The sequence below is a fragment of the Arachis ipaensis genome, chromosome B3, assembly GCF_059453495.1.
Source record: "Arachis ipaensis isolate K30076 ecotype BB chromosome B3, ASM5945349v1, whole genome shotgun sequence".
Taxonomy (NCBI): domain Eukaryota; kingdom Viridiplantae; phylum Streptophyta; class Magnoliopsida; order Fabales; family Fabaceae; genus Arachis; species Arachis ipaensis.
This window is the reverse complement of record NC_142438.1, coordinates 118,573,953-118,646,041: the sequence shown is the minus strand read 5'-3', so window position 1 is coordinate 118,646,041 and position 72,089 is coordinate 118,573,953. Positions and strand designations below refer to the sequence as shown.

The 72,089-nt window shown below is 34.7% G+C and overlaps 2 protein-coding genes, 1 non-coding gene and 1 pseudogene across 3 annotated transcripts; 1 reads left to right on the top strand and 3 right to left on the bottom strand.

Annotated features, from left to right (window-relative positions):
• Positions 1-23,914: 23,914 nt before the first annotated feature.
• LOC107630829 (Heavy metal transport/detoxification superfamily protein) lies at positions 23,915-25,637 on the bottom strand. Its single transcript, XM_016334082.3, has 5 exons — positions 25,454-25,637; positions 25,184-25,382; positions 24,886-25,100; positions 24,719-24,806; positions 23,915-24,621 (listed from the first exon to the last, which is right to left on the bottom strand). Exons 1-5 carry the CDS (start codon positions 25,460-25,462, stop codon positions 24,164-24,166), a joined length of 969 nt encoding a protein of 322 aa, XP_016189568.1. The 5' UTR covers positions 25,463-25,637; the 3' UTR covers positions 23,915-24,163.
• A 10,970-nt stretch (positions 25,638-36,607) lies between these two features.
• Positions 36,608-37,460, top strand: LOC107634586 (putative WRKY transcription factor 75). Its single transcript, XM_016338017.3, has 2 exons — positions 36,608-36,926; positions 37,018-37,460. Exons 1-2 carry the CDS (start codon positions 36,664-36,666, stop codon positions 37,223-37,225), a joined length of 471 nt encoding a protein of 156 aa, XP_016193503.1. The 5' UTR covers positions 36,608-36,663; the 3' UTR covers positions 37,226-37,460.
• Positions 37,461-51,671: 14,211 nt separating this feature from the next.
• Positions 51,672-51,779, bottom strand: LOC148572217 (small nucleolar RNA R71). Its single transcript, XR_015908073.1, has one exon. It is a non-coding gene; the product is annotated as a small nucleolar RNA R71 (small nucleolar RNA).
• Positions 51,780-61,561: 9,782 nt separating this feature from the next.
• Positions 61,562-63,193, bottom strand: LOC148572216 (uncharacterized; annotated as a pseudogene).
• Between the last annotated feature and the right edge of the window lie 8,896 nt (positions 63,194-72,089).

The following is a 72,089-nucleotide window of genomic DNA, read 5'->3' as shown; positions in this document are numbered from 1 at the left end:
ATTGTTGCACGCTTGATGAAATTATTCTCCTTATATGTCCATCAATACGTATATATATGTATTATATATATAAAACGTATTCTCTCTATGCCGTTTTGGTTCGCGCTAATTGATATATATATATATATATTACATGCTACGTATATGTATATTATTATTTGTATATTATTATTCAATCGTGAAGTACGAGAAGCCAGGCGATGCACGACGTTGAAATGCGTTGCTTCCAGCTCTTCTCGTCATATCCGAGATAGCAATATCAAAATCTCGTGTAGTGTGAGAAGTCAACATCACTCCATAAATACGTCCAATTTCTCTTTTTTCACTCATCTGTACATCATCAAAAGATATTTAATATAAAAAATAATTTGTGTTTAAGAGAAAACAAGCATTTTAAGACTAATTTTTTGTATATATGAATTATTTTAACGTAAAATACGAAAATATTTGATTATTTTATTATTTTATAATGATAGGAGCACAAAATGTCCTTAATATATTATAATAAAAATATTTTTTAATTATGAAAAGACTAAAAATCCACAACATTATATAATGTATAATTTGGATCAATTTTAAAAAATTCACTCCTAATAATCTAATATTTAAAAAAAATCATATTTTAAGCCTTAGTTGATTATTATTATTTTTCTCTCTTTTTTAATTAAACTGAAAAAAAAGGATGTTCAATTGTCCATTTATTAATTAAGTTAACCCACAAAGCCATGGGTTTTGGCCTAACTCAAATAAAAAATTATAGATTAGTTTAAATTACAAAAATCATCAACTCATGACATGACTATTAGTTAGTAAATTTAATATTTTTTAATTTTTATCACTTGTTCCGAGAGTTATCTAAAATTGATATAGTTTAGGTCTGAACATAAAGTTCAAATTCTTTCTAATAAGGGTTCTAACATTTTTTATAATGAGGTAAAGTCGTATGAAGCCTTTGATGATGAATAGAAATAATATTTACAAAGAACTCTAATACTTAAATTAATAAAAATTTTGAGCAATTTTTTTATAAATTAAGATTAAAAAAATACCTATGTATGATGAGATATTTAATATAATAAAAGTGATAGCCTTGCTATCTTTTTTAAGTTATCCACTTATAATGATAGGTAATTATTTTTTTTATTTAAAAATTGTTGAGATCTTTTATTTAAAATAGTGAACTAATTTGTAAAAATACATATTTGTGTGTTAGGAAATTATTTTAATTTTCTTATTTGTTTGTGGACAATACATATATTAATTATAATCACAAATTATGCTATTTCAAATTAAATGACTTATATAATGGTGATCTCAATTATTGTTTTAAATGCTAAATTGAATAAGTCATAATTACTTTTGATTTGAAATTAAATGAGAATAAAATAAGATATTATCTTTTGTTCTTTAGATAATTATCTTTTGGATTTTACATATATTATCTTTTGGACTTTAGATATTATTTTATTTCGGATTTAGGGTTTAATGGGTGTCATGCTCAAATATAAATAGTGTCTTCAGGGTTTCGGTCCCCAACATACCAAAGCAGCCTTTGTTGCTCTTTTCCCATCAAAAGAGTTGCAATTCAGCCGCCTAGGAATATAGAAGGCTTTGGTTGAGAAAGATCGAAAGAACCACAAGATCCAAATCCTTTCATCAATTTCTAACTTTTATGAGTAATGGTACGCTTCCGTATTTTGATATATTTTTTGTGATTCAATATATGGATGATTTGGGTTAATAAAATTATCAGGCGTGCTACATATCCATGTAACCATGTAACTAAGTTGGACCAATCTCAAATAGAGTCATGCGCATTAATGAGAGTGAAAACATGCGCCCGTTCATTATGAAAACACGTTTCTTCTTCTTCTTCTTCTTCTTCTTCTTCTTCTTCTTCTTCTCCACGCTTCTTCTTCTTCTCCTGCGCTTCTTCTTCTCACGCTCGTTTACGCACGGAGCGTCTTCTTCTTCTTCTTCGCCTTCTTCTTCGCGTTCCTCCTCCTCCTCCTTCTCCTCCTTTTTTGCGTTCCTTCTTCTTCACATGTTTTCTCCTTATCGTCGTTCTTTTGTTGTAGTTGATGCTATATTTTTTTTGTATTTTCCTCCTTTTCTCTCTGGTGAAGAAGCAGTAGAAGGTGAGGAAGAAGAGTTTTGAATAGTGCAGAATGAACCGAACACAGTACTCATGGTGAACCGAATACAGTACTCATAGTGAACCGAACACAGTACTCATGGTGAACCGGACACAGTACTCATGGTGAACCGGACACAGTACTCATGGTGAAACAATTGTATAGTACTGAGTGAACGAAACATAATCCATTATATAAAATCAAATTCAAATAACTCTGTCTACAATTTACATATTATCAATTCAATTCAATTCAATTCAGTACACCTCTGTCCATTTAATTCAATTCAAATTAGGAATTGCATTTCATTCAATTCGATTCAAAATTGAATAATCCAAACTTTGTCAGTTTGATTCATTTTAGAAGAGTAATCCAAATCGCTCTCCTGTTTACCAAAAAATTATGAACCCCTAAACACTAAACCCTAAACCTTAAACCCTAAACACTAAAACCAGAACCCTGAACACTGAACCCTAAACCCATAAACCCTAAATCCCTAAAATCCTAAAACCTAAACCTTAAACCCTAACCCTAAACCTTGAACCCGAACCCTAAACTCTGAACTCTGAACTCTGAACCCTGAATGCTAAACCCTAAACCCTAAACCCTGAACCCGAATCCTGAACCCGTAATGCTAAATCCTAAACCCTGAACCTTACCGTAAACCCTAAACCCCTAAAACCCTAAACACTGAACCTTAAACCCTAGACCCCTAAACCCTAAACCTTCAACCATGAACACGGTGAACCGAAATTAATACACGGGGCGAACCGAAAGTTTGAAACAGACTGAACCCCTGTACACTGAACCCTGAACCCATAAACCCTAAACCCTAAAACCCTGAAACCCTATCGTCATTCTTTTGTTGTTGTTGCTGCTGTATTTTTTTGTCTTTTCCTCCTTCTCTCTCTGGTGAAGAAGCAGTAGAAGGTGAGGAAGAAGAGTTTTGAATAGCACAGAATGAACTGAAACACAGTACTCATGGTGAACCGAACACAGTACTCATGGTGAACCTAACACAGTACTATGGGTAAACCGAACACAATACAATTGTATAGTACTGAGTAAACGAAACACAATCCATTATATAAAATCAAATTCAAACAGCTTTCTGCAGAATGAACTAAACACAGTACTCATGGTGAACCGAACACAGTACTCATGGCGAACCGAACACAGTACTCATGGCGAACTGAACACAGTACTCATGGTGAAACAATTGTATAGTACTGAGTGAATGAAACATAATCCATTATATAAAATCAAATTCAAATAACTCTGCCTACAAATCAAAATCACAAAGGCCACCGAACCGAACAATGTTCATGTGGTGAATAAATAGTGATCAACTTTCAATCAACAAGAATAGTATTTCTCCATGCAAAAGAAGTACTGAACAAAGTTATTTGAAATACTATTCTTTTGCATGGAGAAATACTATTCTTGTTGATTGAAAGTTGATCACCATTTATTCACTACATGTACATTGTTCGGTTTGGTGGCCTTTGTGATTTCGGTTCACCAAATGAATGTTGTTCGGTTCGGTGGCCTCCTTTTACTTTGTTCAATGTTTAAGATTATTCTGATAGCATGCAGTAATCATTCCCTAGCTGTCTCAATGTAATAACCTCATTCAACTGATTTGAAGTTGAATCATTCATTGTTTCCATTCAGAAGTGTAGATCGAAGAAGAAAACGAAGAAGAAGAAGAAGAACGATGGAGCTTATTACATTGAATTCAATGCAGATCAATAATGAAAAATGCGAGCAGAGAAGAAAAACGCAAACAGAGGAGAACGACAAATTTTATTAGGTTGAAGAAGAAAAAGAAGAACGCGAATAGAGAAGAAGAAGAATAACAAAAACACGATACGTTATATAAGGCGCGTGTATAACAACCGACTGTGGGGTGAGAGAACGCGTGTGTGAAAAAATTTACTTGAATAACATCCATGTATTTTTTACATGAATGTAGAATTTTTTCCTAAAATTACTTATTCCAACAAGTGGTATCAGAGCCATCCATAATTTAATCATCGAAAATATTCAATTTTATTTTTTAATTACTGAATTGATATATGGATCGATGTATGTGTTTCTTATTATATTATGATGTTGCATATATAAGAATATACATATATAGGTATTATATCTGTGCGACTGTGTGTGTTAGTGTATATATCTTTAGTATTGTTCCACATATACAATATATTGCCATTTTGTTGCTTTTGAATATATATATATATATACTTACTGTCCGTCATTCATATATATTATTATTTGGTAAAAAATTGAGGCACGTATATATTTTATGATGCGGTCTTTTAGTTTGGCAGAATTTTTTATTTTTTATAATAAGTAATAAATTTATTTATTTTAAAATATTAATAAAGTATTACTAAATTTTGATTGTCTCGGATTTAATTCTGTGCCATTAATTTGGTACAAAATTGATTGATTATCTTCTTGGGATATAAAAATTATTATACCAACCAATTTTATAAAGATTTAGTTTTGGAATAAATTGATTGAACATTATGCTACCAAAGTAGCTTCTTTTGTGAAAATTGATTTATTTAAAACATTAGAAATATGGTGATATGTAATTCATGTGAATATTGGTCAGCTCAAAGGAAGGTCTATATTTGGCCGAATTACATACATATATTGATGGTAAATACGTGTTTGGGTAACTAATTAAGAATAAAGTAATGCTTATTATTTATGCAGACAATAATCAGCCCAAAGAAAGTTTATTGTTTGGCCAAATAATAAGCATTGCACGCTTTTGTTTATTTTCTGTTAATTATGCGGTCAATAATCGGCACAAAGGAAGGTTATTGTTTAGCCAATTAATAGAAAATATATGCGGTAATAAATAGGTTACGACGTTTAAGTTTCCATGTGCGCATTAAGTCGGTTCAAAGAAAGGTTTAATGTGTGACAGAAATTTTGACAATATTTGATTACTGCAATGAAAGTATCACTTACAGTTAATTTTTCTATTCAAAGATTGAAAATTAATGTTGTTCTAGATATCTCAATATAGAATTTTTCCATTAATTAACTAATATTTACTACATATTTTTTGTTCTAATATAGAAACTATGGCTTCAGCTACCAATATTTCTGCACAAATTAGCAGTATTCCTATGCTGAATGGCTTAAACTTTAAAGTTTGGAAGGATATCGTGGAGATTGTTCTCAGTTGTATGGATCTGGATATAGCTCTTCGAGAGGAGAAACCCACTTCCACTCCGAAAAATCTCAATGAGGTTAAAATAGAGAAGTGGGAGAGATCCAATCGAATGAGCATTATGATCATGAAGCGCTCAATTCCTGAGGAATTTCGGGGCTCAATTACTGAGGATAAAGATGTTAAACAGTTTCTGAAAGATGTTGAAAAATTCTTTACTAAGAATGAAAAGGGAACATAAGAGAGTATATTATGGAAATGTCTCATCTTGCTTCAAAATTGAAAGCACTAAAGTTAGAGTTATCTGAAGATTTACTCGTGCATTTCATTTTGATCTCCCTTCCTACACACTTTGGACAATTCAAAGTGAGTTATAATACTCTGAAGGACACTTGGTCCTTAAATGAGCTTATATCTCACTGTGTGCAAGAAGAAGAGAGGCTACAGTAAGATAAGACTGAAAGTGCTCACATGGCTTCATCTTCTCAGTATAAAAAAAGTGTGATACTACTGTGGATGTGCCTTCTCAGCAGAAAAAAGATTAAGAAACAGGATTAAGTTTCAACCTATTTCTTCTGTAAGAAGGTGGGACACATGAAGAAGGATTGTACCAAATATGCCACCTGGCGTGTAAAGAAGGGTATAATTCTTACTTTCGTTTGTTCTGAGGCTAGTTTAAGTTATGCATCTGTTGATACTTGGTGGGTAGATTCTGTTGCAACTATTTATGTAAGTGTTACTATGCAGGGTTGCCTGTGGAGCCGACCGCCAAATGATGCTGAAAGATACATCTATGTGGCAGACGGCAATATAGTTGCAGTCAAAGCTATAGGAACCTTTAGATTATGTTCCACGAGTGGATTTTACTTGGATTTATTAGAGACATTTTATGTACCGTCATTTAGACGGAATTTGATTTCTGTTTTTCGTTTGGACAAATCAGGTTACTTTTGTTCATTCAGAAACAATAAAGTCAGTCTCTTTTATAATTCGAATAATATTTGCTCTGGTCATTTGGTGGATAATCTATATAGGTTTGATTTAAATTTCTATAATAATGAAATACTACAAATAGGTACAAAACGAAATCTAAATGAGAATTTGGCATCATTATGGCACAAACGCCTAGGTCACATCTCTAAACAGAGAATTCAAAGCCTCATATCGGATGGAATTCTTGGACCCCTAAATTTGGTTGACTTTGAAGTCTACATTGAGTGCATAAAGGAAAAAAGGACAAACAAAAGGAAATTAGGTGCCGAGAGAGCTAAAGATATCTTAGAACTGATACATACCGATATATGTGACACCCATTCTCTACTGTCTCTTGGAATGGACAACGGTATTTTATTACATTCATAGATGATTACTCTCGTTACGGGTATCTATATTTAATCCATGAAAAGTCCCAAGTCTTGGATGTTTTCAAGTCTTTCAAAGCTGAAGTTGAACTTCAACTTGGAAAGAAAATTAAAGCTGTCAAATCTGATCGTGGTGGTGAATACTACGGAAGATAAGACGGTTCAGGTGAGCAACATCCCGGGCCTTTTGCTCTTTTTCTAGAGGAGTGTGGTATTGTGTCGTAATACACCATGCCGGACAAACCTAGCATGAATGGTGTTACAGAGCAAAGGAGCCGAACTCTTAAGGACATGGTGAGAAGTGTGATTAGTCATTCTTCCTTGCCAAAATCACTCTGGGGAGAAGCCTTAAAAATCGCAGTGTACATCCTTAATAGGGTGCCAAGCAAAGTAGTTAACAAAACTCCTTATGAAATTTGGACTGGGAAAATGCCCAGTATAAAGCATTTGTATATTTAGGGATGTCCAGCTAAGGCATGACCTTATAGGCCACATGAAAGAAAATTGGACTCAAGGACAATTAGTTGCTACTTTGTTGGTTACGCTAAGCGTTTATGGGGTACAAGTTTTACAATCCTGCATCAAGGTCTATTTTTGAAATGAAAAGTGCAAGATTTCTTGAGGATGTTGAGTTTAGGGGGGAAGAAAATATTAGGAATGTTGCTTTTGATGAGAATTCTATAACTGATAATGATCAGGTCTTTGTACCTATTATTGTTCAAGATATAATTATAGTACAAGAGCACAATGAAAATCCTATTGTAGATCTAGTTACAATACAAAAGAACAATGAAAAAAATTGTTGTTGCTCAATATACTGCTACAGCCCAGGAAAATAATAAAAATCCTCCTCAATCCCAACCCATACAGCAAGCTCAACAACCTCAAGAGGTGTCATTAAGGAGATCCAACAGAGAAAGGAAAAAATCCATCTATGGTCTCAAACAAGCTTCCCGTCAATGGTATCACAAGTTTAATCAGGTCATTACCTCATATGATTTTGAGGTAAATATTATAGATGAGTGTGTATACCACAAATTTAGTGGGAGTAAATACATCTTTTTTGGTCTTATATGTTGATGACATTCTACTTGCCAGTAAAAATATAGGCTTGTTGCATGAAACTAAAAAATTTCTATCGAACAAATTCGAAATGAAAATTCTTGGTGATGTCTCTTTTGTATTAGGAATCGAGATACTAAAAGATCGCTCTCAAAGTATTCTTGGATTATCACAAAAGAACTGTATCAAAAATATTTTAAGTAGATATGGCATGAAAAGTTATAGACCAATGGACACACCCGTAGCTAAAGGAGACAAGTTTAGTATCAAGCAATGCCCTAAAAATGATCTTAAGAAGACAGCAATGCATGATAAACCTTATGTATCAGCATTACGGAATTTAATGTATGCTCAAGTCTGCACACATTCTGATATATCATTTATAGTGGGAGTGTTGGGTATATACTTGAGCAATCCGGGCATAGATCATTGGATAGCAGTTAGACGTGTAATGTGTTATCTAAAGAAAACAAAGGATCACATGCTTACTTATCGAAGATCAGAAAATTTAGAGATCATTGGGTACTCTGACTCCGATTTCATGGCATATGGTTGCGAAACTTTGTCACTGAGTTTTGTATAGTAGATGACATTGAAAGGTCATTAAAGATATTTTGTGACAATAAGTTAGCAGTATTATACTCCAATAACAATAAGAGCTTGACAAAATCGAAGCACACAGACATCAAGTTCTTAGTTGTCAAGGAGAAAGTTTAAGAAAAATAGATTTCTATAGGACATATAGGAACAGAGTATATGCTAGCAGACTCATTAACTAAAGAATTGATCCCTAAAGTCTTTCATGAGCACACTGCTCGGATGGGTGTCAATATTTGTGATGCCTTGATTTAGTGGGAGTTTATTTTATGTTATATGTCCTATGACAAATATTAAGTTATTTTTTCTGTAAAATTAAGTTGATGTTTTATTTCATGTTATGTGAAATGTTCATTTTACAATATTTGTTTTGTGTTTGATCTCAATAAAGTTTTAAAGTTGGACCAGTAGGAAATAGACATGCATGAGATCACTTGGCATGTAATTTTCATGTTACTCATCCAAATTTGATCTATGTCGTTAAGTATATTAGGATGGTGATTGTCATGGTTTAGTCACGACATTAATGTGATAAAAGCTGCGGTAGTTTCATATTTAATGTATGAGACAGACCAGATTGTTAAAGTAATAAGAGAAATAGAATTCGGATGCGCGCATAAAGTTTATAAGATGTGATTATGTAAAGAAGGAATATATGTATAGCTCAAGTGGGAGATTGTTAAGAAATTATTTTAATTTCCTTATTTGTTTGTGGATAATACATATATTAATTATAATCACAAATTATGCTATTTCAAATTAAATGACTTATATAATGGTGATGTTAATTATTGTTTTAAATGCTAAATTGAATAAGTCATAATTACTTTTTATTTGGAATTAAATGAGAATAAAACCATATATTATCTTTTGAACTTTAGATACTATTTTATTTGGGCTTTAGGCTTTAACGGGTGCCATGCTCAAATATAAATAGTGCCTTCAGGGTTTCGGTCCCCAACATACCAAAGCCCAACATACTAAAGCCGCCTTTGTTGTTCTTTCCCCATCAAAAGAGTTGCAATTCAGCCGACTAGGAATACAGAAGGCTTTGGTTAAGAAATATCGAAAGAACCACAAGATCCAAATCCTTCCATCAATTTCTGACTTTTATGAGTAAAGATATACTTTCGTATTATGATATATTTTTTGTGATTCAATATAGATGGTTTGAATTAATAAAATTATTTATTCGAACATTGTGTAGTTAAGATTTTGTATAAAAGTAGGTCTATCAAATCACATAATTGAGATAATATATCTAGACTCTTGAATTTAATAGGTTGGATATTAGGCCTGACTTTGATATTGGGCTAGAGTAGTAACACAACCCGTATGGGCATATCACCATACAGTGCATCTAATCTAAAAGGCAAAGGAAAAAATATATACTTATGAAAAAAAAAATTTAGTATAAAAACACTAACTCAGTTGGCCTCTGTAATTTGTTTTCTTATGCCTTTTAGAGTTATTTCAAAATCTCTTAAAATTTATTTATATTTTTTAAAGTCTCTAAAATTTATGGTTATTTTTTATGAATTTATATATGTATTTAAAATTACTATATTAATTAGATGATGTATTGGGTGGTTTGTGGAGTGGAGACTGTAGGCGTCAGAAGAAATTAAAAGGTAGAATAAGATTGCAACTAATGTGATGTGAGAAGAGCATGCATCAGAGTTGGAGTGGGTCACGGTCTCACGGACATCATTTCTCCCTACTTGGCTGAGTTTTTTTCCTTACTTAATTTTCCAATCTCTCATTTCTTTTCACTTTATATATATATATATATATATATATATATATATATATATATATATATATATAGGTTTATTACAATATTTTTTAATTTGGTAAGTTAAGGACTAATTTATTGTTGATCGAAGTTTTATTTAAAGATTTGTCTCTAACTAATGGGTTAATGTATCTGTAAGGTGGGATTCTAACTTTCAACACCTGTTTAAATAGAATAATGAACTAAGCACTAGATTAATCCAACTTGATTTCTATTAAATTTGTTCTTGCCTGATCAGCCGAGGTATAGCTCTTCTTCTGGTAGATGTTTATCAACTTCCTGGTTGGATCACGATATACGTCAGCCACAGATGGAACGGGGGGTGAGTACCTGTAAAGGGTACTCCGATGCTCAAGTCAGCAAATTGGAATATTAACAAAAACTATTATCTTGGAAAGATAGCATACCTTCAAAATTCTGATTGCTTCTTTTTATAACTGGGAGATGAAGACGACCGTTTTCTCCTAGATTAATAATATTCAAAAGAGATTAATTGCCTTTTCGATATTACCGGATAAAGGTCATTTATAGTCATAAATCGGCAGAATTAGTACGTCGGTTACAATCAGACATGCTGAGCTATAACTCGTAACTGACATATAACGGTCATATCACAGCCCTCAAGCTTAGCCTGGTTGTAATGAGGTAGGTTGAGCTTTCGAACTTGTGTAACCAAGTTATAGCTCGGCATGGGGAGCCCCCAGATCAACTTGACTCATTAGGTAGAATGGTGTGCACACACATATATATATATATATATATATATATATATATATATATATATATATATATATATATATATATATATATATATATATATATATTATTTTTTTTAGAATCGTGAAGGTCATGATAACTAAAAATTAATTATAGCCGTGGTTTTCGAAATAGGGTGCAAGTTCCTAAGTGGTGTTGTAACCGTTGGGTGTGGGCTTTTAATGAAGGGTCATGATTTATCCTGGAAATAAAGGGTTTTATTAAATGAATGGACAAAAATTTATTTCGAGTTACACTTACTAGGAGAAGAGACTGTTGCTTTAACTGGTGTTGCTTCTAAAGACACGAAGAGAATGAGTAAAAGAGGTTAGTAAGAACATTCCTTCACTCTTTTAGCTACTTTCTGGTTTCTTGAGAGAAAAAGAATGGTTGAAAAAAAGGCGAAAGATTTACCTAAGGTTGAGGATGATGAATCTTATGACTGGGTTGATGGGGACGTGAGGATAAGGGCCTCTCTGTTCATTGATAAAGAGAGTGTTAGTGAGGTTAAGCTGTCGAGAGTAGTGAGACCTGGGTTCCGCATTGAAATGATGCCATGCAATCGCATGGATCGTGTTTCCATAGAAAGAAAGATTTTGAGAACTTTTATACGTACAACTGTGTTCTTGAGGAATTGTTTGTCAAACTTTCTTTTATAAATTTTGAATGTGATGTGCTAAAGCAGATGAACTGCGCACCCTCTCAAGTCCATTCTAATGGATGGGCGTTTTTAAAATGTTTCCTAGTCTTGATGCAATTTCTAGAGATTGAACCAGAACTAGAACTTTTCTTTTCTCTTTTTCAAGTCAAAGGAGTCTGAAAAGGTCTTTGGGTTAATTTGAATAGCACCCATGGATTTTCTATTTTTAAATTATACAAATCTTCTTTCAAAGATTTCAAGAAAATATTTCTTAAGGTAAAATTGGTAGATGAGGAATTTCCATTTTATTTAGATGAGTACCTTGGTGAGAAATTTCCAATTTATTGGTGCTGTCAACCTCATCATATACTGGGTCCCGAGCTTATAACTCCTCAAAACGAGTGCATAATAGGTTTCCTCAGGAAAATTGTCAACAAAGGTGGTCTAATATCTGTTTCAGAATTGCTTCCATGGGAGGAAGATAGTGCGTCTGTCATAAATTATTTTGGTGAGGGGTTATGAGCTGTTTCTTTTTATTTTGATAGCATGTTAATTTTAACATACTCACTCGGTTTTGTTCTTTTCAGCTGGTAAGTATCCTGGAGTTTCAGCATCGAGTCTGAGGGCTTGGTTTAGGGCTAAGAACTTTGAAGGGTCTTCTTCGAACCCAGAGAAGATGGAGGGTGGGGCCGAAGTTAATCAACCACCATCGGAAAAAAAGGGAATTGTTTTCAAAAAAAGAAAGTCTGATGTGGTCAATGTTGATGAAGAAGAGAAAGTGATTCAGCTTGGTGAACTAGCGAGCTTTACTGTTAAACAAGAAAGACTTCACTCATTTGAGAACGAGGGGGATGGTTTATTAGTATGGGACAAAAAGTTTCCTTTTAATGTTGTGGCAGACGAGGTTGTTCAATCTGCCTCGAATGTGTCTCGTGTTGACGAAGTCGAGGACATGGGTATAGATCAGTTCATGCAGGTGAGTGTTTTATGTTGGTTATAATCCGCTTAAAGACTTCCCAAAAAGTTGAAGGACTGGTAGTAATCTGTGTTTGTTGTATCAAGTGTTGGGCTTTCGGCTAGCTAGCATAGGCCGGAGCCAAGAGAAAAAGCACAGAAAGATGCTGCAGACTACCGCATAAAGTGCTGGTCTGAAAGAGCAGCTGGAATCAAAAGAGACTACCATATCTGAGTTAAAGGAAGAACTTTTCGATATGAAAGAGGAGTTGAGGTTGGAGAAAGAAAATCATGAAAAGGTCATAGAAACGTTGAGGAAGAGGAAAAATAATTTTTCTAGTATGAGTGAGTAGATGGTTGAGGTGACATTGAAGTTAAAAAAGATGAAAACTATCCGAGAAGCTGAGATCCTTAATACGTTTGCCGAGGGTTTCGAATGTGCCATTACCCAGGCAAAATTCCTCTCCCCTGATAGAGATTTCACTGCTATGGACCCGAGCAAGATAGTTCGGGACGAACACTTAGTTGACAATGAAGAAGTCGCAGAGGATGGGGGTGATAATTTAGCTGATTGAAAAATGTTATATCTGAAAATGTTGGTTTTATGTTCATCTTTTGGTGGTTTGTTATGAGTAGGGCATATGAAAGCCCTGTAAAAACTGTTAATTTGAATAGGGCATATGGAAGCCATGTAAGAACTGTTATATTAAACTGTTTGGTTTATGAAATTGCTGCTGATTTTGTTTGAAATATATTTTTGGTAAATTAGGATATGTTTGCTCCTAATTGTTTGTATGTTTCCCTAATCAAAGAGGGCCTGATTAATATAATGTACTATTTCAGCAATGCTCAGTTTAATTTGTGCGCATATGGTAGCAATGCAACTTTTGATCCGAGGAATAACCTCTTAATATCGTGACAGTGATCAGACAGTAATAGGTTTAATTGGTTAAACCTTTGAGTCGAACAAGCAATTTGTTATGTAAAAACTCATAAAAACAAGAAGATAAATGATTTCCATTCAATGCAGTACCTTTACAAATTGAATCAGGTAAGCTAGCCTCATTAAAACCTCCTCGAGCAAAACCCATTTTTGAAAAAAATTTCGGGGTAGGAAAAAGAGTACTAGCATGCTGCCATTGTTAGCCGTAGTATTGCTTCAAGGAATTAATATTCCATGTGCTAGGTAGTTTTGTGCCATCCAATCGTTCTAGTTGATAAGCTCCTCTGCCGAGTACTTGATGGGCTTTGTAAGGGTCGTCCCATGTCACGGTGAGTTTGCCATGCGAAGGGGGTTTTCGTGCCTCTTCAGTTTTTCTCAGTACTAAGTTGCCCACATGAAAAGATCTTGGGTGCACCTTTTTATTATGGCATTGGCCTACTCATTGCTACAAAGCTTGGTGACGAACTGCCGCTGTGTCTCGCACCTCCTCAATTAGATCAAGCTCGACCTGCTGAGCCTGGTCATGATCTTTAGCTTGTGTTCTCAGGAAACCTTATGAAATTTCGATTGGAATCATTGCGTTGGATCCGTACACCAAACGAAATGGTGTTTCTTTGGTTGTTGAGTGTAATGTGGTGTTATATCCCCATAATATTTCCAGAATAAGCTCAGCCCATAGGCCTTTAGCGTCATCGAGCTTTTTCCTTAAAGCTTGTAAAAGGACCTTATTTGCAACTTCCGCTAACCCGTTGGATTGAGGGTGCTCTACCGATGAAAAATATTTCTTTACCTGTAAGTTCTGCAAGAAAGCTTTGAAATTATGGTCGGTAAACTGGCGACCATTATCAGTTATGATATGACGAGGTATACCGAATCTACAGATTATTTTTTGCCACACAAAGGATATCATCTGTGTTGATGTAATTTTGGCTAAAGGTTGATCCTCAATCCACTTAGAAAAATAATCAATTGCCACAACTAAATATGTCACCTGTCTTGGGGCAGTGGGGAAAGGTCCGAGGATATCAATTCCCCACTGATTAAATGGCCAGTTTTCCACTGAATGGTGCAGGTTTTCGGCTGGGATGTTGATGATCGGAGCATGCTTTTGACAGTGATCACAAGTCCGGACCTTTTTCCGGCTGTCTTCCTATATGGTGGGCCAGTAGAAGCCAGCTCGGAGTATCTTCTGTGCTAGGCTTCTTGCCCCTGAGTGTATTCCGTAAATGCCTTCATGAGCCTCGGCTAAGGCTAAGTCGGCCTCCGACCTGTCTAAACATTTCAACAGTGGTCGAGAATAACCTCGCCTATACAAATTGTTATTCAACAGCGTAAAGAAAGATGCTTGTCTTTTAAACTTTTTTGGATCTTGGACTCTTTGCGGAAGGTCCCCATTTCTAAGGTAGTAAATGTATGGTTGTTGCCAACTACTTTCATTGATGATATTAAAATGCCGGCTGTATCTATACTTGGTTTGTCTAATGTTGACTGCAAAAGTGTTGCATTATGTGATTGTGTAGTTGCTAGTTTTGATAAAACATCTGCTCGGTGATTTTGCTCCTTAGATATGTGACTGATTTCAACCTTTGAAAAGCTGTGAAGGAGGTGTTTAATAATATCTAGATATTTTAACAGAATTGGCTCTTTTGTTTGAAAACATTCATTTACTTGTTGAACAATTAACAAGGAATCACAGTAAACTTTTAAGGCAGTAATGTTCAGCTCAATAGCTAACCTGAGCCCTGTGATGAGAGCTTCATATTCAGCCTGGTTATTACTTGCTTTAAAAGAAAACCGAAGAGAATGCTCCAGGATAATTCCTTCCTCACTTTCAAGGAGTATACCTGCTCCTGATCCTTGAGGGTTTGAAGCTCCGTCAACAAATAGAACCCAGTCCGAGTTTTCCGCATCTAAAGTTTCTCTAGTGAATTCAGCAACAAATTTAGCCAAGTATTGTGATTTAATAGACCCTCTAGGTTGGTAGTGAGCATCGAACTCTAAAAGCTTGATAAACCACTTGATTAATCTTCCAGCTAGTTCGGGCTGGGCGAGTATCTGTCGAAGGGGTTGCCCAGTTCTGACATTGATCGTGTGGCTCTGAAAATAAGGTCAGAGCCGCCTTATAGAGAAGACTAACGCAAAGGCGAGCTTTTCTAACCTCGAGTAGCGAAGCTCGGCATTGTGCAAAGACTTGCTCACAAAATAAACTGGTTGTTGAGTTTTGTTATTTTCTACAACAAGAACGGAGCTGATCGCTGTGTCAGTAATAGATAAATATAGATATAATGGCTCCCCGAGTTGAGGCTTTTGAAAAACGGGTGTTTTTGAAAGAAATTTTTTTAAAGTTGTGAAAGCAGCCTCACAATTTTCATCCCACTGAAAATTTGTATTTTTACGCAAACATTGAAAAAAGTGGGAGGATTTAGAAACACAGCAGAAATCTGGATAATGCCGCTAATCTCCCTGTTAGGCGCTGAACTTCCTTGATTGTTGTGGGACTGTGCATGTCAAGTATTGCTTGACATTTTTCAGGGTTCGCCTCAATGCCTCGACTAGTTAGGATAAACCTGAGGAATTTTCCTCCACGAACGCCAAAGGCGCATTTTTCAGGACTCAATCTCATATTGTATTGTCGGATCTGTCCAAAAATCTCAGAAAGGTCGTCAATATGAGATTTACCGACTTTTGTCTTAGCGACCATGTCGTTGACGTACACTTCAATTTTCCGACCTATTTGTCGGTCAAAAATCTTGTTCATGAGTCTTTGGTACGTCGCCCCTGCATTTTTTAAACAAAAAGGCATGACATTATAGTAATAATTACCATATTGAGTTATAAGGGCTGTTTTGTCTTGGTATGATGGATGCATAAGGATCTGGTTATAGCCAGAGTATGCATCCATGAAACTCAAAGTGCCATAATCACAAGAGTTATCAACTAGAGTATCAATGCAAGGTAAGGGGTAAGCATCTTTAGGGCAAGCTTTGTTTATATCAGTAAAGTCGACGCACATGCGCCATTTACCATTATCACATTGGCTAACCATGTTGTGAACCTGATTTCTCGGATGAAATTTGCATCGATGAGCTTATTGGCTTCTGTCATGGGGGCTAAGCGATTTTCAGTTCTGAAGTTTCGTTTCTTCTGAGATATAGGTTGTGCTGCTAGACTAATCGCCAACTTATGAGTGATCACAGAAAGGTCTATGCCTGGCATATCACCTGAAGTCCAGGCAAACAAGTCGGCATTCCGGCGTAAGAAACTGACGAGATGTTCTCTTTCTTCATATTTGGTGGACGTTCCTACAAAGGTAAACTTCGTAGGGTCGTTAGTCAAGATGACCTTTGTCAGTTCTTCGTTTAGCATAGGACATTCTTGAAAGTCAGCTCTGGGATCTAGCTCAGCTAATGTTGTTTGTTCAGCATATATGGAATTGACTCGTGCTTCCCTGTTTCTCTTGATGGGATTTAAGTTTGTGTTATAGCATTGCTGAGTTTCTTGAAGATCACCATGAACTATAGCCACTAGATTATCCTGCACAGGAAACTTAACACAAAGGTGTATTGTGGAAACAATTGCAGCAAATCTTTTTAAAAAAGGTCTACCTAATATGAGGTTATAAGGACTAAAACAGTCGACTACAAGATATTGAATATCTTGCGTCTTAGATAAAGGCTGCTCACCGAGTGTGGTTTGCAACCACATTGAACCCAAAACTGGAACCCGTTCTCCAGAAAATCCAACTAAGTCTCCCACAGACGGTTGCAGAATGTTAGTGCTCAATTTCATTTTTTCAAATGTAGCGAAGAATAGGACATCAGCCCTGCTTCCCGAGTCAAGCAAAACTTTCCAGACAATGAGGTTGCCCAACTGGATAGAGATGACAACATGGTCGTCTAGATTGGTATCAGTGCAACTGAAGTCGGTTAGATGAAAGGTCATCTCTGGAATGTTCTGGTCTGATTGAGTATTGGAAACGGTGTCCACAACTGCGAGCATAGCCCTGTAAGTGCGTTTTCTGGCCGAGCTTGTATGTCCGCCGATGGCGTATCCTTCTGAGATACAGTTGATCACGCTTCTGGGTTGAGCCGGAGCCTTGTCCTTCTCATTTGAGGAGGGACCTGATGTAGATAGGTCAGAGGTAGGAATTGTCCTCTTTTGGATATGTCCTGCAATAAATTTGTCGAGATGCCCTTATCTGGCTAGTCGTTCCAGGAGGTCCTTGGCAATCGCACATTCATCAGTTGTGTGGTTGTGTTTCTGATGGAAGGCGCAATACTTGGATTTGTCAGTATTCTTCGGCTCAGGATAGCTGCCGGCCTTACGGGGAGGGGGGTTTGATCAGCTTTGAATTGAGAATTTCCTTAATAATGTCATCCCTCTTTGTGTTGAACTGAGTGTATGATTAGTAGCGAGGAACTGGTTTAAAGGTCTTCTTATTATCCCGAGGTTTATCGTCGTCCTTAGTTGTTGATGACTTATCTGTCTTTCTGGCCTGGCGAAGCTCTTCAATGTCTATCTGGCCCTTGGCCTTCTCACGGAACTCGGCTAAAGTCTTCGGTTTGGCCACAGCGATGGCCTCCTGGAATTTACCTGGGCGAAAGCCGCTTTTGATGGCGTGCAGGTGGACTTCAGGGTGAAGATCAGGAATCCTCATAGCTACCTTCGTGAAATGGGTGATGTAATCCTTCAGGCTCTCCTGGGGACCTTGCTTGATGGTAATCAAATAATCGGAATCATGCAAATATATTGCAGATGCTGCAAAGTGGTCCTCGAATTGCTTCGCCAACTCCTGAAAGCGTGAGATAGAATCTGGAGGCAAAGAGTAAAACCATTCAAGTGCAAGACCATCTAAAAAAGTCAGAAAACAAGGACATAACATAGGGTCAGATGCACCGTTGACGATCATTATAGATCAGAATTTTCTGATGTGGTGCTTCGGATCCCCTAACCCATCATAGGGGGTTAAGGTCGTCAGAAGGGTGAACTGTCGAGGAAGTTAGAAATTCATAATGTCAGCTGTAAACGGTCCTGCATAATTGTCAGGATCCGTTTCCTCAGCTTCAGGAGGAGCTCCATCATTCCGAGGATCTTTGTCATCATCATTCCGAGGCGTCTCTGAGACATGGGTCGGCTCCGATTGTTGCTCGTCATTGAGTGGTCATTCCTGATGGTCATTATTATGTTCGAGGCGAGCGTTAGCTAATTGCGCAATTTGGTGCTGCATCCTCTGGTTCTCCTCCGTCATGCGCTGATTTGCTTCAGCCATGTGCTGGTTTACCTGCTGAAGCTCAGTTACCATCCGAAGAAGCTCGGACGGAGTGGGCGGAGGTGCGTCAGTCATGGATGAACAAAGGGATATTTGGGCCTATAAAGAGAGGTATCTTAAGTTTTTTCGGCCCCACAATGGGCACCAAATGTTCTTGCCTAATCAGCCGAGGTATAGCTCTTCCTCCGATAGGTGTTTATCAACTTACTGGTTGGATCACGATATACATCGGCTACAAATGGAACGGGGGGCTGAGTACCTGCAAAGGGTACTCCGACGCTCAAGTCGGCAAATTGGAATATTAACAAAAATTATTATCTTGGAAAGATAGCATACCTTCAAAATTCTGATTGCTTCTTTTTATAACCAGGAGACGAAGACGACCGTTTTCTCCTGAATTAATGATATTCAAAAGAGATTAATTGCATTTTCGACGTTACCGAATAAAGGTCATTTATAGTCATAAATCGGTAGAGTTAGTACGTCGGTTGCAATAAGACCTGTCGAGCTATAACTCGTAACTGACATGTAACGGTCATATCAAAATTATATTTGATTACTATACTACTTGATGAGTGGTGGTAGTGATAGTGATGGTGATGAGAAGTTTTATTTGTGACTGGTGAGAAGTGTTATTTGCAAGTTAAAGAAAGAGAAGGACATCCATTATTTGATCAGGCCCATTAAAGGCCCAAATTCATTTGAACTATCTTGTTTGTGCATGCGCTAATGAAAACTAACGAGATGTGTGGGACAAACTAAGACACCACTCATCATATCATTGACTAGCTCAAATAAATTTCGGAGATATATATATATACACACACTACATTGCTACTTTATTCAAGAGTTGAGTGCATGCAGACGCACCAACTTTGGCGACTTCTCAACGAGGATTGAAGACCATTTTGAACCCATCGTGTTTGTCAAAAGTGTAATCAATATAAGCTATGAAAGTTTACAGAAGCAGTTGTGAAGTATGATTATTTCTTCAATAATACTGAAATCAAGTATTACTCTTGCATTGAGTATTGTGGCTGCCAGCAATCTAGTCCCACCAAAGTCTTGCCCCCACTCACTTTAATTAATGCAACAATTTTATGTCTTTCATTCCGCTACTTTTATGACAAAAAAGATCAAGCTATTTTTATGGCTTTAAAATTATGGATGGATGTATCTCCACGAATGAAGCCCAATATATAGCACTTGTTATTCGACAATGATGATACTGAAATTAATCCGGCTTTCACTTTTTTTTGTCACGATCAAATTGATTCAGCAGTTGAATACTGTAATTCGAAGAATAGGGAGTTCAATTATTTATTTGACTAAAAGAAGCCACTTATCAATTATCATCTCAACGCTACATATACGGTGCAATGTTTTTTCCTCCCTTGCTACTTTTTTACTTACCATCAATTCTTTCTTTCACTTTTGTTTTTCTCGTTTTCTTTTCCTTTTGGTTTGTTTTAGGCATTCCCTTTACAGTGATTCCACTAGTACCTAAAGAAAAAGACTATGTATATATGTACTACTAGCTCGCATATCAGTAAGTAGTTGGGGATGCATGCATATTAAACTTGTAGACAGATATTTCTATAAAAATATTTTCATAAAAAAAATAATTTTATAAATTATTAAATAATTTAATTAAATATGCCAAATTTTTTAATAATTTATAAAATTATTTTTATATAAAGATAATTTTATGAAAAAGAGGTAAATGGTGGTGAGATGAAAAACTACCTACCTCGCCGCCGATACTTGATTGATTGAAAATTGAAAAAACAGGATTTTGGTCCTGCCCTGGGCGGGGCAGACCTACGGCAGCCACATCTACAAATTAAGTAACTGCGACACAACACGCACAATCTCAAGAATACTGGCTCTATAGTTAGTTTATGGCTTAGGACTTAGGACTTAGGAGAGGTGTCACGTGCTGCAGTAGGAAAGGACACTGGCAAGCTAAAGTGTCATCTTGCATTCTACCTTACGTCATTGTTAATTTGTTACTATACGTATATTGCACTTAGGCCTTAGCTTCCATAACTGCTTCCGCACCATCACTAACAATTAACAAATCACGATAAAATGTATAACTATTATTTTTCATATACTTATTTATTTATTTTTAATTTTTTGCATTAAAAATAATTAACAAAAAATATAAAAAATAATGCAAACATCTTTTTGTATGTCGCTTTCTTTTGGGCTTCTTTAGTTAGTTACCGCGCAATGGAAGTGGGGTCAAAGTCAAATCCATTGAACACCAGAATGACAGGATCGAAGGCCAATCAACCAATGCCATTCATCATCTTATCTTATCCTCCTAGCCACTTATACCCTAATTACCTGCAACTCATTTTGCATTTCTTAATTTTATATTACATATAATACATATATCTGTTGTTTGGAAAGAGTAATCAATGGATGGATACCAAATTTATTTACAATGTTGGCAATTCACACAGCGCTAATATCAATGCGCCTTTGATGGATGGCCACATCATTTTTATTTAGTATTCACATATTAATCATTAGTTCATAACTTTTGAACGTATGGTTTTTGTTTTATTATTCGAGTAATCTCAAAAGCTAAGGGAAAGGAGGAGGAGGAGTAAGGCGTGATTATGATGAAGAGAGAAGTGTTGGTCTTGGTTGGAGTAAGATAGAGATGGAAGAAAAGTGACGTTTCTCGATCAATTGTGGATTTTAGCAGATCGAGGAGCAAGCAAATAAAGCTCTTGGCTAAATTGGTTGTTTGCAATTCATGAAAGATGAAAAAGGAGCCGGGGTCCATGAGGAAGTAGCAACGAAATATCCTTGCATTTGTCGTCATACTCTTCATTTACTACGCCATCTTCTATTCTTCTGCATCTCTCTATTGGCATTATTGTGTTCCATTTTTACTCTCTTACAACATGCAAATTCGGATGCTACTCCTCTGTATTAGTATCGAATGATATACATTGAAAAATAAATACTGTAATACTTTGTGTCGTTAAAAAAACAGATCGAATAATAGTTCAACTGCAAAATTTAAGGGTAATATGAGTTCATTTGTATTTTTATATTTGTTAACATAACATTTGATAAAAGAATACTCGTAACTAACTACCCAATAAATACCGATATTGAAAATATATTAATATAAAGTTACCAACAGTATGGTGTATGTTATATACAACAAGGGAATATGTATGTTAAACCAAAAGGCTGAAAAAGTGGGAGGCATTTTGCATTCTAACATGCATATAGCTTTTCTTTACTACTCGTACTCGGCCACACTTGCGAGTAAAGTAATTAAATTAGAGGCAGACCTAAAAAGGAAATTAAAGGCCCTCTAAAGGCTTTGGAGAAATGACAAAAAGCACATTCATTATGTTTGTTTGTAAAACTAAAATGAAGTGATGGTGGGTGTAAGAATCATCAATCGGATAGTTTAACAAATTCTAAATCAACACAAAGTGTATCTCAGTATCTAGTTATCTTTTTAATACTTTTCCCGTCTTCCATTCTATCCCTAACCGTAATTGACCCACCAGCATGACATAACTAGATCCAGATTGCATAGCCTTAACGCAATATTCCCCCCACAGAAGAAAACAAAAAAACAAGACTCTCTAAGCTGGAATGATGAAATTAGCATGTGAGATCGAATCTTTAGGCACACCATTTTCATATATGCATGATGAGAATTCTGTGTTATAAGCAAGAGACACTATATGCATAATCTGAATAATCTAATATATGTTGCCATGACATAATTAATTATGTACATGTGTGCTTATGAATACTGTTGTTGGCACAGCTCTCGACACTGCGCACTTTGAAGACACATACTAACCCCAAAAGGCCATTTGCATGTGCAAATATCCAAGCAATTATGGTGATTATATGAGTCTAATTCGTATTATTTGGTCTACTATACCCACTGCCATGACCTACTTCTACCTTTTTTGGCAGCAACTTTGTCAGAACTCAGAACTCAACTCTCTTTATTTATTTATTACTTCTCTTTTTTAAAATGCCTTTTATTTTAATTTTTTTTTCGGTATTGCCTTTTATTTTAATTTAAAGCCATCAAAATTCGTTCTCATCAAATCTCAAGTTTTCCTTTCTTTTTTTATTCTTCTTTTTGCTTTGTTTGTTTTTGGGGGTCCAAAGTCCAAACTTGTACTGCATTAAGCTCGGAAGCAGAGTCCAATACAAAAGGCGATGCTAATGTTAATTACCAGCTCATTGAGTTTAGTGTCTATATGATTTGAATGGATTAACTTCAATCAAAAATGCATGTCAATGTGGTCCTTGCTAAGGATATGGCAATGGAGGATATGGAGGGATCACTATCAAGCTATGGAGCATAATCAGCATATAGCGAAGAAGGGTTTTTCCTTTTTTTTTTTTTTTTTAGTATTGAGGTTTCCCATAATCTCAATCAATTCCCCTCGTCTCCCCACTATGAATAACAAAAAATAAATTAATTAATTAAAATTTGGTTTGTTTATCTGTCGTGCGTTAAGATTAGTAGTTGCGAGGACAAATGGGTCCGGCACACCACAAAGTAACGTTTTCAAGAATCTTAGGTGAAAACTGAAAACTGTGGCACTTCACTTGAGTTAACCTGGTGAGGCAAAATAATAGAGCATTACATAGTATATGTATATGGTATTATACACAATAGTTGAAGACATTTACTAGAAACATGATAATAATTGCGCACTAGCTAGAAATGAAACAAACTACTAAAATAAATAATATCTTGCCAATCGTAATATTTGGTGGTGGTACTAAAATTTAAAATGTATGAATTCGTAACAAATTTTGTTATCAGGGCTTTGTACAACTGTACAACTAGAGATGAGTCACTGCCAAGTCAAATTCAAATTCTGAAACAACAATGCCCCTAATACATGCCCCCACTACACTAATTCTGATGTACTCGGTACTCCAGAAAAGGCTCTTCCCCTATGCTTTTCATTTTCTTTTATCGGTATTATCCATGTCCATCCATTTTCCCTCCCTAGCATCCTGCTGCACATAAATGCACATATAATAGACCCACTTGCTCACACAGTGACAGTAGCCACAAACAAAACTATTCCCGAGAATAGCTAACGACATCATACATTTGAACAAAATCAAAAATAAAAATCAAATTTTCTTTCCCCTTAATCAGTCCAAGAAAACAATGGGAACAAGTAACTACCTTGGGAAAAGAAGATATTATTTATGTTCCAGTATATAACAATCAGATTTAAATAAATAAAAAAAAAAAAGAAAAAGAATAGTACAAGCGTTACAAAATTCTACCGCTTATGTGTAGATTACTTATACTTTTTTATGTAGAAGGGGAAAGTACATAGGGCACATGTAAGGCATGATAATGCCAAATATTGAGCCAAATATAACAATTCTCCCAAATTCCAATATTACCCTTGAGAATCCTCCATTTTTACATCACAGTACATGCATTGGGGTTCTCATCACTGAAGATCTGAGGAGGGTAACCTGGACCAGGATAAGCTGCATAGTATTCCATGTTGCCACCACCATAGCCATACCTTGGTGGCATGTAGTAATATTCATTCTTCTTCAGTTCAACCACCTTGTTGCTCTCTTCTGTCCCTCCTTCAGCTGCTGCTGCTGCTGCTTCTTCTCCTTTCTTCTCTTTGTTCTCTTCTACTTGACTGCCTTCCTTCTTGTCTTTGTCGCCATCACCTTCCTCACCCTTCTTCTCTTCTTTGCCACCATCTTTATTGGATTCTTCTTTATTCTCTACAGTTTCTTGCTTCACTACCACTACTTGCTTCCCGGTCCTCTTGTAAACGTAGTCCACTAAGTTTGCAACTTCAAACACCCCCTTCACGCTCACTTGCGAGTTCTTCAGATCCGGTTCTGCTGACTCAACTCCTGCATGTATTTTGTTTTCTTGATATGATGAGTCTTATATTATATTAAATGCAATTTTAAAAGAGATTAATTTGACGACCACAAAATCGGGTAATACCCTTCATTCTCTCAATGCGTCTCTTGATTTCCTGCGCACATGCTTCACAATGCATGTGAGCTTGCAGAACTACTCTGATGACCTCAGGCTGCAAAATAACATCGAATTCAAAATATGATGACAGAATTAAATGAAATGAAAGAAATTAAACAAAAATACTGTGGAACCTCTTTTTTCTTCTCCTCGGGCTTAGGATCCTCTTGCTCTTCGGGTTTCTTGTCTTCTTTTGGCGCCTCTGGTTCTGGAACTGGAATGGGAGAGAGAAGCTCAACTTGTCTGTGGCTCTTCCTCTGGACTCTCTCCCTAACCTTGAGAGGATCAGCTTTCTCTCCTTTAACCACCACCTTGTGACTCTTACAATCTGTTATCACATCCTCAACCCCTGCAAGCAACAATCAGATAACATCACATTCACATGTATGTACAAATATCAAAGATTAGAAGTGTTATATTAATCTTTCTGACCTGGGAATCCTCTAAGGGAGCGACGAACCTTGCGTGCACAACCCTCGCAATGCATGAACACCTTAAGCACAATCTCTGGGGGCGCTGCTGGGGCTGCAGCTTCCTCAACTACCTTCCCATCCTTGGATTCCTCAGGCTTCTTCTCCCCTTCTTCCTTCTTTGGTTCCTCTGCTTTAGTCTCCTCGACCTTCTTCACTTCCTGCCACAACGCAAAATCAGATCCAGAAAAACACATAATAAGAAAAGAAAGATCGAGGAGAGTAAGGATACCTCGCCCATTGAATTCAAGTGAGTGAGTGTGTCAGTGTATGTGTGTGTAGGGGAAGATAGATAAGCTTAACGTTTATAGTGGTTTGTTGTGTATACTTAATACTTTTAAGTTGGGGAGTAGCAATATAAGAGGTGGGTTATTCGGTTACTGCCTACCTGTTGAGTCATGCAACACTAATTGGCTGATTTATGATGATCATGATGAACCAGATCTGAAGCCACTCATTTCCACCATCATCACATGACGTGGCATATGCACTGCACCGGAGGCGTGACGACTCTCCTGCTTCCGACACGTGGTAACGGATGTTACACTTTCGGGAATCTCTAGAATTCACCCCTCTACTGTGCTCGTTAACCCTCGCTTCACTTTAACGGCCCAGATTTTATCAACAAAGTTTTAAATATATTTTTAATACAATAATATGAAAAAATTTAAATTTAATACATTTTTGATTAATTTTTATTAAAATATATTATTAATATAAATACCTAAAAAGAATTTTTTAACAATAACAGATATTTTAAATTTTTTATTTAAATTATTTAAATATAATATATATGAAAATGTGTAATTTGCGTCGTATTTATCTATTTGTGTATATATACATTTTGGATATATATGAAAATGATATGATAGTTTTATGTAAAAGTAATAATTACAAATGATAAATAATTTAATATATTTTATTAAATTATTTAATATAAAAGTATCAATATATTTAATTTATCATCTTTATATGATTGGTCACGTTTTAATAAACGGTTTATAAGTTATAATCTTAAACTTAAACAAAAATATTATTTGTACACTAAAATCAGCTATCAATATATTTATGCATAAATATATGTATGATTTAATTTATTTTTAATACATATTATATTTTAACATGTATTTTTCAGTACGATTAGGTATCCTTTAAAAGTGATTATTTAATGAGCCTTTTATTACAATAATTTAAAAAAATTAAAACAAATACATTTAAATAGATTTAGTGTCTTTTAAAATTAAATACACATCCAAAATACAAACTAAATAAAACTAAAATTTAAAATTTAAAATTTAAAATTTAAAATTTCTGTTTCAATTTTAGTATTTTTAATTATTAGCAGATTATTATTTAAATACATATTCAAAAATTAAATTCAGTAAAATTAAAGATTTTAATTTTAAAATTCAAAAAATAAATTTTAAGTGTTTTAATTATTAACCCACACATCTAAAGCCCCTAAAAATATCATATTTTGAACTAATATGTTAGATACATTTTTATTGAATAAGATAAAAAAACTTAGCTTAATTATTCATTTTAATAATTTTGAAAGCGTTAATAAAAAAATAAGAAATATTAGATGTGTTTTTATCGAATAAAATATATAAAAATTAGTTTTATTTTTAAAGTTTAAATTTAAATTTTATATTTATAATTTTGGATGTGTTTTAAACATATTTTGTATATAAGTCAATAATTTTAGATGTGTAATAAATGATAAATAATCAATTTTTACAAACATACATTTTAATAATTTTAAAAGCGTTAATGTTCAAATAAGTAACGATAAAATTCAACAAATAATAAAAAAATGAGAAATATTAGATTAATTTTTATCGAATAAGATATAAAAAAATTAATTTTATATTTAAAGTTTAAATTTAAATTTTTGATTTATGATTTTGGATGTGTTTTAGAAATATTTTATATATCACTTAATAATTTTAGATGAGTTACAATCGAAAATAAAAACAAATTTTTACAAACATACATTTTAATATTTTTAAATATTCAAATAAGTAACGAAAAATTCTAACTATTAAAAAAGGAAAAATATTAGATGAGTTTTTATCGAATAAGATATAAAAAATTAATTTTATTTTTAATGTTTAAATTTAAATTTTAGATTTATGATTTTGGATGTGTTTCAAAAATATTTTCTATATAACTTAACAATTTTAGACGTGTTACAATTGAAAACAATTAATTTTTACAAACATACATTTTAATAATTTTAAAAGCGTTAATATTTAAATAAGTAATAAAAAAATTCAACTAATAATAAAAAAATTTGTTGAAAACTATAAACCTTTATCAAATTTTTATTTGTTATCTTTTTTTTCTTCGAATACTTGTCATTGCTCTTTTATTTATCTTTAATTCGGTCTAATTATTTTATGTCGTGGTCATCTCTAATCATTCTAAAGATAAAGATTAAAAAAATAAAAAAAAGAAAGAAAAAAAAGTAAAGAAGAAGAAAAGAATATTGATGGATAGATTGATAATTCATTTATTGTTTAATTCAAATATTGATATAATATTATTAAAATTTCATTTGATAATGATAATGAATGAGTTTTAAGTTAGCATGCAAGTCCCTTGAAATGGGAACAAAATAGCACGACTCATCTAATAATAATAATAATAATAATAATAATAATAATAAATATGAAATAGTAAATTTATCTGTAGAGGAGTAATAAAAATTTTTGTAAAGAATGTGAGAGAAAAAAAAAAATGTACACGTGAGAAAGAGAGGGAGAAACGTGCAAATAAATAAAAAATTGATAAAATAACTACTTTATGAAGTAGATAGGAAATTAAAAAAAAATTTAATATTTAAAATTTAAATTAATTTTAATTATCAACATATTTAGCTGCAAACTAAGAATGTATTTTAACTAAAATTTAGTTAAATAATATTATTTAAATTTAAAGAAAAGCTAAATTTTAAAAGACACATACCAATTTTCCTTAAATTATGCTTTCCGCATCTAACTCTTCGGTCTTCTTATTATTACTTTTATCCCTTGTTTTTTTGGTCTCTTGGGATATCTCGATGATATATATAATATAAACGTACATTCAAGAAAAATATATTAATGCAAATGTGTTTAACATTAAGCCAGGAGACATAAAAGGGTCATAAAATATTTGAAGGAATATTATTTTCCTTGTCTTTAAGCCATAAAACTGCTAATGACTGTTTTCTTTTTCATATCTGCAGGCTCAAATCCGGGTTGGTTGGTTTTTCATTAAATCTCCTCATATCACATCACATCATAGTATGAGAATTACCTATTAGTTTTGAAAAAAATAAAAGAAAAACACACACACACACACACTCTAAGGTCGCTGCATTTGGCCCCTTGAAAGCACTTACCATGCAAAAATGAGCTGGGTCCATCTGTTTGAAGAAGACATGGTCAGTTACGTTTTCCTTTTCATCATTACTAAAACGTTTGGTTATTAATTAGGTCACCCAACCCTCTCCAACCTATAGCCCCTTCAAATCTTTCAATGAATAAATTCAATATTTATTATTCCTTAGCATAGTAACAAGCCAAGTAAGGAAAGAGTGTAAATGCTTCACATTTAACATTTATTTACTGCACTATTATGTAAGCTAAGAATTGCAAATCGTTTCTTTGACTTGGCAGAAGCTTTGCAGCATCCATTGGGGAATTAATTAGCAAATTAAAGAATATATTAATCATGAATTGAGTTGAATAAATTGGCGAGGGCCCTATATATGGATGGAGACAAGGCTCGTCAAAGCGTATTTGGAAACGGGGAAGGGAACACAAGTTTACAGGGATAAGCCTTACCATGTGCTTCACTAACCCCAATCAAAGCATGGGTGTACCAGACTCACATGCTTCCTCAATCACTATTTTGCAAATCGAATACTATTTACTCATTTGCTCCAATATGTTTCTCAATTTAGTATTATTGTCATTTAAAAGGAAAATAAATTATTTTTCTTTATTAAGGTTATTTAAAATTAAATGTATCTGTTTAATATCTGTTAGAAATATAATTATTTATATATATATATATATATATATATATATATTTTATTAACTTAAATTTTTTAAAAAAATAATATCATAAATATAGTATTATAATTTATATATATAATTCAAAGGTTTAGAATTCAATATACGTTTGTTAAATTCTAAAAAAAAAAATTAAAATATATCATATATTATTTTATAAAAATATTATATGTATTTAAAAATCTATTATTATGTATTTTTATATATTTATATATATTGACTCATATTTTTTAACTAAATAATCAATCACTAAAATAATCAAACATGATATAATAGAATAATAAATATGCAATAGACTAATAGTAAAACTTGTTTATTGTAGTATAATAAAAAAAATTATGAAATTACAAATATGTATTTATACACTGCTGATTAGTAGTCACCAAAAATATACACAGCTGATTAGTAAATTTTTTATGGGACATAAATAGTATGATTGATTATTTTATACTAAAATATCTTTCTAACTTACCATTAAAAGACTCATAGATTCTTTCGATCAATGTTAAAAAAACACTAAAGTATTTTATAAATTTTTTTATAACAAAATCTTTTAGAATTAATTTTAAAAATATCCTTTTAAGTTAAAATTTGTTAAATTATATTTAAGGATAAAATATAAATTTTACTTTAAAAAAACTAAAAATATCTACAGAATTCATTATAGGGATTAAAATGCCCTCAAAATACGACCTTTATAGTTCATTTTTATTATAAAATGTTTCAAAAAGATATTTCAGTCTTTTAATACATAAAATTAAAGTTTCTATAAATTCTAAAACAATAACCATCTTCATTCATCTTATAAGGTATTTTAGTTTATGTTAACACTAAGATAAAAGGGTATTTTACCTTGAGGATAAACTACAATAGTATTTTAATCTTTTGAAAATTAATACTAAAAAATTATTATAATTTTTTACAATGAAATTGTAGATATATTAGTCCTTTTAAAATTAAATTCAAAATTTAATTCATAATACAATTAAACAACTTTTAGAAGGGAGCTTTAAATAATTCTTAAAGTGTTATTTTTATCAAAAGATTAAAAAGGGTGCTTTAGTTTTTTTTTTTAACATTATTACTCAAAATGATATTTTAGTCTTTCACCGTTTATTCGAGAGATATTTTAATATAAGATAACATATGATATACTTTTAAATATAATTGACATTTGCATTAAAATTATAAAAACGCAAAAATTTGGGGTTTAAAATATAATTTGATTATTTATTAATTATATAATATTAAATTAACACATATTTAACTTTAAATAACTAAAAATAAAAGTAATTTTATCCTTAATCCAGAGAAATTCGGGAGAAACCGTCAAATATTAATATGATATGATAGATTAATTTATTGGTGTAATATTTAATTATGTGAAAATAAAAATAAGGTAAAAGTTAATGTGTAAGTTTTTATGTAAAATTAATATAATTAAAAATTATTAAATAATTTAATATATTGAACTAATTTATTACTTAATAATTATAATTATTAATTTGGCATAAAAATAATTGTACGAGATTCTCCGTCCAAAAATAAATTAGTGATTTTCTTTGTAGATATTAGTTTGATTTAGTAAAAGCGTTTAACACAATGCAAACTCTTACGCAATTCTCTTACAATGTCTTTCCATTGCATATTCTGTCAACAAAATGGAAAGCCGCACATTAAATTAAACCAGAGGGGGAAGGGGATTCAAATTGACAAGACGACGAAGCTATTTATTGGTGTATGAATAAATTTGGTAACAATAAAGATGTCTTTTATTTCTAAGAGATGATTTATTACTTTCATGTAAAGTTCCTAAAAAGGAACAAAATATCGTCCTAAGGAGTAGCAAAAGTAGAAGCCATATAAAAGCAACAATGCATGTTTCTTTGGGTTAAAAACTTAAAATAAAGGTTGGTTCTGTTTTTCGTTGTTAGTGTCAATCTTCGAAGCCTAGGGAAGAGGTTATCATAATTCATAAGGTTTAAGATTAGAGTGCATTCAGTTGCAACTTACAAGCTAGGATCACTTGGTGAATCTCTTAAACTCTTTTCATCATAGCAATGATGAAGAAAGAGGTGTTTATTATTAGAGAAAGTATAGGGAGTCAATGACCTAAGCGTACAATGTGTACAATGAAGGTTTAAAAAGTATTAGAGATACAATGTGTACTACTCTTATTATTATTATTATTATTATTATTATTATTATTATTATAAGGAAAGCATATAAACTTGGTCGTTTCAGGTTATGTACCTAACTTGAATAATGAAGGTCCTTATTATAATGATCATCAAATGGAGATCGAGAGTGTCTCAGTTACAGGTGAATAAATTATATAATATCTAATGATTCCAATATATATATATATATATATATAATTGATTGTGCTCAATTTGTCAATTTGGTGATCACGTGGCACCATTATGAGCTAATAAACCTTGATTATTCAAATTGGTTTAGTTGCGAAAAAAATATTCTACAAATATAAAAATCAACTACTTAATCATGTATTTAATATGTCATATGTGTTATTTTACATTTTTTAACAAAATAATTAATTGATAAAAGAATTAAATTTTTTTATGACAAAACAATTAATTGTTATAACATTGAAATAATTAAAATTTTCACTTTTTACATTAGGAGGATAATTTTTTTTTATAAATTTTAAAAAACACTATGTTCTTATATTTTTATTTTTGTTTAATTATCAAAACGAATATATAATCATTCTATATATATTCTTGCACTTTCAACTTAAGATAAAGAATAGTTAAATTTTAAAGTGATTTTTGAAATTAATCACTTACACCAAAAAAATTTTAAAGATTTCAATTGTACCGTCAAATTCTTTAAAATTAAAAAATGTGTATCACATTAGTTTTCACTCTATTTTTATCGAGTTATTCGTCATGTTGTAACTTACCTAACATATATCCTTTTATGTTGGACTAAAAGAAACAATTTTATTTTAGTTTTGACACTAAATACTTGATAAAATGACATTATTTAACTTTAATGAATCACAAAATTATGTTATGCTCTCAAAAGAATATATTATTACTAAAGTTAAAAGATGTTATTTTATCAAAGTATTTAGTACCAAAAATAAAGCGACACTATTTTATCCAATTTAGAGTGTCAGATTACTCATAACATATTACAATCCTTTTAATCTCAAAAATATTTATAATATAATTAAAATCGTAAAAATTTAATAAACAATCAATTTCAAGGACTACTTTTGAATTTAACCCGCTTTAAGACTTAATTACTTAATAGCATGCAAACTTGGTGTAATATAATCTACGAGAATATGCAAGACGAACCAGCTAGAAACAATGCTTCACAGAAAATCTATTTGGTCGAGATTAACGGAGATAATAATGGGGAGAAGTTTGATCGTTTCATTCAAGTGATTCTTTTTCCACGTACACACGATCGTATTCGTATACCACAAGGAAGAAATTGCGAGCAACAAATAACTATCTAGATAGAATCCTCCAAAATTGACGTCATGCCTGCGGTAGTAAATAGATTTTTAGAACATGACAAAAGAGGTTAATGATTCTTTCAAAAGATTGGACAATTAATTTGACTGCTGGACCAACACATGCCAATAAGAGGAATTATATGCCAATTAATTTGACGCACAAACTGTCGTATTACGATTAAATCATCATCAGCCTATTAAATTAGCAGTAATATAAATTATATAATTAACCACCATTAGTATTGCAACGTGATTAATCAACATATCAGAAGCTTTATAGAATTTCTTTAACTACTATAAAACATATGACGCAACTCCAAAAGTAGGAGGATATGTTCAACCAAAGCACTATCTGGAGGATAAGATCTTTCATGGATAAATGTCCCCTTCTGGCAATCATGAAGGATGAAAAAACACTTGTCAGCTAATTCGTACAAGATGAAATTTAAGGCAAAGAGTATGACTCTTTTTTTTTTCACCCCTTGAGTTGATTAGAATATAGTAATTGTACAGAGGGGAAAAAAGTTTGAGATTTGCACGCACACAAATATATATACACAAATATTTTGTCACCAACATTCATTTTGAAAAATATACAAGATATTAAGAACTTTGATGGCCATGTGTGTGAATATATGATCATATCGTGCTAATAAAATCTTGATGAAAATGCTATTTATCCTCTAGAATTCAGTCTTTAGTCAATTTTTTATATTTTATCTATTTTTATATATTAATTATTTAAAAAAATATTTTTTATTTTTTCTCTCTTTTAAAGACTAAATAAAAGATAATATTTAAAGGATATATAGTTTTACCGAATCTTGATATAGCAGTAGCTTGGGAGGGTGGTGGGACCTATATTCGGTATTGCCCTTACCGGGTATTTCTATGATTAATTGGGATCCAACCTTAGCGTAGCCAACAAACCAAAACTTGATACGTAGAAAGTATTCCATGTTTCACCTATCTCAGACAATGTTTTTTAACAAACTTAGCTAACTAGCATATGATTATTTGAGATTGGAAAAAGAGGTCTCAACACACCCAAAATTTGAATGTATTACAAAGCCAACTGAACAAGTTATAGTAGTCACACATGCGACTAGCATCTCTGACCACATTGCCCCACACATCAATTATAGTTATAGCTAAATAAGTTGTGATATTTTCTTTGAGATTCTCAAACAGAGACTCAGAGCATATGTTATCAGAAAATTGCCTACATCCGAAACAAAGATAAACATTATTGACCAGACAATTGCTCGTTACTTGAACATGACGAGACTCATTACCACCCAGCAATATTGACACGTGCTATATATAATCCCGTCAGTACAGCCACATTTTTTGGCGTGGACGCCTCTGATTGTAACACGTAAAACCAGCCTCGAGGATCTTTCTTTAGCATCACTGTTTAAATTAAATTGAAGAAATAAGCAGGGGTTACAGTTACAAGAAACAAAGGGTGGGCCCTCTACCCTAATGAGTTCCACCAACTAACCGAAAATGAAAAATTGCGGGGAATTTGGGCCGCAATTTTGGGCCCAGTACCAACTGGAAGGCCTGTTGTCGCTGCATTGGAAGGTATATTTGTCCAAAAATTGTCGTTTTGTGATTGCCAAAAAAAAATTGTCGTTTTGCTGAATTTGTGATGTGTATCTGGAGTTATTGTCCGAATAGTATTGTTCTGCATTGATGTTTATGTGACGTTTTTGGAGTTTCATTTTTTCTTGAGCGATTGCATATTCACCGTATGTAGTCATGGACATTTTGGGATGAGCCGTGGAATCTGTTTAATGTCTAATGTTGGTTGCAAACTTAAGAGCGGGCAATCACTTCAATCAGAATAAAATGTTTCACAATTCCCTCGACGCAGCACATGGCATGTAATTTAAAGAGGCTAAAATGCCGCGCCTTGATACAGAAAAGGTATAACAGATAAGATAAGTAGATAACATGTCGCAGCACTTCAATATGTCTTGTTTTATATAATTAAAATGAAAAATACTTTGTATGCATAATCCAGTCCTATCACGGACAACCATAGATCATTGTGCTGAACGTTTTGCTGTTCAAGAGCCAGAAGAGGGGTGTACAAAAGGCACAGACAACCAAAATTTCACATAAAGTCCAAAGAGTAAATGAGTAAGTTAAATATCTAAAACACGAAACTATAACAAGAATTAAATTAAATTAGACTTATTTAAAATTTTAATATAAAAAAAATTCAAGAGTTAATGTAAATTCTAATTACTATACACTTGGCAAAATTATTATTTTATTTACAGTTTAATTTTGAAACAATGATATTGTAAAAATATTTTGTTAGATTATATTTACTTTTTTGAATGATCATTTACGTAATTAATATAAAAATAGTTATTTTTACTGATATAATATTATATAATTAAATGTTTGTCTTACACTCACAATGTATTAAATTTTTTTTATACAATTAAATTATTTTATTTATGTATTTTCGGTGGAAAATCTTTTTGTTTTTCAGGCCCCTTATTGTAATGGCCCATGGCCCATAGAATAAAACCTCTATCTCCATCCCAACGATCAGAGAAAAGTCGTATCCCTGACCAAAAAAAAAAAAAACAAAAAAAAAGGGAAAAGTCGTGTCTTTTTTTTATTTTAATTTTTGGTATCAATAAGAAACCGTACATGTAACTAATCGCTTGGCCCATAAATCCACATCGTCGCCGGCTCGCCGCCCCCTACCAAACTAGGTTAGAAAATAGAAAGTCACTTGGTTCAATAAGAATAAACTTTTCTATAGAAATTGTTATTATTTATATATTTGTTATTATTTCACATATATTAGACATATTAATATCTATTACTTTAGATACAAAATATTATTTATATATCAAAATTAATAATTATATTTTTTTTAATCAAAATAGGAGACTCAAACCCACAACCTCTTAATTATTATGTATTTATGCATAAATAAATATATAATTTAATTTATTTTTAATATATATTTTATATATTTAATTATTTTTAGTGTATACTTTGTATATATAATTCAGAGAGAGAGAGATATAATACATAATACAGGACATAAGAAATTCTTTCTGCTTTGACTAATCGGCAAAAGTAACATAATAATGCCAAAGTTCGTCATTTTCATTATATTTCTCATAACGATTTGGCGAAACGCTAATGTACTTCCAATGGGAAACTTCGACGAAACTAGCTATAGTAGTAAGTGATCATGGCTTTTACAATTCTTTATGACCAATTTCAAGTGTGTGCAGCCATGATCCACGAATCTGACTGTATATGTGTATCCAATGTTGTATATAAAAATGTGCAATAAGCACTTCCATATTCTTCTTGGTCAACAATCACGTTTCATTTCCCAGTTGCCAATATTGCCACGTCTTTGATGAAAATGATATAAATCAAAATAAAATTTAAAAAGAAAAAAAAAATAAAGTAACGAAATCAGGTTCTGTAGGCTGCCCAGCCATGTAAGTGTACACAGCCTCCTCCTGTTCAACCTTTCGGCAAAATTACTTTAGAATATGGATTAAATTTAATGTTCAACTTTAGTAACTTTATGAGATCGAAAACAGGTGAAGTATAATGTCTGCGTATAATTTAATGATATTCCACCTTATTATTATAAGGTCAAATTTCCATGCACATGAATTCCAGTATATATGAAGTTACGTGCATCAGTTCTCCAATTAGTCAAAGACAATGGATATTGACCAGACCAGTTGGTATGTGCATGCCGCCCTCATTTTTCACCTTCTTAGATTATTATAGTGCACGCATTTAAATCCTATATATATGCCATGATTTATGTAATTCTACATCCCTTAGCTTCTTTAGCAAACCTCTCTAATTCTTAATTAATCAGTAATGGACAATAATCGCCAAATTTTGTTCCCTAGCTCATCATCATCTGATTTTAAGGTTTCTAGTAGCAACAGTTTTCTTGATGTTAAGAAAGGAGATATTCTAAGAACTCCAAATAAAGAATCATCAAGCAAGAAAGGTGGGAAAGAATCGAAGAAGCAGCACAGATACGTTTTTCAAACAAGGAGTCATGTTGATATACTTGATGATGGCTACCGCTGGAGAAAATACGGGGAAAAGTCTGTCAAAAACAATAAATTCCCTAGGTTAGTATTTGTATTAACTATATAATTTGATCTTTATCTCATGCATTATTTGGATTCTAATTTTTGTTTTTTTTGGGTTTAATTATATCAGGAGTTACTATAGGTGCTCATACAGAGGGTGCAATGTGAAGAAACAAATCCAACGGCATTCGATGGACGAGCAAATCGTGATCACAACCTATGAAGGGGTCCATATTCACCCTGTCGAGAAATCTACTGAAAGCTTCGAGCAGATCTTGAGAAACTTCCAATACACAACTAAGTCCAACCCTATTATGTATCTCCAACAACCTAATTAGGATTTATATATATGGGACTATGGATTGATACAAGCTGACATTATCTCAACCATATTCTTTATTTCCGTACATAAATGACAATTCAAATCCTCATTTGTTGAGTGGTTATTAGTTTGATATCAATATAAATTTATAATTATAAACTAGATTGTGTTTCTCTTTCAATTTTGAAGAAATATCAGATGATTATCATCTTATTTTTTGAAAATTAAGAATGTTAGCGACGAAATTTTATATTGATATTGATAAAGGGTGGGTTAATACTATGTTACCAAATAAAAGAGTATTTACCCATTTTGGTTCTCAAATAATTTTGGGTTAGACACTTTAGTCTTCAATAATAAAATTAATTCCATCAGTTACTTAGGTTTTTAACTCCGTCAACTCTAACAGAATTCAAAATAGTCCCTGATAACTCTAATAGGGGATAAAATGATCCCTAACAACTCTAACAGGGGACAAAATAATCCCTGATGACTCTAACAGGGAACAAAATGATTCCTAACCCTATTTATTCGAGAACAACACTGTTCTTTCCAAATTTTCATCATATCTCACATAATCCTAACATTCATACTTTCCTTCTTCACCTTCATAGTCTTCTTTTCCATCTTTTTCTTCTTTCTCTTCAACTCCAAGATCAAATCATGGTGTAACTTCCACGTGTGTCGCACCTACCTTAACATGTCATGAATCATACACTTCCTAAATCTCTGTGACTGGTACACCCACCTCCTCTGCACTTCACCCATCAGAAGCATCCACTTCCACGTCCTCGATAATAGCATCACCTCCAACCCCGACAACGTCCACCACATCCTCAAGACCAAGTTTCATAACTACCCCAAGGACATGTCTTTCTCCACTCTCTGGCAAGCAATATAGATTGTTGGGCATTAGAACATCATGAGAAGATTCTCCTTCGACATCATATGCAAATTCTCATTTGGAATGGACCCCGAGTGCTTCATTCCTTCTTTCCTGGAGTCCAAGTTGGCAGACAGTTTCGACCTCGCATCCAAACTATCAGTACAACGAGCAATGTCGTTGTTGCCGCTCATATGGAAACCAAGGTTGCGAAAACCGAACCGGTCAATAAACCGGTAGGGTGACCGGTTCAGCAGTTCAGTGGTCTGACCGTGGTCCAACCGGGATTCAACCGGTTTAGTTAAATATAAAATAAAATTATAAAAAATTAATATATAATTTTCAATATTTAAATTTAATAAATTTTAAACAGAAATCACACCGTATAAATTACATTTAACAAAATAAATCTTCAAATTACATTTAACAAAATAAATCTTCAGCCATAAAAAATATTCTTTCAAATTTTTTAGATATTCTTATGAAGTACATTATCTCAAAAAAAAAAAAAAATTTCCTGTAGTTATTGCCTTATTGGCATCAATATTTAGTCCATGCCAACATTGTTCCAAGCAGGTACTTCATGGCTGCAAAACCACCACAGCTCCAATTTCAGTTGACAACAAAACCACCACAGCTATATTTCAATACAAAAGCATCTCAAACACTGATCCCTTCTCTTCTTCAACTTCAACATGCAAACAATAACCTCAGATCCTCAGCAAACAATAGCATCAGCAACAAAATCATGAATAAATAACAAATAAATTAGAAACAACAAATAACAAATAAATCAAAATAACCTCAGAAAATCAAAATACATGAAAATCATGAATCCAGCAAACAAATAAATTAGAAAATCACGAACAGAAAATAAAAAATAACACATAAATCCATTCCTGCGAACAATAAACCAGCAAGCAGAGGAGGAAGGCGAAACTGCGAACAGAGGAGGCGAGGCTTACCGACGGCGAGGAGGAAGGCGAGCAACGGTGACAACAGAGGAAGCGACATCGGCGAACACAGAGAAGGCGAGCTCGGCGATGACAAGGACGCGATGGGGGATGGGAAACAGAATCAGGGAGTGTTAGAGACTGAGACTTGAGACCTGAGAGGGTTGAAGGCTTGAATCAGAGAAGAAGAAACTTGAGAACTGAGAACTGAGAACTGAGATCTGAGACCTGAGAGGGTTGAAGCGAAGCGGCGCGACCCACGGCGAGGAGCAGCGAAGCGGCGCGACTCACGGCGACAAAGCGAGCTCGGACAGAGAGGGCGACAAGTAGAGAAGGGGTCGGCGATGAGTTTAAGCTCTGAAATGGGATGGTGGGTGGTGGCTATTGGAATTTGAAGAGATGAGAGGATTGTGGGTGGGACTAGGGTTTTCATGATGGGTATGAGTGAGACTGTGAGAGAGAGAGAGAGAGAAAGGGGGTGGGGTGGGGATTGGGGCCTTTTTGGCCTTTCGTTCTTCTTTTTTTTTTCCACCTTCAAAACGACGTCGTTCAATAGTTTAGTTTTCAAACAAAAAACCGCTAAAAAACCGAACGGTTCTTCCGGTTCACCGGTTAACCGCCGGTTCGACCGGTTTTTCACCGGTTTTTTGTCAAGCGGTTTATGACCTTATCCGGACCGGTTAGGTGACCGGTTTTCGGTTTTTTCGGTTGAACCGGCCGGTCCAGTTCGGTTTTCAGAACCATGATGGAAACTGAAGCGATTGCTGAACATTGGTTCGGAGAAGAAACTAAAAGAAGCGATCAGAGTGGTGGACAATGTGGTCATGGAGATGATAGGGAAGAGGAGGAGGGAGATGGTGACGACGACGGGTCTTAACAAATCAAACTTGCTGTCTAGATTCATGGGATCCATCAAAGACGACAAGTACTTGAGAGAGATAGTCATTAGTTTTTTGAGTATGAATTGGTTGAGAACAAATTGAGAGGTTTTCTTTTTGTGAACATTGAAGTTGTAGAGTGTGCATTGTGTAGCTTGAAGTTAAAGTGTTAAACTGTTAGTGTTATGTAAGATATGATGAAAATGGGAAAGAACCGTGTCGTTTCCAAACAGAGGAGGTCAGAGACCATTTTATCTCCCATTAGAGTTTTCAGGGACTATTTTCTCCTCCGTTAGAGTTGACGAGCAAAGGACCTAAGTGACTGACGGATTTAATTGTTAGGGACCAATCGAATAATTAATTTTAGTTGGGGACTAAAATGTCTGGTCCGAAATTCTTTGAGGACCAAAACGGGTAAATACTCTAAACAAAATGTTATGCATACCAAAAAATCAAATACCAAATTAATTTTATATTTCAACATATATTTTATATAAGTAGCTAATTCTAATGAGAAAGTCTCAGGGCCAGCATTTTCATTAAAATTTAGTCCGTATTTAACCATCAAAAGAAGAGTGCGTAATTCTACACCATTAGATATAATCTCACACTATTAAAAATATTAATAATAACTAATTGATGACTATAAATTACAAAAATACTAACCCCTTAGCATTACTGGATTCTAATACTATTAATAACTGGAAAGACTAATGAAATTATTGTGTTAAAAAAAAGTGGAAACCAAGTATAAGGTACACAACTAGAAAATGGATTAATACAGACATATTTACAGACAGATTTAGTCTTTATTACAGACGAATTTTTGGTAACCGACGAAATTACCGACGGATTTTGTCCCTCTGTAAAAGCCCCGTCGGAAATTATTTACCGACGATTTTTTTTTTGTCGGAAAATTACCGATGGATTTTTACTAGTTACCGACGGATTTTCCCTCTGTAAATTTTCCATCGATTTCCCGAAAGCGATGAACTTTCCAACGGATTTTCCGTCTGTAATTATAGAGGAATTTTCAGACGGATTTTCTGTCTGTAACTTGAACTTTGAAAAATCATCTCACACTCTGATTACAGACAGAAAATTCGTCTGTAAATCCGTCAGTAAGGTAAAATAGATTTTTTTTTATTTTCTAATTACAAAATAAACTTGTTTTCATACAAAATAAATATAAATTTAATACAAATTTTTATCTAATTTTTATTCGAATATTTATAATATTTCAAAAAATAAACAAATTCATCGTATTATCAAACTAAAAGAAAAGTACTATAAACAAGCAAGTCAATATAATTCAAAACATAAACAAAATGTATTGATCATCAACTATAATTCTTAGTATATTGTTCAACCATACTAAAACTATCAGCTATAGTCTTCAGTATCATCTTCATCCTCATCATCATCATAGTCCTCATCCGAAGACATTGAGGGTGGCGGTGGTAGTGGAACTGCACTAGAACTACTTGACACTCTAACCTTCTCATAATAGCTAACATAAGCCTCATTCCATCTCTTCTGTTTCAGCTTTTCCTTCTTGGCCTTTCCAGTTGCCCGTTCCAACTTTTCTAACTTCTTTTGAGTCTTTTCCAAAGGAGCCAAGCGTGTATCTAACAACTTACTAATACGCTCATCTGTTTGTTGAGTAACACGCTGAAAAAGTGATGACATGTTATCATGTCATGTTTTTATATGCTTTTTCATACAAGAAAATTGATAATTAGTGCTTAAATATTGCATTCTTTTGTGCTTAAATGGTATATTTCTTTGATCTTTTGATTTGATAAACTTTGTAGGAAATAAGAAGAAAAAGAAGCAAAAGAGCACAAAATAAGCTAAAAAGGAGAAAAAAAAGAGTTTTGGGCACACTTTGAAGTTGGAGCACACTTTGATGCCTTAGGCCACGCTTTTAAAAGCGTGGCCCATGACCATGAATGAAGGAAACAAAGGCTAGCGCTCAATTACATGGAGCGCTACGTTAAAATTGTTAACTTTTTTGGGTTTTTTTAGCTTTGTGACAGCATGACCATGCCTCTTTCAAAGGGCCATAACTTGAGCTACAGATGTCCAATTGATGTGCTTTCAGTTGCATTGGAAAGCTGACATTTAGAGCTTTCTAACGATATATAGCAATTCACATTTGGCATGAAATTGAAGAACGAGTAAAAGGCATCTTTAAGGCCCAAAAATCAATAAAAAATGGGGCAGCCAAGGTTCGAAAGAGGAACCATGCGCACAAGGGAGCGCTACGTTGGTTCAAATCACTGAGCGCTACACAACAAGGCTTGGCATTAGAAAATTGGCCAAAGTGAAGCCAGCAAGGTTCGAAGAGGGAACCAAGGGAAGCTAAGTGTAGCGCTACGTTAGAACTCTTCATTGAGCGCTACACTGGAGGGCTTGGCACGAGGAAAAGGCATCATTTGTAGCGCTACGTTACTTCTTTTAACTTTTTCGTGACTTCAAGCTTGGGGAGGAAGCTTGTGCTATCCACACACAAGGAGTAGCGCTCAATGAGTTAACTGAGCGCTCACTTAGTGAACGCTATACCAAGAAGTTTGGCACGAGGCTTGACACAAAGAACCAGTGAGCACTGCGTTATCTTTCTTAACTGAGCACTCCACTGGAGCATGGCTCCAACCCATTTTCAAACAAGTGCCTCCTGACCCATGCTACCAACACCATCCAGATTCACTCTCTTTTAAGTCCAAAGCAAGCAAAGCCCATTAAACATGACTTAAAGGCACACAGAGAAGCTAGATTAGGAATTTCATTTGTAATTTATTTTCAATTTCAATTTTATTTTCATTTGCCTATATAAAGGCATCAATTTCATTTTATTAGAAAAGGCTGGCTCTGCTAGAGAGCATTAGGAGTATGGTAGAATAGAAAATCCTCTTTGAAACACTTTTAATTTTTATGCACTGTTACATTCCAAGTATTGAATTCAATATTGGCTTATGCAAATTTCAATTTCCTTCTCTGCTACAATTTCCTTTTCTGCTACGATTCTCTTCTGCAATTTTACTTTCTACAATTTTTCATTTGAGCTTACTGTGATCTGATTTACTTTCCTACACTTTTGTTCCTCTGCACTTTATATTTGAGCTACTGTGATCTGAATTTAAATTTTCCTGCACTTTGAATTTCCTGTCACTTGTTCTCAAGATCTCTTTGATTGCTTGCTTCATTGCTTTCTTTAATTTCCAGCACCCAGCCCCCTTTATATTTGATACAATTTACCTTTCTTGCCATTTAAGATTCTGTCAATTTACATTTTTTGCTCTTTAAGATTTTGCTCATTTACTTTCTGCAACTTTAAATTCACTGCTATTTACATTTTGTTGCTTCAATTTCATTTCGATGTTAGCTTGACTAGACTAATCACTCACTAAAGTTGCTTGATCCATCAATCCCTGTGGGATCGACCTCACTCTAAGTGAGTTATTACTACTTGATATGACCCGGTACACTTGCCGGTGAGTCTAGTGTTGGAATTCTGATTTCCACCCATCAAGTTTTTGGCGCCGTTGCCGGAGATTGATTTAGATCAACAATGATTAAGTGGGTGAGAAGTCTAGATCAAGCATTTTCTTTGTTTTTGTTTTCTATTTTAGATTGAAACCAAGGTGTTTGAGTTATTGCCTCACTAAGAAATTCTTCTCTGAGACATGAATTTCAATTTTTCTTGGTGTTGTGTTTTGCAAAATTCAAATGGAGTTCAACTCATCTTATGATCAAACAAATTTTGTGGGATATTACCCACCGTCACCAATTTCTAATGATGGCTGTTGATATCATCAACAAATTACAGATCCTGAGCACTCCAATCCATGGAGATATGTCTCAGAACCACAAGATGAGCAAGAGAAGCATATGAGATATTTCCCACCACCACAAAATGATTCAAGTTATTATTCTAATGGTGGCTGGGAGTATCACTAAGAAATGATAGATGATGAAGCAATTCACATGAGATATGATCCAGAACCACATGATTTATGTCATTACCCTCATGGTGTCTGGACATGTCAACAAGAGTGTGAACAATCAGTTGAAATGGGACACTTCCCAGGGACACAATATGATCCAGATTATGATGAGTCTAATAACTACTCATATTGTGGCTGGGAAAGTCAAAATCAAAAAAATCTTGATGATCCATACTTTCTTCATCAAGAAACATCATCACTGGAGTGTGCTTTCAATAAATTCATGCAAAATTGTCCACCAATACCACAAGAAGATCCATACTGTGATGAATTCAACAATTCTTCTAGTTGTGCTTGGGAGGACCTAAATCAGAGAGCATTTGACAATTCATACTCCACATATCAAGAGTCATCATCACCTGGGCATACATTCAATTCATTTATGCAAAATTGTCCAACCTCACCTCCCATTTCTTTACTTGAAAATTCTTCATCACTTGATTATGCCTCAACACAAAGCCTCCTCCAAGATCCATACAACTCATTCCACCAACCACAAAACTTATTCCACAATCTACAAGATTCATTCCATACCACTCAAAATAATCTCACCACAATACATCCATATCCACAAGATTTCCCTCAACCTTCATCTTTTGAGCTAGTAGCTGAGGATCCCCTCCAAAAGTCCAGAGAGTTATTAGAAAGACAAGAACAACTCCTTGAAGAACAAAAATAATTCTGAACAGAGCAAGAATTCCTCTCCAAGAAAATGGATGGGCACTTGGAGAAAATGAGAAGAAACTTAGAGCTGCTGAGCAAGGAAGATGAAGACCAATTGGTGGATGTGAAGGAGGAAGTGGAAAAGCAAGAAGAAGAGGCATCTGTGTCAAGAAAAATTTCCATGCAGAATGAGGTGGTGGAGGTGTTTGAACCTGAAAAGGTATATCTACAAAAGCCACTTGAGATGACAAGGGAACATGAAAACTCACAACCTTCACAAACGTCCCTGAGCCAAAATGTCTCAGCACTTGAATCCATGATTGAAAGATATGAAGAAGAGATGAAGAAATTTTGGGAAGAATAACAAACCTCCTCTATGAAAGTGCTATTAAGTCAAATGTTGAGTGCAAAAGAGGAAGTGGAAAAACAAGAAAGTGAGGAAGTCAATCAAGAAAATTCACACTTAAGTGAAGCAGAGAGCTACAAAGATGAAGGGCTCATTGAACCATCAATTCAAAAGGCTCTTGATGAAGAAAACACTCTAACAATCACACAACCACCAAGTCTTGAATCCAAAGAAGTGAAGGCAACTGACAAGAACACCAATCCTACCCCTGATCCAGCAAGTAAGCTCAATCAAGCCATTAACAAAAGAAAGCTTGCTGAGGAGAGACCAAGACAAGGGGCAATAGCTGAATCTTCTCCTCCCTTGAAGTCATTCCTCTTAACAAACTGGAAGAAGATGAAGAAAGTGAAGAACAACATGTCAAGCTAATGACACTAAAAGAGTGCTTGTTGGGAGGCAACCCAACCGTAGGTAACATTTCATTTCTTTGCTTTGTTTACTCTCTCTGTCTGCTTTGTTTATTTTCTTTCTCTGCTTTATTTAAATTTCAATAAATTGGCATATGATTACATTCTAAGTTTGGTGTTGCCTTGCAACAATTTGTTTTCAATCTTTATGGATAATTGCACCAATTCTAAACTGAAAGTGTCATACTAAGTTTCTAAGTTTAGTGTGCCACTTAATTTTCTGTGTAATAAATCCAGCAACACCACTTGTCTGCATAATCATAAAGCCTTTGAAGTGTTAATTTTCTTTTGGTTTCACACTTTTTCATTCTCTTCGTTTTAGTCATTTCTTTATTTTTATTGTTGTCTTTTAGTTTGCTCATTAACTGTTGTTGCTAATACCTCACCAAGAAATCCTGACTGTGACAAATTCTTCACTTGGTGATTGTGTTATTAGCATGTAATAGTTCCTTGTGTTCAGTTTTAGTTCAAATAAATTGACATATGATTGCATTCTAAGTTTGGTGTTGCTATGCAACAAAATTTGGTTCCAATCCTTACTAGATACTTGCATCAATTCCAAGAGAAAGTATCACACTAAGTTTGGTGTGCCATTTATCTTTTATGTCATGTATCATGTACACCCTCTTATGTTTGCAATCACAATGTCTCTGTCTTTTGTGCCTTGATTGTTTTCCTTAATTTTGCATGCTCAAAACACATGTACTGCTAACATTTCATAGTGTAAGACATTCATGATCCATCTTAGCCCCATAGCCATTGTTCTAATTGTTGCTTGAGGATGAGCAAGCATTTTGAGTTTGGCAAGGAAAAGGGAAGAATAAGAGGAAAAAGACAACAACAAGAAAGATAGACCATAAGGTGGTAATGCTCCTTTCTCCTCCTAATTACTTCCAGCACTATAAATTGCATGATTGTCTTTATCTTCTCTGTTTACATGTGTGTATGAATAAGCATAACCTGCATCTTGATTTGTAACATGTTGCTGTGCCACTATAACTACCAACTTGAGTTTTGTAAAGTTCAAAGCAGTAAAGTATCATGATCATAAACAAACAAGGAATTAAAGAAGAACTTAGCATGTTCATACAAGTATTGGAAGGCTAGTATGATTAATTATTGCTCAATTACATTAGATTTTATTTAATTGAAGTTTTCATCTAGGACATTTTGTAAAATATTTGGAAATCATGAAAACCTTGAAAAAAGCAAATACAGTTACAGCAAAAAAAGCAAAAGGAAAAGAATGAGAAAGCTGAAGGCTCTGAGTACCAATGACAATTAAGTTGTTAAGTGCTTGTGGTGTTTATGTATCAAGCAAAAAGCTTGAAAACAAAACACTTAGAGTCAAGGTTAGGCTCAAGTGCAAATGCACTCCCTCAAAGCTCAAGGCTCTGAGCATCAATGATTAGAGAGTTAAGAAAGAAACAAATGAGCTTAAAGAAGTCCTCTAATTAAATGCTTGTGGTGCTTATGTGTCAGGTGGTAATACTTGAAAACAAAGCATTTAGAGTCGTAGCTTTGTTATCAACTCATGGGGCAAAACACCCAAAAAGGAGAAGCTAATAAGAAAATCAAAAGCTTGTTTCAAGGGAGAATTATAAGGAAAAGATTTCATAAATTGATCTAGATAGAAGCATCAATCATTTACATTTCTTTTGTGATTGTGGCATGCATAGAAAACTAGCCAACCATGAACATTGAGTTGCTATTCTTCTTACCTTGGATTGTCAATCTTTATTGCATGATTCTTTTCTTGCTTGGGAACAAGCAAGGTTTAAGTTTGGTGTTGTGATGACATGTTATCATATCATGTTTTTCTATGCTTTTTCATACAAGAAATTTGATAATTAGTGCTTAAATATTGTATTCTTTTGTGCTTAAATGGTATATTTCTTTGATCTTTTGATTTGATAAACTTTGTAGGAAATAAGAAGAAAAAGAAGCAAAAGAGCACACTTTGGTGCCTTAGGCCACGCTTTTAAAAGCGTGGCCCATGACCATGAATGAAGGAAACAAAGGCTAGCGCTCAATTACATGGAGCGCTACGTTAAAATTGTTAACTTTTTTGGGTTTTTCTAGCTTTGTAACAGCATGACCATGCCTCTTTCAAAGGGCCATAACTTGAGCTACAAATGTCCAATTGATGTGCTTTCAGTTGCGTTGGAAAGTTGACATTCAGAGCTTTCCAACGATATATAGCAATCCACGTTTGGCATGAAATTGAAGCACGAGTGAAATGAATCTTTAAGGCCCAAAAATCAATCAAAAATGGGGCAGCCAAGGTTTGAAAGAGGAACCATGCGCACAAGGGAGCGCTACGTTGGTTCAAATCACTGAGCACTACACAACAAGGCTTGGCATTTGGAAATTGGCCAAAGTTAAGCCAGCAAGGTTCGAAGAGGGAACCAAGGGAAGCTAAGTGTAGCGCTACGTTAGAACTCTTCACTGAGTGCTACACTGGAGGGCTTGGCACGAGGAAAAGGCATCATGTGTAGCGCTGATAAGCAGATAATTTATACGCTTTTTGGCATTGTTTTTAGTATGTTTTTAGTATATTTTAGTTAGTTTTTATTATGTTTTTATTAGTTTTTAAATAAAAATCACTCTTCTGGACTTTACTATGAGTTTGTGTATTTTTCTGTAATTTCAGGTATTTTTTGGCTGAAATTGAGGGACCTGAGCAAAAATCTGATTCAGAGGCTGAAAAAGGACTGCAGATGCTGTTGGATTCTGACCTCCCTACACTCAAAGTGGATTTTCTGGAGCTACAGAAGCCCAATTGGCGCGCTCTCAATTGCTTTGGAAAGTAGACATCTTGGGATTTCCAGCAATATATAATAGTCCATACTTTGCCCAAGATTTGATGGCCCAAATAGGCGTTCTAAGTCAGCTCAAGAATTTTGGCGTTTAACTCCAAACTGGCACAAAAGCTGGCGTTTAACTCCAAGAAAAGTCTCTACACATGGAAGCTTCAATGCTCAGTCCAAGCACACACCAAGTAGGCCCGGAAGAAGATTTCTGCATTAATTACTGATTTCTGTAAACCCTAGGCTACTAGTTCTCTATAAATAGGACCTTATACTATTGTATTTTGATCTTTGGACATCTTAGGGGATCTTTGGACGTTTAGTCCCTAGACCTTGGAGGCTGGCCATTCGGCCATGCTTACACCACTATCACTTTTGTATTCTCAACGGTGGAGTTTCTACACACCATAGATTAAGGTGTGGAGCTCTGCTGTTCTTCATGAATTAATACAAGTACTATTGTTTTTCTATTCAACTCAAGTCTATTTCTTCTCCAAGATATTCATTCGCACCCAAGAACATGATGAATGTGATGATTATGTGACACTCATCACCATTCTCACCTATGAACGCGTGACTGACAACCACTTCCGTTCTACATGCAAACAAGCTTGAATGTGTATCTCTTGGGCTTCTAATCTCAGATTGGAACCTTCGTGGTATAGGCTAGAATTATTGGCGGCCATTCCTGAGATCCGGAACGTATAAACCTTATCTGTGGTATTCTGAGTAGGATCTGGGAAGGGATGGTTGTGACGAGCTTCAAACTCGCGATTGTTGGGCGTGTGGCAGACGCAAAAGAATCAATGGATCCTATTCCAGCATGATCGAGAATCGACAGATGATTAGCCGTGCGGTGACAGCGTGCATAGAAAATTTTCACTGAGAGGACGGGAAGTAGCCATTGACAACGGTGATGCCCAACATAAAGCTTGCCATGGAAAGGAGTATGAATGATTGGAAGAAGGCAATAGGAAAGCAGAGGTTCAGGAGGAACAAAGCATCTTCATACGCTTATCTGAAATTCCAACCAAACAATTACATAAGTATCTCTATCTTTATTTTATGTTTTATTTATCTTTTAATTATCAATTCTCCATCACCATTCGAATCAGCCTGACTGAGATTTACAAGGTGACCATAGCTTGCTTCAAGCCGACAGTCTCCGTGGGATCGACCCTTACTCACGTAAGGTTTACTACTTGGACGACCCAGTGCACTTGCTGGTTAGTTGTGCGGAATTGTGACAAAGTGTGATTCATGTTTAAGAGCTCCAAGTCCTTTGGCACCATTGTTGATGATCACAATTTCGTGCACTAAGTTTTTGGCGCCGTTGCCGGGGATTGTTCGAGTTTGGACAACTGATGGTTCATCTTGTTGCTTAGATTATGTACTTTTCTTTTTATTTTTCAGAATTTTTAAGAATGAATTCTAGAGTTTCAAGGTGATGTTCTTATCATCACAAAAGCTGATTGATTCCTATTAATTTAGCTGCTAAATGTAATGTCCTGCTGAAGCTTGGCCAACCATGTCTAATCTTTTTAGACTAAAGCTTTAGACTAACATTGCATGATTCCTGGAATTCGTATTAAAAGTTTTGATTCCCTTTATTTTCTTTTCCATATAAGTTTCGAAAATCACAAAAAAATTTATAAAATCATAAAAATAAAAAATATTTTATGTTTCTTGTTTGAGTCTAGTATCAATTTTTAAGTTTGGTGTCAATTGCATTCTTCTTGCATTTTTCGAAAACATGCAATATGTTCTTCATTAGTCTTCAAGTTGTTCTTGATGATTTCAGTGCTCTAATCTTTAAATTCTCTTGTTTTGTGTGTTTTGTTGTTTCTCATATGCATTCTCAATTTGTTAGTGTCTCCTATATGAAAATTTTTAAGTTTGGTGTCCTGCATGCATTGTTTATTTGATCTTAGTTGCAATTTTTATTGTTTCTCATCATTATAAATTCAAAAATATTTTCAAAATTGTGTCTTTTCAAGTCAATAATACAGAGAATTGAAGATTCAGAACATTCAGCAGAGGAATTAAACAGAAAAAGCTAGGCGTTCAAAACGCCCAGTGAAGAAGGAAAACTGGCGTTTAAACGCCAGCCAAGGTACCTGGCTGGGCGTTTAACGCCCAAAAAGGTAGCATTTTGGGCATTAAACGCCAGAATGGATGCCATTCTGGGTGTTTAACGCCAGGATGACACTAGAGGGAAGATTTTGTTTTTAACTCAAATTTTTTTCAAATCTTCATAATTTTTCAAAATCAAATCTTTTTCAAATCATATCTTTTCAATCATATCTTTTCAAAATCAATTTCTTTTCAATTTTTTATTACTATTTTCAAAAATCCTTGCTACAATTAATAATTTAATTCAAGATTTTCTAGTTGTTACTTGCCTATTAAGAAAGGATCAAAAGTTTTAATTCTAGAATCATATCTTCTAATCTCTTGTTAGTCAAGTAATTAACTTTAATTTTAAAACTTTCTCTCTTTAGTCTGATTTTTAATCATATCTTCTCAATCATATCTTTTCAATCACATCTTTTTCAAAATTGACTCTCAATCATATCTTTTTGATTTCTAATTTCAAAATCTTTTTCAAAAATCACTTAATTTCTTTCCCAATCTTAATTTTCGAAAATCTCAATCAAGTTTTCAAAATTTCTTTTTTTTATTATTTCAAAATATTTTTAATTTATTTTTGAAAATTCTTCCACTCTTCTCACATCCTTCTATTTAAGGGACTAACACTGCTCCTCAAGGTGCAATTTGAACTCTATCCCTCTTGATAAGTTCAAATTCTCTTCTATCTACCTCCTCCTTGTATTCTTCTTTTCTTCTGACACCTCAAGGAATCTCTATACTGTGACATAGAGGATTCCCTACCTTCTTGTTCTCTCCTCTTTCATATGAGCAGGAACAAAGATAAAGGCATACTTGTTCAAGCTGATCCTGAACCTGAAAGGACCTTGAAGAGAAAGCTAAGAGAAGCTAAAGAACAATTCTCTTTAGAGGGCCTAATAGAGCTTTTCAAGGAAGAAGAAACCATGGCAGCCGAAAACAACAATGCCAACAATGCAAGGAAGGTGCTTGGTGACTTTACTGCACCTACTCCCGACTTCTATGGGAGAAGCATCTCAATCCCTGCCATTGGAGCAAACAACTTTGAGCTTAAGCCTCAATTAGTTTCTCTAATGCAACAGAATTGCAAGTTTCATGGACTTCCATTGGAAGATCCTCATCAGTTCTTAGCTGAATTCTTGCAAATCTGTGACACTGTCAAGACCAATGGGGTTGACCCTGAAGTCTACAGACTTATGCTTTTTCCTTTTGCTGTAAGAGACAGAGCTAGGACATGGTTGGATTCACAACCTAAAGAAAGCCTGAACTCTTGGGAAAAGCTAGTCAATGCCTTCTTGGCAAAGTTCTTTCCACCTCAAAAATTGAGCAAGCTTAGAGTGGAAGTCCAAACCTTCAGACAGAAGGAAGGTGAATCCCTCTATGAAGCTTGGGAAAGATATAAGAAATTGATCAGAAGGTGCCCTTCTGACATGCTTTCAGAATGGAGCATCATAGGTGTTTTCTATGATGGTCTGTCTGAACTATCCAAGATGTCATTGGATAGCTCTGCTGGAGGATCTCTTCATCTGAAGAAGACGCCTGCAGAAGCTCAGGAACTCATTGAAATGGTTGCAAATAACCAATTCATGTACACTTCTAAAAGGAATCTTGTGAATAATGGGACAAATCAGAAGAAAGGAGTTCTTGAGATTGATACTCTGAATGCCATATTGGCTCAGAATAAAATATTGACCCAACAAGTCAATATGATTTCTCAGAGTCTGTCTGGAATGCAAGCAGCAACAGGCAGTACTAAGGAAGCTTCCTCTGAAGAAGACGCTTATGATCCCGAGAACCCAACAATGGAAGAGGTGAATTACATGGGAGAATCCTATGGAAACACCTATAATCCTTCATGGAGAAATCATCCAAATCTCTCATGGAAGGATCAACAGAGACCTCAACAAGGTTTCAATAACAATAATGGTGGAAGAAACAGGTTTAGCAATAGCAAACCTTTTCCATCATCTTCTCAGCAACAGACAGAGAGTTCTAAGCAAAGCCACTCTGACTTGGCAACCATTGTCTCTGATCTAATCAAAACCACTCAAAGTTTCATGACTGAAACAAGGTCCTCCATTAGAAATTTCGAGGCACAAGTGGGTTAGCTGAGTAAAAAAATTACTGAACTACCTCCTAGTACTCTCCCAAGCAATACAGAAGAGAATCCAAAGAGAGAGTGCAAAGCCATAAACACGTCTCACATGGCCGAACCTGGAGAGGAGGAAGAGGCAGTGATCCCCACTGAGGAAGACCTCAATGGACGTCCACTGACCTCCATGGAGTTCCCTGATGAGGAACCATGGGAATCTGAGGCTCACACAGAGACCATACAGATTTCATTGAATTTACTTCTGCCATTCATGAGCTCTGATGAGTATTCTTCCTCTGAAGAAGATGAAGATGTTATTGAAGAGCAAGTTGCTAAGTACCTTGAAGCAATCATGAAGCTAAATGCCAAGTTGTTTGGTAATGAGACTTGGGAGGATGAACCTCCATTGCTCATCAAAGAACTGGATGACTTGACTAGGAAGAGATTACCTCTGAAGAGACAAGATCCTGGAAAGTTCTCAATACCTTGTACCACAGGCACTATGACCTTTGAGAAGGCTCTGTGTGACCTGGGGTCAAGTATAAACCTTATGCCTCTCTCTGTAATGGAGAAGCTAGGGATCATTGAGGTACAAGCTGCTAGAATCTCACTAGAGATGGCAGACAATTCAAAGAAATAGGCTTATGGACTTGTAGAGGATGTCTTGGTAAAGGTTGAAGGCCACTACATCCCTGCTGACTTCATAATCCTAGAGACTGAGAAGTGTATGGATGAATCTATCATCCTTGGCAGACCCTTCCTAGCCACAGCAAAAGCTGTGATTGATGTTGACAGAGGAGAATTGATCATTCAAGTGAATGAAGACTCCCTTATGTTTAAAGCTCAAGGATATCCCTCTGTCACCATGGAGAGGAAGCATGAAGAGCTTCTCTCAATACAGAGTCAAACAGAGACCCCACAGTCAAACTCTAAGTTTGGTGTTGGGAGGCCACAACCAAACTTTAAGTTTGGTGTTGAAACCCCACATTCAAACTCTAAGTTTGGTGTTGGGAGGTTCCAACATTGCTTTGAACATCTGTGAGGCTCCATGAGAGCCCACTGTCAAGCTATTGACATTAAAGAAGCGCTTGTTGGGAGGCAACCCAATCTTTAATTATCTATGTTAAATTTCTATTTTCTTTTGTTATTTTATATTTTCTATAGGTTGATGATCATGTGAAGTCACAAAAATAATTGAAAAAGCAAAAACAAAAGGAAAAATAGAATGAAAAATAGAACACCCTGGAGGAGAAACTTACTGGCATTTAAACGCCAGAAATGGGCACCAGACTGACGTTTAACACCAGGAATGGGCAAGAAGCTGGCGTTAAACGCCAGAAATGGGCAGCAGCCTGGCGTTTAACGCCAGGATTGGCAGCAAGGGGCGTTTTGCACGCCACATGGTGCAGGGATGAGAAATCCTTGACACCTCAGGATCCGTGGACCCCACAGGATTCCCACCTACCCCACCTCTCTTTCCCTTCTTCACCCATTCACCAATCACCTCAATACCTCTTCCCCAAAAACCCTCACCTATCAAATTCCACCATTATCTTCACCACTCACATCCATCCTTCATAACACCCCACCTACCTCACCATTCAAATTCAAACCACTTTCCCACCCAAACCCACCCATAACCCCCTCTCCACTCCTATATAAATCCATCTTCACTCCTTCATTTTCACACAACCTAAACCCTACTTCTCCCCCTTGGCCGAAACACAAAGCCCCCTCCATCTCCTCTATTTCTTCTTCTTCTACTCTCTTCTTTCTTCTTTTGCTCGAGGACGAGCAACCTTCTAAGTTTGGTGTGGTAAAAGCTAAAGCTTTTTGTTTTTCCATAACCATTTATGGTACCAAAGGCCGGAGAAACCTTTAGAAAGAGGAAAGGGAAGGCAAAAGCTTCCACCTCCGAGTCATGGGAGATGGAGAGATTCCTCTCAAAGGTGCATCAAGACCACTTCTATGAAGTTGTGGCCAAGAAGAAGGTGATCTCCGAGGTCCCTTTTAAGCTCAAAAAGGGCAAATATCCGGAGATCCGACATGAGATCCAAAGAAGAGGTTGGGAAGTTCTCACCAACACCATTCAACAAGTCAGAATCTTAATGGTTCAAGAGTTCTATGCCAATGCATGGATCACCAAGAACCATGATCAAAGTGTGAACCCGGATCCTAAGAATTGGCTTACAATGGTCCGGGGGAAATACTTAGATTTTAGTCCGGAAAATGTAAGGTTGGCGTTCAACTTGCCCATGATGCAAGGAGATGCACACCCATACACTAGAAGGGTCAACTTTGATCAAAGATTGGACCAAGTCCTCATGGACATATGTGAAGAGGGCGCTCAATGGAAGAGAGATTCAAGAGGGAAGCCGGTTCAACTAAGAAGGCATGACCTCAAGCCCGTGGCGAAGGGATGGTTGGAGTTCATCCAACGCTCAGTCATTCCTACTAGCAACCGGTCTGATGTTACTATAGACCGGGCTATCATGATTCATAGCATCATGATTAGAGAGGAAGTAGAAGTTCATGAGGTTATATCCCAAGAACTCTACAAGGTGGCAGACAAGTCCTCTACTATGGCAAGGTTAGCCTTCCCTCATCTCATTTGTCACCTCTGCAATTCAGCTGGAATTGACATAGAGGAAGACATCCTCATTGATGAGGACAAGCCCATCACTAAGAAAAGGATGGAGCAAGTGAGAGAACCTCACCAAGAGCATGAGGAAACTCCTCATCATGAAATCCCTGAGATACCTCAAGGGATGCATTTTCCTCCACAAAACTATTGGGAGCAAATCAACACCTCCCTAGGAGAATTAAGTTCCAACATGGGACAACTAAGGGTGGAGCACCAAGAGCATTCCATCCTCCTCCATGAAATTAGGGAAGACCAAAGAACCATGAGAGAGGAACAACAAAGGCAAGGAAGAGACATTGAGGAGCTCAAGCACTCCATAAGATCTTCAAGAGGAAGAACAAGCCGCCATTACTAAGGTGGACCCATTCTTTAATTTTCTTGTTCTTTATTTTCCTATTTTTTGAATTTTTATGCTTATGTTTATCTATGTTTGTGTCTTTATTACATGATCATTAGTGTCTAAGTGTCTATGCCTTGAAGCTATGAAAATGAATCCATCACCTTTCTTAAAATGAAAAATGTTTTTAATTGAAAAAGAAAAAGAAGTGCATGAATTTCAAATTTTAAAACAGTTTAATTATTTTGATGTTGTGGCAATACTATTGTTTTTCTGAATGAATGCTTGAACAGTGCATATTTTTGAATTTAATTGTTTATGAATGTTAAAATTGTTGGCTCTTGAAAGAATGATGGGAAAAGGAGAAATGTTATCTGATGATATGAAAAATCATAAAATTGATTCTTGAAGCAAGAAAAATCAGTGAAAAGCTTGCAGAAAAAAAAGGATATATGCAAAAAAAAAAAGAGAAAAGAAAAAAAAAGAAAGAGAAAAAAGCAAGCAGAAAAAGCCAATACCCCTTTAAACCAAAAGGCAAGGGTGATAAAAAGGATCCAAGGCTTTGACCATCAGTGGATAGGAGGGCCCACAGGAATAAAATCCTGGCCTAAGCGGCTAAACCAAGCTGTCCCTAACCATGTGCTTGTGGCGTGAAGGTGTCAAGTGAAAACTTGAGATTGAGCGGTTAAAGTCGTGGTCCAAAAGCAAAAAGAATGTGCTTAAGAGCTCGGACACCTCTAATTGGGGACTCTAGCAAAGTTGAGTCACAATCTGAAAAGGTTCACCCAGTTATGTGTCTGTGGCATTTATGTATCTGGTGGTAATACTGGAAAACAAAATGCTTAGGGTCACGGCTAAGACTCATAAAGTAGCTGTGTTCAAGAATCAACATACTTAACTAGGAGAATCAATAACACTATCTGGATTATGAGTTCCTATAGAAACCAATCATTTTGAACTTCAAAGGATAAAGTGAGATGCCAAAACTGTTCAGAAGCAAAAAGCTAAAAGCCCCGCTCATCTAATTAATACTGATCTTCATAGATATTTTTGGAATTCATTGTATATTATCTTCTTTTTATCCTATTTGATTTTTAGTTGCTTGGGGACAAGCAACAATTTAAGTTTGGTGTTGTGATGAGCGGATAATTTATACGCTTTTTGGCATTGTTTTTAGTATGTTTTTAATATATTTTAGTTAGTTTTATTATGTTTTTATTAGTTTTTAAATAAAAATCACTCTTCTGGACTTTACTATGAGTTTGTATATTTTTCTGTAATTTCAGGTATTTTTTGGCTGAAATTGAGGGACCTGAGCAAAAATCTGATTCAGAGGCTGAAAAAGGACTGCAGATGCTGTTGGATTCTGATCTTCCTGCACTCAAAGTGGATTTTCTGGAGCTACAAAAGCCCAATTAGCGCGCTCTCAATTGCGTTGGAAAGTAGACATCCTGGGCTTTCCAGCAATATATAATAGTCCATACTTTGCCCAAGATTTAATGGTCCAAACAGGCATTCTAAGTCAGCTCAAGAATTCTGGCGTTTAACTCCAAACTGGCACAAAAGCTGGCGTTTAACTCCAAGAAAAGTTTCTACACATGGAAGCTTCAATGCTCAACCCAAGCACATATCAAGTGGGCCCAGAAGAAGATTTCTGCATTAATTACTGGTTTCTGTAAACCCTAGGCTACTAGTTCTCTATAAATAGGACCTTATACTATTGTATTTTGATCTTTGGACATCTTAGGGGATCTTTGGACGTTTAGTCCCTAGACCTTGGAGGCTGGCCATTCGGCCATGCTTACACCACTATCACTTTTGTATTCTCAACGGTGGAGTTTCTACACACCATAGATTAAGGTGTGGAGCTCTGCTGTTCTTCATGAATTAATACAAGTACTATTGTTTTTCTATTCAACTAAAGTCTATTTCTTCTCCAAGATATTCATTCGCACCCAAGAACATGATGAATGTGATGATTATGTGACACTCATCTCCATTCTCACCTATGAACGCGTGACTGACAACCACTTCCGTTCTACATGCAAACAAGCTTGAATGTGTATCTCTTGGGCTTCTAATCTCAGATTGGAACCTTCGTGGTATAGGCTAGAATTATTGGCGACCATTCCTGAGATCCGGAACGTCTAAACCTTGTCTGTGATATTCTGAGTAGGATCTGGGAAGGGATGGCTGTGACGAGCTTCAAACTCGCGATTGTTGGGCGTGTGACAGACGCAAAAGGATCAATGGATCCAATTCCAGCATGATCGAGAACCGACAGATGATTAGCCGTGCGGTGATAGCATGCGTAGAACATTTTCACTGAGAGGACGGGAAGTAGCCATTGACAACGGTGATGTCCAACATAAAGCTTGCCATGGAAAGGAGTATGAATGATTGGAAGAAGGCAATAGGAAAGCAGAGGTTTAGGAGGAACAAAGCATCTTCATACGCTTATCTGAAATTCCAACCAAAGAATTACATAAGTATCTCTATCTTTATTTTATGTTTTATTTATCTTTTAATTATCAATTTTCCATCATCATCCGAATTAGCCTGACTGAGATTTACAAGGTGACCATAACTTGCTTCAAGCCGACAGTCTCCGTGGGATCGACCATTACTCACGTAAAGTTTATTACCTGGACGACCCAGTGCACTTGTTGGTTAGTTGTGCGGAATTGTGACAAAGTGTGATTCATGTTTAAGAGCTCCAAGTCCTTTGGCGCCATTGTTGATGATCACAATTTCGTGCACCAAGCGCTACGTTACTTCTTTTAACTTTTTCGTGACTTCAAGCTTGGGGAGGAAGCTTGTGCTGTCCATACACAAGGAGTAGCACTCAATGAGTTAATTGAGTGCTCACTTAGTGAACGCTATACCAAGAAGTTTGGCACGAGGCTTGACACAAGGAACCAGTGAGCGTTGCGTTATCTTTTTTAACTCAGCACTCCACTGGAGCATGGCTCCAACCCATTTTCAAACAAGTGCCTCATGACGCATGGCACCAACACCATCCGGATTCACTCTCATTTAAGTCCAAAGCAAGCAAAGCCCATTAAACATGACTCAAAGGTACACAGAGAAGCTAGATTAGGAATTTCATTTGTAATTTGTTTTCAATTTCAATTTCATTTTCATTTGCCTATATAAAGGCATCAATTTCATTTCATTAGAAAAGGCTGACTCTGCTAGAGAGCATTAGGAGTATGGTAGAATAGAAAATCCTCTTTGAAACACTTTTAATTTTTCTGCACTGTTACATTTCAAGTATTGAATTCAATATTGGCTTATGCAAATTTCAATTTCATTCTCTGCTACAATTTCCTTTTCTGCTACGATTCTCTTCTGCAATTTCACTTTCTACAATTTTTTATTTGAGCTTACTGTGATCTGATTTACTTTTCTGTACTTTTGTTCCTCCGTACTTTATATTTGAGCTACTGTGATCTGAATTTAAATTTTCATGCACTTTGAATTTCCTGTCACTTGTTCTCAAGATCTCTTTGATTGCTTGCTTCATTGCTTTCTTTAATTTTCAGCACCTAGCCCCCTTTATATTTGATGCAATTTACCTTTCTTGCCATTTAAGATTCTGTCAATTTACATTTCTTGCTCTTTAAGATTCTGCTCATTTACTTTCTGCAACTTTAAATTCACTGCTATTTACATTCTGTTGCTTCAATTTCACTTCGATGTTAGCTTGACTAGAGTAATCACTCACTAAAGTTGCTTGATCCATCAATCCCTGTGGGATCGACCTCACTCTAAGTAAGTTATTACTACTTGATGCGACCCAGTACACTTGCCAGTGAGTTTGGTGTTGGAATTCTGATTTCCACCCATCAAAAAGCTCTTCATTGAGATTATGAATCTGTTCTCGCAAATCAGGAACATAATTTTGATTTCTTGGTGCTCTTCCAGATACAGAATTGGTAGAAGTGGTTCCAGACTTGATATAGCTAGAAAAGAATGACCCTTTTCCGTAAACTCAATTCTTCTTTTGCCCACTACACACTTCCTCCCAAATCAAGTTTTCATCAATTGGTTGTAGCTCCATTCCCTGTGCTTGAGCCTAGGCATGTTGAGCCTGAACTTCTGCCAACTTTTTTATAAACTTCTCCTGTTGCACAATGATTATATAAATTATATTATTATTATTAAGACAAATAGCCATGCATATCACAGTGCAGCAAATGCAGATTATAGAAAACCAAGCTGATGATTCTGTTGACTTTTGTAATTGAGATAAGCTTCTTCAACAAGGTTTAGATTACAGAGAAGTAAAAAGATTCATTTGATGATGGGTTGGTATTTGGTAAACCCAATCCACACTAACTTATAACCCAAATATACAAAGTAAGTGTGACATGGTAGATGGGCGTATTCAAGACTCTAACATAGTATCCTGTGCTAATCATATCATCATATATATCAAAGAAAGAAAAATAATTGAAAATAAAAATAAGAAAGAGAAAGAGAAAGAGTGAGGGACACAGAAAGATAGATAGGTGGTGTGTGTTCTTTGCATGCAATGGCCATGTGCACGCGCATATGTTGTGGGGTGATCAATGAAAGTGAATACACCTTCAATTCATGCATCATCATATCCCACCATATGCCATATATATCCATCATTATTATCATTGTTTGCTACTACCAATATTCATCATACATATATCTATAATCTCTTATTCTCTTATTTTTGGTAGAACCATTTCTATAAAAAAAATTTAACTCGTTAGATAAATGATGATAACTACTTATATATTTAATATTTTTTTTGTGGGACAACAAAATTAAATTCTACATATTTTCATAATATATATATATATATATACAAATTCTGATATTATATCATGATATTTTTTAATTAAACTGATAAAAATATATTAATAATTATATATGTGACAGATTTAGACAATCAACTTTTTTGGGGTTTTACGTTCAGTTTAGATAAGCTTCAAAGAGAAACACAATCTTGTTCAATTACTGTATCAATTCAGTTTACATTTTTTGTTTTCAAAAGAGCTACTTTCTTGTTCTTCAATTCATCATATGCCTTCTTGTTCTTCAATTCATCAATATTTCTATTTCTCTTTAAAGAATTAAGATAATTACTAATATATATATATATATATATATATATATATATATTCAAGTGGCAGCATGTCATTAATTTAACATTTATGCTATATCTCACATGAGTGTCTTGAGAGCGCTTGTCCACCCATTTAGACTTGTCACTTTTAAGTGTGTGGGTTTCTTTGAAGACCTCCTCGTGGGTTGGTGTACGACCCAACTGCTTCTTCTGTTCCACATAAAACACAAAATAAGAAAAATTTTACATAAATAGATGTCTATTAAATAAGATCTAAAGCCACTTAAATTATATTACCATCCTCTCTATAGTTGAGCTCAATGGAATAGAACCACCGCAATAGACAGAACCACCTAAGAGTGATGCTCGATTCTTCCTTGCTTTTTTCCTTATATTTTTCCATTTCTGATCTGTTTCCAGTAACTTTCCAACACATTTTTGTAAGCAGGAATTAGCCATTCGTGGGTTGTATCCACACCCTCACAGATATTTGACATCATTTGGCTAAATCGCTTACTTGTCCTATACTTGAAAGCCCTCCAGAAAAACTCATCATCATCATCATCAATAAGAAAGTGGCTCTGCACATACTCATCAAGTTACTACTTATAAGATTCAAATTACATGAACAATATTCAATCAAGTTATGATTAAAGACAAGTTATGATTAAAAAAGAAAGAACAAGTTATTCAATCATTATATATAATCCAACACTTTTACCTTCCACTCCTTAAACCAAAATTTCTTTGTCGGAAGAGGGACATCTCTAAACTTTTTGTACGGTTTATCATATCATTTCTTGTTGATCTCTGTAATCTTCTGAGAACCAGGAGGGAAAGGTAACCAACTAATAATTTCATAAAGAATTGACAAGTTAGGAAACTAAAAAAATAGTTTTAAGTCATTAGCACTTTAATCTGAAATTAAAATATAGTAGTAAACACATATCTTTAGTCTATTAGCACTTTAATCATAATCAGGAAGCATATAACTAGTGAAAACATATACAAACAAAATTCAAATAGATGCTGCTATTTTAGTTATGGAGAGATCCAAATTTTATTCTTCCTGAAGTCAAACATATACAAACAAAATTCAAATATGATCCACTTTCCATTATCTGATATCTTCCCAAGTCCTTTAACCCTTTGCCAAATCTCTAAACCACTTAATCTGGTAGGAGCCTCTTCACTTTCTATTTTATTCTTCCTGAAGTCATTCTTATTGCGCCTATAAGGGTGGTTTATCGGCAAAAACCTCCGATGACAATCAAACCATGATGCCTTGCCTCCATGTGATAGTGTAAAAGACTTGGTATCCTCCATGCAAATAGGACATGACAATCTTCCTTGTGTCATCCACCCAGACAACATCCCATAAGCCGGGAAATCATTGATAGTCCACATCAATGCTGCCTTTAAGATGAAATTCTTCTTTTCTACAATATCATACGTTAAAATACCAGGATTCCACAACTCATTTAATTCGTCAGAATACATCAATATTGGCTTTAGGGTTATTAGGACCAGGTATTAAGCAAGTCAAGAACAAATAAGGATCTTTCATACACATTCCAGGAGGTAGATTGTATGGAATTATAATTACGGGCCAACAAGAATAAGGCTTGCTAAATTGGATATTTGGGGTAAACCCATCAGAGCAAAGACCTAACCTAATGTTTCTAGGCTCCAAAGCAAAATTAGAGTGGATACGGTCAAAGCTTTTCCATGCCTTCCCATGTGACGGATGGGTCATCACGCCATCATCACATTGGTTTTTTATATGCCATGTCATGTGTGGAGCTAAACTCATTGACGCATAAAGCCTTCGAAGTATAGGGATTAAGGGTAAGTAGTGCATCCGTCTGACAGGAACTCTCTTGGACTTACAACCACCATCGGAAATAGGCTTGAATCTAGGTGCTTCACAAAACTTGCAACTAGTTAGAGCAGCATCGTTTTTTCGATACAACATGCAATTGTTTGAGCAACAATCTATTTTGATTGCCTTCAATCCAAGCTTTTGCACTAACTTCTTAGCCTCATAGTAATCCCTAGGTATGGCACTACCCTCAGGAGCAATTTCCCTAATTAAGGTGGCCCACTTCTTAAATGACTCCTGTGATTGGTTTCCCTCGGCCTTAATGCATAGCATTCTAACAGCTATCGATAGTTGAGAGTGCACACAACCTTCCCACAAAGGCTTTTGAGCTGCCTCAAGAAGATCAAAAAAATTTTTAGCCTCTACATGAGGATCCTCTGGACCAGCAGAATCGAAAACCATTTCATGATACCTTCTGGAGTTTTCTTCCTAGCTAATGTCATACATATCACATTCTTCCACATTTGCACCACTTTCTGAACCACCTTCCCCACAATTATTGAATCCCGTCTGATTAATCCCTATGTCGTCAATCTCTCCATGTTTTGTCCAAATTCAATAATTTGGCATAAACCCATTTTTCCACAAATGCATCTTAATAATGTTCAGCTCTTTATAATTTGTATATCTACACTTAACGCATGGGCATCTACACTTTCCTTCCGACTTCACAACATCTAACTTACTAATTGTTTCTATAAACTCCTCAACCTTGTCATAAAACTCAGGTTGAATACCCCTCTTATTGGATTCAACCTATCATACATCCACACTCGATGTTGCCAAGACATTTCTTACGAATTTGATATTTTTAGTACCTATAAATCATCTAATACAAGCAACATTTCATCTATCATACAACATCCTATCAATATTTAACCATATCAATATTTTCAATGCAATACAAGCAACAACATAACACAAGTAATATTTCATTTATCATACAATACCCTAGAAATCAATGAAGTTTACAACACAAGAATTGCACTAACCTTAACTCCAAGAAAAAAGTTGAAGAGATTGGACCAAAAATCTCTGAGCAAACACACAAATTAGTCTTCTAATAATCAACTACTGTGCAATGAGAGAGAGAGTGTGTGTGTGTGTGTTAGAGTATTATTTTTATAAAATCAACACACAAATTTATGAATATTTATAAAATAATATTTCAAGATTAAAGTAATATATATTTGACTAAAATATCTTTTACTAACTATATATAAAAAAGAAAATTAAAGAGAAACCAAACGGATCTAAAATTTTTTTATTTATGTATCATTTTTAACTTAATTAAACAATTTTATCAATATAAAAGAGAAACCAAACGGATCTAAAACTTCAAATTCCTACGGAACCATAACCCTATGAAATGGCTGTAGGAAACATAACAGATACATACATAGATAAAGTAGTATTGATTTCCTATAAAATATAAATGAAAGTTACTTTGGATTATTACACAAATTGAGAGTCAGATTTAGATACATATTGAGACATATGCCACATGCATTAAGAACTCTTATAACATTACGTACAGCTGTGTGACCAAGTCTTTTATGCCATAGTTCAATTGGGTTATAATTTTGTTTATTAGATAATAAGACATATTTAGATGAATAATTAATATTAGGTGAACCAAAATCAGACTTGCAAAGAGTTATAGTAGTAGCTAGTAACACATTTAAACACAAGACATATTGAGTTATTACTATTATTATTGAAATTCACATGCTGATCACAATTGTATATAGTTTTGGAATTACGAGAATTAAATTTAGATTTACAATGATTTAAAGAATGAGTACTAGAGTCAGATTCTAAACATGATGGAGTAATATGATTGTATTTAGAAATAGCAGAATCAGAATTAAGACATAATGGGTGCTTATAAGTTAAATTCACAAATTGAACACAATTATAAATACATTCGGAATTAAGAGAATTCAAGTTAGATTTGCAAGAAATTAAAAAAGTAATGTTCTTGTCAGAAATTCTATTATTGCATTTCACAATTTGGTCTTTATTACAAGAGGCTGCTAAAATAATTTATTGTCATTTTGATTTGTGTCTTCTACATCTTAGTTAAACACAATATACTTCAATAACACTGTAAATCACTACCTTTTTCCTATATCAAAAATAAAAAATGAGCATAAAATTCTAAGAATATATTTTAAAAGTATCAGTTATCTAAGACAGAAAATTGCTGGAAATGACCCAGTTCTTCTAACCAATATACTTAACATCCAGGCAGCTGAAAACACATGTGAAATGCAAAGGATAACCTTTGATGAACCAAACTAACCAAGAGGATGAGAAACTCACTAGATTGCTATTTGAGTATATTTGAGTCCTTAGCAGATCAGTTTGAGGCCCAATTGCAACTGGTAGTAAAAGTAGAAGTAATACATTAACCAAACAAGAGAGAAAATAAAGTCAGAGATTCATATAACTCATCTAAAAGAAAACAACGTGGCATGAAAAATCAAATGTAGCTAGGGCAGAAGCAAAATAATATCTACCTTCCCACAATAATTAACATTTAATCCCCTTTCAGATTTAAATATCTACCTTACCACAATAATATAAGATGCTAATATATACTGTATTCCATGGAAAATCAAATGTAGCTAGGGCAGAAGAAGCAGAATGCCATGAAAAAGACAAGGATTTATGGATATGAAAATAATTACAATACAGCTTACATCAACACCTTACATGCATGTATTAAAACTAGCTGAAGAGGGAAATTTTAGAACCCTAGGAGCTAGAACCACGGGATTCATGCGTACAAAAAATGAAATTGAGGAAAGAATAGACAAATTGTTGAGTAAGCAAACTTGATTATCAAAACAAGTACGGAGCTTGAGATTAACAACATGTAGCACAGCAGCAGCAAAACAGGGTAGTTCTTTTTTTTTTTTTAATTTTTTTAAAAAGAATAAATAAAATAATTGGATATAATTAGCTAAATATGAAAGAAAGAGATACATAATATAGAAGAACATATCAAAATAGTTTTCAATATGACTCCAATCTAATTCCCTATATCTATATTAAAAATCCAACATGGGGACCATGCCTTTTAGATTCATTAACCCCAAATTCAATAACAAAAAATTAAAATACTATACAAAATCAATACAAGAAATAGCTTAGATCTTCATCTCTTTAATTAGCCACTGATATACCATAAAAATATATATAGGATTAACACCAAAATGAAAATAAAAAATAAAGATCATAATAAGTACAAGAATTAAAAATTGAATTATTAGAAGGTTTAAAAGCTAGCTCTCTTAGGAGAAGTGAGGGTAATCTTAGAGCCCAAGGGTGAAGTTCCAACTTGAATCTCAAAGGAATCATAACGAATGAAGAGTTTAACAACAAGAAGCCTTGAAACAAGCACAACAATTAAGATGGACCATTGCCAACACATTTTTACAAAAAGTGAAATTTTAAAATGCTAATACCTGGGTCCTTGATGTGATGGTTTTCCAATGAAGAGATAACGAATACCTGCAGCACGCTTAGATATATGATAATAAAGGCCTGCAAAAAATGGGGGAAAATGGAATGCATGTAGAGAAGTTACTTTTGAAAATTTTATCACTTCAATGAGCCTATCGAGCAAAAGGATCACCTTTAAAGTAGAACAACATTAGATTAGCACAAAGAACCATTGTATCAACTCACGCACAAAGGGGAGCATCTGGTGGCAGGGTATTAAAATTTTATTCAGTTAAAGCAAAATATTCTTTTAGACAAAGCCAATTCAAACTTTGTAAGCTTAAGCAAACATACAGCTCCAACAAAAGAAGAAAATAATCGGGTTTCATACAAGGATCAGCCAAGTATAATTTAAATTGTGAGTTCTGACTTCTCATACAATTTTGAAGGGAGAACAAATAATAGAACAGTATATAACTATAACAGTTTTACAAAAATTATTGAGGATAAATATACCACAGGCCATCGCTGAACCACATGCAACCAAAAACCACTCAGTTTTTGCTTCAATCTTGAAAGAGTTGTACTATATTTTTCTGATGTTGAAGGACTAACCGCAGAGTCCTGTGAACTACGGCTACTGTAGCACTTTCACCATAACTCTCAGCAAACTCTGAATCAGCAAGGGCAGTGCCACGGGAAGCAATTCATGAACTGTTAAATAAACAATCAATTCATCACAAAACTTGACACACAGTGGCTCTTTCATGGTGAATAATCAAAGAACTCGATGAGTTAATCCAAATTTAGGAGATACAGGCAAACGCAGAGATTAAATCACAAAATCGGAAATAAAATCACAAAATCAAAGGCAAACGCTAGCTTAATCCTAAATAAAAAACGGCGAGGAGCAGAGAATCAGAAACAACGCACAGCGAGGAGGGAGGAACTTGTCGCGATGGCGATGCCATGAGCTCAACTCAGAACTTCGTGCGACGATGAGGAGAGGAGGAACGATGCGAAGAGGGCCGGGTAGAGCTTCCCCAGATGACGAAGGCACCCACGGTCTGTCCCCGCCGGCGGCGACAGCAACTTCTACCAGAGGAGAAGAGTTCGAGGGATGAGGGCGAAGAGTTCGACAGCACCTTCTACAGCAACGTTCAAAAGGAGTGTGAATGGATGGTGATAAAATTAGGGTTACCTCAATATTTTCGACAGAAAATTTAAATTACAGACAGATTTTCTGTCTGTAATAATTTAATAAAATGCAGCGTTTTGTCTATTTAATTACAGACGAATTTTCCGTCTGTAACCATTTTCCATAAAAAAAATTAATTTTTCCGATGGAATTATCAACAGATTCTCTTTTCAGTCTGAAATTTATGCTAATCCATTTTTTTTTTGTTTTCAAACAAAAAATTCCTCTGAAATTTCTTCTGTATTTTCGTGGGATAAAATCCGTCGGAAATATCCGTCTGTAATAACTAGTTTTCTAGTAGCAGTTACACTCAAGTAGTATTTTGCAATAATCATGTTAGGTATATTTTAAAATCAACTATTAAAATTAATTATTAGGATAAAATATAAATTAGAATATAAAATACACATTAAAAATAAATTAAATAATATATATATTTATACACAAATATATAATGATTAATTTTAGTATAAAAATAATATTTTTAATTTTGCAAACAACGTAACTAAACATACGCTTTTCTAATTAATGAAACGCTTACACAACTTTGAGAGATTCAGGCTTTGTCTAACAATACTACATCACCTATTGATATCGACGACTAGATGAGCTCGCCAGATATCTAATCTTGATTCTCTGAAGCCATTGAAATTCAATCTCTTCTGTATAACACTCACTTTATCGGTGCAAGGTCTAGTCCTATAAAGTTATTTTTATACAACATCTCTAAAATAAATCTTTATTTTTATAGTAATATAAATGGAAAGACTTTTTGCTGACACAACATTCATACATTAAATTTGAGAATTTATTTATTTAGGTATCATTATTAAAAATTTTAAATTTTTATTTATAAATTATAACTTATTATTTACTTAAGTTATTATTTTTAAAATTTTTAAATGCGCTTTCTTAAATTGTTAGGTATTTAAATTTTAAAATTATTGAATTAATTATTTATTTAGTTGTCGTCACAAATATTTTTTAAAAATTTTAAATTATTATTTACTTAGGTTGTTTACTATATTTTAAAGTTTTATTTATAAATTATAAATTATTATTTGATTATGTTGTTACTTTTTAATTTTAAGTTATTTGCTTCGATAGGTTATTTTGCTTAAGTTGTTATTTTTTAAATTTTAAGTTATCTGCTTAGATTATCTTAAATAAGTTCACGTAATTATTGATTATTGTAGTTACCTCATATTTCTAAGCTAATAAAATAAAATTTAAAAAAACTAATTTAAATTTACTCTAATTTAAATTTATTCTTAAACTAATAACTTTATGTAATTATTGTAATTTTTGAAAAAACTAAATTCTATTTAAACAAACTAAATAGAAAAATAAGGGAGCCACTTCACATAATAACAATAATAATTCTATTTAAATAATTAAATAGAAAGATACTTTTATCATCTTTTGAATTAAGAGCGCATTAGTTTTATCACTTAGAATTTATAACTAATAAGTACGAATTAGTTTTGATAATAATAATAATAATAATTAGTCAATTAGTTTTCGTGTAATAATAATCTTTATCTTTATCTTTATTGTAATCTTTATTTTTATAGTAATATAAATGGAGAGACATTTTGTTGACGTGACGCTGATACGTTGAGTTTGAAAGTTTATTTACTTAGGTGTCGTCATTAAGAATTTTTCAAATTTTATTTATAAATTACGACTTATTATTTGTTTGGGTTATTACTTTTTTAATTTTTAAGTTTGATAAACCATTATTTTATGGTTTATCTTATGCTGAATTGAGTGGTTTTTATCAAGCTTTTGCACATTTATTCATACAATTTGCATGATTTTACAATTCCTTCCTAATTTTGCTCTATGGTTGAAAACTTGCTTCCTAAGCCTTTAAATTTTATATTTTTTCCCTCTTTTTTTCATTCGATGCAGTGATATGTGCCTTAAGTGTTTTCAGGCTTTATAGGGCAGGAATGATTTAGAGGATAGAGAGGAAGCTTGCATAAAGGGAAGAAGCACAAGAAATAAAGGAGACAACCAGCGAGGAGCGACGCGCACGCATGGCTCACGCGTGCGCGTGAATTGGAGTTCGCACGGCGACGCGTGCGTGTGCCTGACACGTATGCGTGAAAAGGAAAATTGCCAAACGACGCGCACGCGTGATTGACGCGTACGCGTGACATGCGCTACCTGCAGAAATCGCAGAAAACGCTGGGGGTGATTTTGGGCCGAGTTTGGACCCAGTTTCCAGTCCAGAAACATAGACTAGAGCCAGGGGACGAGCAGAGACTCAACACACATTCTCACTCGCATAGTTTTAGTTTTAGATTAAAATCTTAGAGAGAAATCACTCTTCCTCTAGGTTTTCTACACACTCATAGTTTTTATAGTTTATGCTTTTGCTTTGGATATTGAGAAGAGTTACTACCTCTATTGAAGTTGCTATTACTCTAATTTGTTTTCTTATTCCTTTACTCTTTTGATTACTTATTAACCCTGTTCAGATAGGTACGTTTATGATTTTAGAATTTATTAATGCAAAGAACTACTTTTACCTTTAATTAATTTTCAGTTATTATTTCATTTAATTTATCATGTCTTCTTCTTATTCCTTTATGAAATTCACATTCATGTCAATGGAGTAGACTCCCAACTTGACTTGGGGTTGATTAAAAGGCCAGAAAACCCTTGAGTTGGAATACTCAAGTGTTAATTTTAATTAGAAGTTGTTGGCTGGCTCTCTAGTCTCTAACTCTAATCCTTCTTTGGGGAGAGGATTAGGACCTGAGGTTTATAGTTGGTTAGTTACTTACTTGACTTTCCCTTATCAGGTAAGGGATGACTAAGTAGAACAACAACCTCTTAATATTATACTTGGGAAAATCTAACAAGGATAGAACTTCCAATTAATCATTCTTCCGGTCAAGGCTTTTTAATTGATTATATAAATTCTCTTGCTAATTCTCATTGCTTTAATTTACAATGATTTACTTTTCTGTTCTCCAACTCTTAAAATTTCTCGGAAAACTCCTGACTAATAAAATAGCACTCTTTTGTCAACTCATTGGGAGACGACCTGGGATTCATACTCCTAGTATTTTATTCTAAAATTTGTGACAACCCTTTCTAAATTGATAAGTGAATTTTTGCTGGTTAAGAACTATAATTACAACGTATTTCTTATATTAATCTCTTAATCGGCTGATTTCCGCTCCCATCAATTTTTGGTGCCGTTGCCGGGGAGTTACATTAGCGTGCTGAACTATTAGTTGGTGTACATATTTTTAATTTTTGCATATTTTATTTTATTTTATTACCATGAGCTGTATGTTTCTTTCATTGAATGACGCGTTCGCTGCCTGATCCGAGCTTAGCCGCACTTGATCCTGAAATTGAAAGAACTATTTCACGTATTAGGCGAGCTCGGTGTTGGTTAGCCTCTGAGGGTGGAGAAGTGGTTACTACTAATTCACCAGTCTCTTCTGAAGGCGAATCTGAAGCGGCATTTAAGGAAGAAACAAGCTCTTTTACTACTGATTCTATTAATTTACGTGCAGGTAACATGGCGGAGCCCAGGAGGATTACTCTCCAGGAGGCAGGAGCTCCAGACTTTACACTGCAACCGTATCAAGCGCGTCACCCAAATCTGGCTGCAGATTTTGAACTGAAGACTGCGCTAATCAACTTAATGCCTAAGTTTCACGGCTTACCTGCTCAGGAGCCTATCAAGCACCTCAGGGATTTTCAGACAGCCTGTTCTACTATTAGGCGTCATGGTGCTGATGAGACTTCTATTCTACTAACTGCCTTCCCGTTTTCTCTTGAGGAAAAGGCGAGGGAGTGGTACTACACCCAACCTGAAGCAGTTGTTACCAACTGGGATACGCTCAGGAGAGAATTCTTGGAAAAATACTTTCCAGCTGAAGTTACAGATAGACTGAGGAAAGAGATTTCCTACATCATTCAAGGTGAATCAGAGACTCTTTATGAGTATTGGGAGCGCTTCAGGAATCTTCTGGACGCATGCCCCTACCACATGATCAACAAATTGGTGTTGATCAGCTACTTCACACAAGGCACGAAGCCTCAGGATAAGACTACATTGGATGGTGCGAGTAATGGTTCTCTGAAAAAGTACAAGATCACGGATGAAGCGTGGCAACTGATCACTGATCTAGCAGAGTCTACTCGAAATGTCAGGCACAGGAACAACCATCCCAAGGCTGTTGCAGAGGTTTCCTCTAGCAGTGAGACTACTGCTTTCACACAGGCTCTATGTAAGATGACCAACCTACTGAAGCAGATACAACTGAATCAACAACAACCTCAGCCTCCCCCACCACAACAAAGTCAACAGTTGGTTCCTCAAAGGGTATGCGAAATATGTGCTGATTATACTCATTACACTGATGAGTGTCTGCAGCTCCAACAAGAAGACAACACCTTGGCAGCTACTCATAATTTCTATGACCGCTCGAATCAAGGATACAATCAACAAGGCGGAAATTACAACCAAGGTGGAAACTACAATCAAGGTTGACAAGACAACTCCAACCAGGGATGGAGAGATAATTCCAATCAAGGATGGAGGGACAACTACAACAGAGGAGGCAGAGACAACAATGAAAATCAGAGGTAGAACAACAACAACAGACAACAAAACCAAAACCAGCCTTACAGAGCACCTCACCAAAGGCAGACCCAAGCGCCTCAGAACAACCAACAGCAGGTCCCCCAAGTCACTTACCCATATTCCTCTCCCAATGATGAGTTGCTTCCCTCTCTTGCGCAATGACAACAGACCATTCAAAGCACACTTACCGGTCTGACCTCTGCTATACAAGCTCTCGTCTCACAGATGGGATCGTCGAGTACCTCCAACACTCAACCTGCAAGCTCCAGTACACTTCCGTCTCAGCCTGTACCCAACCCCAAAGGAGGAATCAACGCTATTAATTTGAGGTCCGGGACTACACTACCAGAGAGGAGTCATGCGGAGCCAAGCTTCACAGAAGACACTCCAGTTGAAAATACTGTGGAGGTAGAGGATGCTGAAA

What these genes read in the sequence shown, in the direction of transcription:
- LOC107634586 (XM_016338017.3), top strand. Translation starts at nt 36,664, where the DNA reads ATGGACAATAATCGCCAAATTTTGTTCCCTAGCTCATCATCATCTGAT. An exon ending in AAAAACAATAAATTCCCTAG is followed by an intron (nt 36,927 to 37,017) that starts GTTAGTATTTGT and finishes TAATTATATCAG; the next exon opens with GAGTTACTATAGGTGCTCAT.
- LOC107630829 (XM_016334082.3), bottom strand. An exon ending in CCGAGGAGAAGAAAAAAGAG is followed by an intron (nt 24,807 to 24,885) that starts GTTCCACAGTAT and finishes GTTATTTTGCAG; the next exon opens with CCTGAGGTCATCAGAGTAGT. An exon ending in ACGCATTGAGAGAATGAAGG is followed by an intron (nt 24,622 to 24,718) that starts GTATTACCCGAT and finishes AAATACATGCAG; the next exon opens with GAGTTGAGTCAGCAGAACCG.